Below are 72,089 nucleotides of genomic sequence, written 5' to 3' on the forward strand. Positions count from 1 at the left end.
AAATACGTCTCATATAAAGGTCCCGACGGATTCGATTTATATTGAATGCCCAACTCACTAGGGAAAATGTTGACTAGGACGAATTTAAATACTCTTTTATTTGTTTTAAAAATAATTAAAGCTTTCAATGCAGGTTTATTTTTTATTTCGAACAATATTAAACAGCCTCCTTACCTTTATATAATCACTGGCATCTTTTGTCGATAATTTCTTACAATCCGTTGTATTATGATGAAATATTGTGGTGCAGGTCTGATAGATGATTTGATTTTTCCACACCGTTGCTATAACAATAATAACGGCAATAACAATTTAATATTTTCACTAATTTTACAATTTCAAACTTTTCGTAATTTACACACCCGATAAATTATAGGCGAAGACTAAAATTAATACCACCGGTTCCACTAAATAGTAACGAGATTTTTGCCACATTGATAAACCCATCATCGAATTTTCATTACAATTCGGATCGACGTTCGTTGGCGTTATAACGTCTAGACTGCTATTCTGATTACTAGATTTTGTTTGCTGCTCATCGATTAAGACACTGCGATCATCTTCGATAATATCCATTTTTAGATTTTTATGGTCGTCATTCATGATTTGTGGTCAGCGAATAACTAACACTTTCAATAGCTACGTAGATCGGCCGCTCAATTTTGTTATTTTTTTATTTGTTTTTGTTTATGTGCGCCAGTATTTTTTTACTTTTTAATCAGTCAGGCAGTTAATTTCTTCATTTGTGACTTGAGTCATTTGTAATGGGTATGACAATTTCGAAACTAGGAGATTTTATGGGATTTTTGGTTGTAATTGCGCGCGTTTTTTCAATTAATTTAAAATTTACTTCCTTTTCAGTCAGTATTGAAGTGATGTCTGCATACCGTTGTCGTTAAAACACTAATGATGATATTAATACGACGAGTATTAGGCTAAATCTACTATGCCAAAAATAATCAAAAGAAATTGCGTGGGACACACACACACAAACACAATCATCTATAGCAGAATTTTGGAAACGCAGTTAACATATGCCCAATATCCCACAAATTGTCTGATATGCACAAGTGTGCTTGATTACCATTGTAAAAATAATTGGCCTGACAAAAACCCTTGCAATGCGTATTAAACCCCAACGAAAACAAGCTAATAATAATATTTTGTTCATAATAAAAGAATTTTTGTTATTACGAAATTGTTTTGCGCCAGGGAAGGGTATTTTTTTAATAGAACGCCCTCAAAGTTATCCAAGCAAAAATTGGATACAAAAACAAATAGTAGATATTCAGATTCAGTACTATTATTCACTGATCAACAAAACAACATAAGCAATGGCATATGCTATAACCGAATTTCATCGAAATTTTCCAGAATCTCATTTATCACCAGAAGTCACAAATGTGGAGTCCCGCTTCACATTGTTCAAGAATCCTTCAATATCACGGAACGCAGCAGAGCTGAAGCTGAGATTGCCCACCTCATGTAAGGCAGTATCAACTAATTTGCTCTTGTTATAGGTATGTTATGATTTGTTGATCTGTTTTCTTACTGAATTAAATTTGTCTGGGGTAGGTACCAGAAGGATTGTTCTGGTGGGACCCATCCTCGGACTTGATCAGAATAGGCAAAAATATTACGATGTGCATATGTTTTATCAAATGGGACATTCCATACGATTGTTATTAGATTACCAAATTTTAAAAATTTTGACAATTTTGTGGGGGCGGTACTAGAAGGACTGCGCCAATAACATGTGTTCATAACAGAGATGGAAGTTTCCAAAACACTTAACTTTTTTTCTGTTTACTCCGCGCTTTTTGTGTTAGCTAAGAACTTTCCGAACTGCACTCGTACACTTTGATAGACCCCATGTTTATTTGCACCAAATCCGATTTGAGGTATTTTTATTGTGCACTTCATGGTGGATGTTTGACCCACACGAATTTAACGACGATTTTCTTATTACTATCCAATTTAGTTTAAAAATTATGCACCTTAATTCCCTAAAAAATTGTTCTTCTCGGACATCCCTACTTTGTGCGAACAATAGCTTTATCCAAAATGAATCATTCAGAGAACTGGGATTTTAATATTTTACAATCATCCACTCGCTGTAGGCAAAGTGCGATAATGTAAGACGTCGTGCCGTTGGCTGAGCTATTGTTATTATTATTTTATTAAATGAAAGAAATAAACAAAGCTAATCTGGAACAAAAAGAATTCCCCTGTCAATGAGGGCGATACATATTTGCAAAGTGTCTCCAAGTTTGTTTACATCTTATATGTACAAGCTGCCCTGCATTGCAAAAAGGGGATTTTTTCTGTTAATACAATGACCTTGCCGGTATCAAGTTGGTGTCTTAGGCGCAGCCAGAGCAATTTGGTACAAGAATGGTATGAAAGAAAGCAGCATTGATTAATTCTGATGCGTAGCAATAAATTTAATAATTGACAAAAAAGTAGAAATCAAAGTACAAAAATACATTTCATATTTTTTTTTTTTTTAATTACACTGTGCAACAACAATATAAAGTAGGTTAACCCGGTAAAGTAGGTTAACCCGGTAAAAAGTTCTAATGCATATGCCGTTTTAGGGTTTCTTTTAGTCTTCAGGTTACTCAATTATGGAGGAATATTTAGTGAGTTAAAAAAAAAGAATTTAAAATAAACAAAAAAACATTAAATAACTTCTAGGTCGTAAATCTTATAAAACAACAAGTAAAAAAGTATCTAAAATCGTACCTCCGTATAAGGGTCTCATACGGAGGCTCTAATAAAACACTTTGTGAATTGTCTGGTAGGAGGTTTTTATCATTTGAAAAATACGAAGTACCAAATTACAGACAATTAGGTTGAAAATTTCGGCTAGTAATATTAAGATTCCGATTATGTTTTGGTATCTTTGAATTGACACTTTTTGAAAAATATACTAAGAGAAAGGTTTTTACATCTGTTTGATTTCGAACCTCTTTACCAAATTTCTTATCCCAAGCGAAATAAAAAATTGTGAAATTTGTTTTTATTTTATTTTTTTTTAATTTTATTTAGAGTTTTCACATTGAAAATTGTACAACATTTCTGAATTTAAAATTTCAAATTATGTTGTATACGAGTATATATGATGATCAGTGTAGTTTTAAATACACATACAGCAGTATATATTGTAATCGTTTCAGATACTTCTGTTTGTGGTTCAAAAATGTATGGATCTTGTGTTTTTGTTTGCTTTAAAAAGAGTTAACTTTATTTTTTATTGTGATCGTTAAGTAGAGTTCGTTTTGTGGTAACTTGTTAACAATAAATAACAATCCCACCACATTTTGGGGGGATATACAAGAATGCTGCTGACAGGACGCCTCTTCTATCAAAATCCTCTAGATACAATAATAGCAGCTTGAAATTTTTTTTTTCAAAAAATATATACCAATTAGTTTTATTGTTTGTTGTATTCTCTTGTTTTATTTTTATTAATGTTGTTGGTTGTTTTTGTTGTAACAATACATAATTATTCTAATAATAATATAATAGTAACTACAATATCATATTTATCATTGTTAACAGGATGGAGGAGAACTAATGAATGTGTGTGTTTTTATTTTTGTATTTTTTTCTTTGTTCAAAAATTTACATGATAAAATAAATAACTAAATAAATCAATGTATAATGAGAAAAATATATATGTTTTCATTATCATATTTATTGGCAATATGATTTAAAACTGCATCAGAAAAATAAAAGACAAACAACACGTCCTGAGTTAATTAACAACTTTTTTGATATGTAAAAACTATTAAAAAAATGAAACGCCGAAAAATCGATAATGCCTTATTTTCGAAAAATAAATAAAATAAAAAATAAAATAATGATATTCAATTCGAAATACTTAAAAGTACAACTTTTCAAAAAAGAAAGTGTGCTGCAAACTAAACTAAAAACAAATTTGTAAGGTTTAAGAACTAAAAAAGCTTTTCTACGATTTTAAATTAGGCCTTCGAAGCTCAATTAATCAATCTTCACCTCAAGCTTTTTTTGTTTGTGCAAAACTGAAATATAGTTGTTGTAGTTTAGAACATTCATATTTTTTGTTTACTCTAGACTGGCGGCGGCGGGGCTAGCGCATAGAAATCATATATGAGTGAAAATGATTTCGCTGTTTTTGTTGCGAGCGTACGCGGCGACATCATGGATGACAAAATTTAGGCCACGGCATCGGTAGAGCATTCTTCTTCTACGGTAATGTACAAACCTTCTTCCTCATAGGCAGAGTCATGTTTGGCCAATATTCTGAGTAAGGGACGCAATTTCAGCCACCATTGTGTCTTAGGAATACGTTGTCTACAAATGGATAAAAAAATGAAGATAACATATTAGTTGCAAATCATAAAAACTATTAGAAGAATTTTAGGTAGTTCTTCTGTTGGAAAAGAAAACAATTAAACTCTTCTGTCTTGATCTATATACTATTTCGTTCTGGTTTTATTAGAATATCTTTTTATAATCAAAGCTCTTTCTGAACTTCTATAAGATCATTTAGGATCTTATAGACACTTTTTGCGAATCTCTGAGTAGACCTTTTGAGGCATGTACATTATAATTCTTTTAATATAGAAGGTAATTATGATTTTCTAGGCTAATCTACTACTCTATCATTCCTCTAATAGAAATCTCTCATGGTCTTATATTAAAAGACGCTTTTGAATGTTCTTTCGTTGATATCTTTCTGTCTACTTACTCAAAGTTAGTTTCAGCAATTAAATCAGCCAATGGAGTAAATCTGTACTGACGTCTAATAATACCCAAAAGTACGGCAGATTCTTTGTTGGTGCACTTGATAGTGCCATCGGCTTGTTTGTTATTCTTGAATTGTTCAGAGAACCAATCAACACATTTGGCAGCCATTTTGGTACCCATGTTACGATCGAATGGTGTGGGTGAGCCACCCTGTTGCATGTGACCTAGAATGATGATGAACCCATTATTATTTAAATCCAATTGCTATATCAAATTTCGAACTTACCCAAAATATTCATACGGCATGAGAAAAGACCTTTGCCTTCTTCCGAATACAAACGATAAATAAAGTCGGTATTATAGTTTTCAGATGCCTTTTCATTACGCAAAATCAAACCACGTTGTACACCTTCAGCCATCTTCGAGGCCATGTGATAAACATCTTGTTGCAAGTCCTTGATAGAGAATTTCTCTTCGAAAATGTAGGCAGCATCAGCACCGCCAGCCAAACCGGCCAATGTGGCCAAATAACCACAATAGCCACCCATAGTTTCGATAACGAATACACGGCGTTTGGTACCCTGGGCCGATTGACGAATGCGATCACAAATTTCGGTAATCTCATTGAGACCAGTATCGCAACCCAAAGAGAACTCAGTGCCAGGTACATTGTTAGAAATGGTCGATGGAATAACAGCCATGGGAATACAGAATTCAGGGAAGTTTGCACGTTGATCGGCAATTTGTCCACAGGCATGGTAGGCTTCGAAACCACCAATGATCAGAAGACCCTGGATCTTGAACTCCTTGAGACGAGCGGCAATTTCATTGAACTTGCATTCGGGCAAGGTACGCTTGGTGCCCAAGAAAGCACCACCTTGGCCAACCCAACCGGTGACATCGGACCAGCCCATCTCCTTAATATTGCCAGCAATTAAACCTTCAATACCATCGTGGATACCGAAAACGGTATCACCGCGATAAATGCAATTACGCACAAAACTGCGAACGGCAGCATTCATACCGCAGGCTGGAGCACCAATGTGCATAACAGCCAAACGATAACCCTACATAAAATAACCAAAAGAAGAAGAGGAAGAAGATGTCAAAAAGGGAAACCACACACAGGCAAACAACACTACACCCACACTCACTTGTCCTTCACGCTTTGGTGGCTTCAAGCGGGTCAACATCTTGTAGGTTTCCAAATTACGTTCAAACGAACGACCACGTAGTTTTACAGCCAATTCCCAGTTCTTTTCGGCCATAGCCTTGGCAACAGCCTGAGTACGCTCTACACACTCCATCAAGGGTACACGTACAGCTTGATTGCCATCCAAGGAGACGACTACAGGTACAGATTCAGAAGTAGCTTCCATTAAAGCCAAGGTGGCTTCGGCACCCATGCGACAACCCAAAACACGATCAAAAGCACTGGGATTACCACCACGTTGGACATGGCCCAAGACAGTAACGCGGGTATCCTGTTGCAATCTGTCCACGACAACTTTTTTAACATCCTCAGCGGAAATGGGTTTGCCATCACGATCAATAGCACCCTCAGCAACAATAATAATATTTAAGCGTTGACCAGCATTACGCTCCTGTTGGTTTTGATGTTTTAAAACAAAAATGGTGATTAGATTATTTGGAGATATATAAAGAAAATGATAATGAAAACACACACACACACACAAAGGTATCTAGATAACAACAACTTAATTTGAAAATCGATAAAACATTTAGTTACAGCCAATTTAGAAAATTAATTTTTAGATTTTAATATTTTCACATTAAGTTGTACAAAAAAAAAACGTTAATAAACATTAATATAATTAAACTAAAGTTACAGTACAATGTATTGAGTGATCATGGATCGTGTATGGAGATAGATATGCATATGAGAGAGATTACGGATTACATACAAATGTGATACACATGGAAAAAGAAATCAAACCAACACCAAAATGAATGTACGATAAATAAATGATGATGATGATTATGAAAAGCAAGACACACTGTGTATAAAAAGCATATACCAAAAATAAAAATAAACCAATTAAGAATTAAAACAGATCTAATCAATAATAAAATAGGTATTTTGGACGATGAGTATCATACCTCTTTTTATGCTACTTAAAATCTAAAAGTAAAGAAGAAAACATGCTAATAAACGAAAATAATACCCAGTTTTTTTTAATCTCAACGTAACTGTATTTCCCAATTTTAAGTCTAAAATTCAAATTTATCCATCATCGTATTATGACAATTACAAAACAAAAGTTTAAATATCTCCCCAAAATTTCCCAAAAAATAGACATCATTCATTGTCTGTAGTTAATAGTCCCAGTTTGTTGTAAAACATCTTTCTAACCTGAAGTAATTTTTCACATAATACATCTCTCCAATTTTCACTAGCAGGATCTTCGGGTATAAATATGTAATCTGAACCAGAGGACATACCAGCTTGTAGGGCTAAATATCTAAATAAAATGATGGGTTATAAAGTATACATCAACATGGAAACAAAAACAACTTTTAGATGTGTAACAAAAATATTGAAATATTTTGGTCAATTTTGAAAACAAACAGACGGTGGTGAATACCACCACTTTAAGTAAAATAAACAAATAAAACAGATATTAAATTCGAACAAGTCCGAACATTTTAAATTCTTAAGTGTATAGACATTTTGGAATATAAGTGTGTCCAGCATAAAAAAGTAAAGCTGCTATTAGTCTTCTTTATATAGAGGTGAACTTTTAAAGTCCTCCTTCTACAGGCAAAAAATCATTTGCAGGTGTTCTACAGACAGAAGCTTCAAACATGTTTTCTATGGATGTGTAAAGGTCATCTACAGACAGACCTCCTATAAACAGAAGAACTTCTGCAGATCTTCAAACGACAGAAGATCTTATATTGGTATTCTGTATATAGAATGGATTTTAAATATCTCTGTACAGAATAACTTCTACAGCTCTTCTATTTTACGAAAGGAAATTTACGAGTATTCTCTATACAATAATCAACTTCTAAAAAAGGCTAAAATTTTGCGATTTAACACACACAGATATATGCGGTTGATGTTTGCTGGAAATCACTAAGTTTGTTTTTAAATAACTTTTTAATTTTAACACAAAATTTCTGACCAAATTTCCAAGAAGCTTTCTACAAATATTTCAAAGAAAGTAGCGTGAAAACCAAGTGTATTTTTTTTTTTTTTGTATTTTATGAATCCAAAATTCCTATAATTTTGAAAACAAAATTAAATAACTAATGAAAATGGTGCAATGTTGTACTTTATATATACATATGATACAATATTTGGTGCATGTGTATGTATGATTTATGATATATGATTTATAAAGAAAAGTGTTTGAAATTGAAAAAACATTCAAAGCTATTTGGTTGTGGTAGCTTGCAGCTAATATTGGAAATAATAAGCTTAAAAACAGCCAAAAAATTATTAAATAAAACAAATGATTTAAAATTACTAAACGTAATATAAAAGCAACACATTGAAACAACAACGGTAAATTGTTGGAGTCTTTTTGTTTTTAACAACAACAACAAAGCCTTTTATAGCGACTTCTAGTTTGGTTTGCAAAATTGTCTCTTGCCTGATTCAATTTATGGCAAAGTTTTTCAGGCCAATCAGTTGATGGAGGAGCTTCAGGAATGAAAATAAAATCAGCTTCACATGATAAACCAGCTACAAGAGCCAAATAACTGCAAAAAGAAAGTTGGTGGAAAAGACACAAAGAAAACGGAAAAATGGATGATAAAACATACAGTAACATCAACAACAGAGATCGATCAATTTAAAAAAAAAGAATTTTTATGAAATAAAAAAACCAACAACAAATCTGCAATGTTTGAAATTTGGAGCGAAACAATCAGGACAACATAATTTGATTTCCCCAACTAACAATGTGAACACGATGGCTGTTGCCCTCTCTCCTAAGCCTAAGGAAAGTTTTCTTGTGGTTAGTTACACCATACGCACTTGTTCCCCAAGAAATACAGACAACAAAATAGAATATACAAATTAAAAAAATAAATAAACAAATGTGCTGAGTAAGCTTCTAAACCAATCTCATTTTAAATTCTTTTGTTTTTGATATGATCCATATTTTTCGCTAGCTAGGAATTTTCTAATGAAAATCTGGGGTGTGTGTTTTTGGAAAAGAAATATCTAAGCTATGTATTATGATACCAAAAGCCATTTTCTTATACAAAAGGTCTAAGAGTACCATGTGACCACACTAGGGTAATAAACAAAATTCAAGCGATTTTCTTATAATAATACAATTTTGATTTGATTTTGTTTTGTTTGGAAACTTTCTGTAAAGTATATGCTTCGGATATATAAGTAAATGAGTGAAGAAGAGTGGAGAGCAATTTACACAAAAAAAACTTATAAAGAAACGGAAACACTTTTCATAGAAAGAAATCTTGCCTGTATTAATTTATCACAAAGTTTATCTGGCCAATCAAATGGTGGTGGCGATTCAGGACAAAATACATAATCAGCCTCAGATACAATTCCAGTGACTACGGGTAAATAACTAATTTAAAAGTGTTAATTATTTCTTTATGAAAAAAAAAACAAATATGTTGGGAGTTATTGTTGACAACAACAATAAAAAGATGCTCAAAAGCCAATTGCTGGGAACATTTGTTGCATGGGAATCAATAAGGCATTTGGTGGTTTGTTTAATTTTGAAAAAATAAGGAAGGTATAGTATTTTGTGGTGGGCGGTATGGGGAATATTTTTTGTTTTAATTGTTGCTCCTGTTCGAAAATTTATATAAAAAAGAAAACAAATCTAATTTTTCAAAATCATGAAACTTACCCACAATGTCTACCCATAACTTCCATAATGAATGTACGTTGATGAGAGTAAGCAGTACTGACAATAGCATCAATGGCCTCAATAATACGATGCAAAGCCGAATCAGTACCAATTGTCATGTCGGTACCACAGAAATCGTTATCAATGGAACCAACCTATAATAAATAATCAGAAAGGAATAAATTAAATTAGAATTGTATAAAATTCAAAAAAGGAACAAATTCGATTTAGTTACTGCAGACTCGGTTTTTATTTAAATGTTATTATCACCAATAAAATGTAAAGCAATATAATTTTACATTTTTTAATGGCCATTCAAATTCGCTAGGGTGTACCGCATTATTATGATATTCAGTATTTGTCTACTTACCATACCAACAATATGCAAAACAGCATATTTGTTCTTTTGCTCCTCCGTAATTTGACCATTCTTCAAAAGTTCTTCCAACAACGATGACCATTCTTGACGGAAAAGATTAGCACCAGTCAAAGAACCATCACCACCAATTACAACCAAATTGGAAATTCCTCTCTGGATGAGATTATTGGCAGCCTTCAAGCGGCCAGCACGTTGCTTGAAATCCATACATCTGGCCGAACCAATAACAGTGCCACCACGATGAATAATGGACGATACAGAGGCCCAGTTAGCTTCAACAATGTTATCGCCACCATCAACCATACCCTGGTAGCCTTCACGAATGAAGTAGGCCTGCAATGAGAATGAGGAAAATAAATAATTATTAAAGATTATTTATTGATAATGAGATTGAAAACATAAATTTTGAATAAATTAATTTGTATAAATTCTAATTTAAGAGAATCCATTGAAAATTTTAAATATTCAAAATTAAAAAAAAAAATAGAAATATTTTAAAATGGAAATAATAGAATACAAAATTACAGTCAATCTGGTTAGAGAATGTGAATTAATCAAACTGGTATAGGACCTGGTCTCGAAACATTTTGAAATATTTAGCGCATACTTTTTCCAAAGTTTCGCCGAGACCTTGGATTGGGCCATACCTTGTAAAATTCACTAAGGCAATATGGATATCAATTTGAAGCGGTTTAAGTGATGATTACAAATATCAAATTATTTTTTGAAAAATTCTATACCCCCTTCGATGTTGGCTTACAAAATTCCACTGGAACAGAACTTCCTTTTAATAAGAAAATATTACGGGCTTCTTCGATAAAAAATAATTGCTTGCTAATACTTCCAAGCACCATTTCAATCGCCGCAAGAACTATTTGTGCTACAAATTTCAGCACATTCCGAGGCAGGGTCTTAATATAGATTAAAACCAAAAACACTTAACATTGTTTTTATAATATTTAGAGGGAATTATCTTATGCAAATTTTTCAATAGATTGTTTAATATTAAAGTTTAATTTATTCATAGTTTAGAGGGTGTAAAATATTCGTATCGTCAAAACATAACAGTTTTTATTGGTTTTCTCATAGTCTTGCTTAGATATTGGTCCTCTAAATAAATTAAATTGATTGGTTAGAAGTCGCCAACCTTGTTTATTGCTGTCAATAATCAATTAACTTTTTGTTTTTTATAAATAAAATTTTGACAATTTATTAAACATGAGACTATTCATATCAAGGTTAAATGGCACCATAACTTTTGATCTGCCATTTTATATAGATGAACATCTTCTGGTAAAAAAATAGTAATACATTTGTATAGTTGTAGAATTCAAAGAGATACATTCCAAAACTTTATGTTCAAAACGTTCACTAATATTTTTTTCTCCATAGGTCTACTACAAAATTCAAGACAGTACAATTAATCTAATAATTGGATTTCGTAAAAACCCTAATAACAGGTTTTTACGTTTTCTTTTTTGAAATATTTTATCTTCATGAGTAAAATATCGAAATCGCTTGAAATTGCACCATTTAGCGTAGAGTATGCGCCTATAACAAACATTTTAAAAATGTCTCAATTGGATAACGGAATAACGTATACCCACCACTTAAAATAATATTAGAGGTTCTTCACAATTAAAAAATTCAGTTTTCGAAAATCAAGTATAGTAATAAAAAATTTATACTCATGATTGTCTGAAATACTGCACTCTACCTGAAACAAAAATGACGTTGCGTGTGCAAGTCATTTGGTAAAACATGAGTAATGTGACGACAGAAGGTCAATGATCTCGGATCATTATGGGCAAGATGTTGTCTGAACGACTGTCAATGGCACGTAGTGGTTGAATTTTGTTTTCTAAAATAATATCTGACTTCCTGTTAAAATTTTTTCCAAAAGGCTATTTTCAAAAATATCAGTTAAATAAAATTGGAAATCCAGTATTTTATCTTGAGAGAGTAAAGAAGATATTTTTAAATTAATGCAGAAAAAAATTAAAAGAAATTTTGAATTTATTTTTTTATTTAGCATAAAATATAAGTATACGATGTGTGAATAAGCTATTTAACTTAATTTATCATTTCATTCAAACCGCCAAACCGATTTATTATTCACCGCAAGACAATACGTAGCAATATGCACGTAGCTCCTTAATAAAAACTCCATTCCATATGATTCACATATTTATAATTTCATCATATTGAACATTCCAACATAATGTGCACAACAAATGAGTTATTAATTGCCTAAATGCGTTTTTCTAAACATTAAAATGATAGTCTACTTATTTCAAAACAAACACTAACAGATGATACCGATTAAAAACTAGTTTTTAAAAAATTTAAATAATTTTTTCAACAGCTGACCATGAAAAGTAATGCCAACTTGACGTTTGTTTGTCCGTTACCAACATTTCGTCTTAATTAAACCGTTGGGTAGTCTTTCAAAATCTTAAGAAGATATAACATTTTTTAAATGATCTCATGTTTTCAATTAAATTATGAACATCGAATTGTGCGTTAATAGATACAATGATGTACTCATGTACATACATAGTAGTATTTATTGGACAATGTCATGTCAAATGATGCATACCATAGCAAGCAAAGCCTTATAATAACAATAATACAAATATATGTATTCGTTATCAGTTCAAGGAAGTCTTTTTTAATAAAGAATTCTTTTATTACCAAATTGTATTATTAATTTTTTATATAAACCACCGCTAACTTGTCACCCACATTCCAAAAAATATAAATAATTGTCAATAATAAATTCCATGTCAATCACCCCTAATTCTACTTCCCTAAGGATAATCAAAAAATGACGCAATTTTTTTCAAGTATCAATTACCAATTAATATATAGATTATCACTTAATTTACTACAATGACAAATTAATTAAAATAAAAGAATATTATTACATCATAAACAAATAAAATTCAATTGCAAAAAAAGAAAAATAAGACTACATATCTCCTCCCTCTGCATAATGCACAATGTAAACAAAACGCTCATGGCTCTCGCCCCTATCGTATGCACTCTTTTGCAAATTCTCTCTGTTATCAAGCGGCTTGGTCTGGCTAGCTGTCATTAAACGATAAGACAGAAGAACCGTGCATTGCAATAACTTGATGAAATTAAGTAAACAAAATAAACAATGTAATTGTTTTAAATGTACTTTCATTGCACATACAAATACAAACACACAGATATTCTTGAAAGCGGTCGAAAGAGGAGAGGGAGGGAGAGAGTTTTGGGTGTGTTGTATTGTATACACACACACACACTAAACATTATCCTAACTGAGGGGCCACACGAAACGGCGGAGACACAACAAAACATCTGTTTATATGTATTATTTTTTGATCCACCAAACACAATTGAAAGGAAAATTATACGACAATCCAAAAATAGCAAAAACGAACGAATGTCACACAAGAAATAAAATATATTAGGAGATTTTTTATACGACGACGTCGACAGTGAATCTTATCATCTAAATATAAAAATTCTACAACCACTGAACTAATTGGGGGCCATGAAAAGAATTTAAAGGTTAATGGGCTAATGGCTCCTATCCACAAAATTCTTGTTGACAAAATAGAAACGAAGAGATAAAAAATGCAAGAAGTCATAATCTTACCTTGCATCCCAAATAGATGGCCATTCGAACACAGGCACGAACAGCGGCATTCATACCCTGCGAATCACCTCCACTGGTGAACACGGCAAGACCTTTACCCTTATGGGAGCCACGTTCGATGAAACGTTGTTTAACCGTTGTAGTCGTCGACATTTTCACGATTTCTTTCTTTTTTGTGCTATACAAAAACACTTGGGTTTTCAATTAAATAATTTTTTTCTAACGTATTTTGGGAACAACGGTTTTTCGTCTACGTTTTTCTTCTCCGTCGAACACACACGCACTTTTATGTATACTCAGAAAATTACCGTTGATGTAAATGGAAAAATGTAATTTGTTGTAATCACTTTCCCTTCTTGTTTTTGTGGAAATTACGAAGGGACAAGTGAAGCTTTTTATGCGTTGAGGCTGGAATTATGAATGAGTTTTTGCCGAAATTGAATTTTCTCTCAAGGTGACACTGAGTTTGGCAGTTTGGGCTTTTGACAATCCGCGAACTGACATTTCAAGGTGACCTTTGCCGTTTCTATGTAAGTGGATGCTTATATGGTGGCGTATGATATATGGCGAATGGCAAAGTAGCAATGAAGTCATGTAATTTTTTGGGGAAAATTAATATTACCTAAAATGTTTGTATTTTCATAGATGTTTCCTATGAAAATTAAAAACAAAACAATTTATTATTATTTAAATTATATATCTTAGCACTCATATTTTATTTGCAAATATTTAAAATCAATATATATTAAAGGTTTTAGTATTAAGAAATGAATTTCAATTAATAAACAAATAAATTATAAAAATAAATTTGCAAACATGATGTTTTCTCAAATAATTGTAATAATAGTTTTTTTTATATATATTTTCTCTAAATTTTGTTTAAAAAAGCCAAATCCAGACCCATAAAGGGTTGTATACAAAAAAATTGATTTTTTTGACATTTTACTTCCGTTGCTGTTTAGGAATTGCCTTAACTCTGTGTATTTGTAAAGGGTAATGTAGATATACCGATTAAATTATTGATGGCAGAAGTAAAATCATGTAATATAAAGATGCCTTATTTCAATTTATTTACCGCCTAAATTTAACGTGTTCCAAATTCAGTTTTCAGCTATAATAATATATTTAATTTACATAAATAAATCACAGGATGGTCCACCTTTTCAGTTTTTTATTAACATTTTTTTAGTTCTGCAACAGAGCTTTCAGATGTAATGATAATTTCTGGACATGTAGGCGATTCTGTACAATTTGTTGCCGTTAATTTACTGAATATTATTTTTTTAATTAACGAAATCGATTTTCCCTCTATAAATGTGTACAGTTTTGCACTTTTTAAGCTCCAGAACAGACTTTACATACTTGGTTAAAAAAAAAATATTGCGATAATAATGTATAACATTGCTATATTCTGATCTTAATTTTTCCAGTATTGACCAATATGACATTCCCTGAATTCATAGAATTAGCGTTGTCTCAGGTCTGACAGTTGTGGAGGCTCAAGTGACCTGGATAAAATTAATATAATAAAACAATACAATTTTCTTTTATTTGTTTTACATATATTTAGTTATGAAAACATATATTTAATTATTAAAAAATGTGTTAACATATGTCCTATTTTAACATTAACTAATATCTACGATCCCTGCGATCACGATCTCTATCGTGACGATTTCGTTCGCGACGATCATAGTCATCCCTTCGATCGTAATCATCTCGACGATCATAGTCATCCCTTCGATCATAGTCATCTCTACGATCATAATCGTCTCGTCTTCTATCCTTTTCACGATCCCGCTCCCTTTCTCGTTCATCATAACGATCTCGATCTCGGCGATCATAATCACGATCCCTGTTACGTTCACGCTCTCGTCTATCACGATCTCTTTGATAACCGTCAACTTCGTTATAATCACGAGATCTAATTTGACTCGTACTGGCAGTTTCTCGACGTTCAGGGGATGATGACACAGATTTGGAACGTTCTTTACGCGATTTCCTCGAGGACGGTTTAACTTCTTGTTCGGCCGCCGGTGGTTCTTCGTCACTTATAACATCTTCATCCAAGTCCTCATCCAGCGGTGAAACTTTTGGTTCCAATTCATTATTCTCCTCGAGTACGGCTCTCTTCTGCAATCGCGGCAATATAATATCACAAACACGATCGCTACGCAACAGTTCATCAATAAATTCATCCATATAGACAATTTCAAAGTGACCCAATCGATTTTGTCTCCTCAATTTACGATTGTCTATATACAATGGCTCCAGGTATTTATAACAATCCAGCGAACTGCCCGTCAATCGGAGATAAAATGCACCCAATGCTCGTACATATTTGAACTCTTCATTTTTGATAAACTCCACAACGATATCCTTTTCCGGTTGGATTTGTAACATCTTCAAGGTGAGACATAGAAATTGTGTCGGTTTAATGTTACCACCATACACGCCGCCAATATAACGCAATTCCATGGCTTTGTCGACCAACAATTCTGCGGTTAGGGCAAAACATTGTTCCTTCCAATATTTCGAGTCATAGATGCGAGAACGAATAATTTTCTCAATGAGATATTGTGGATTGGTGCCATGGATATTTTTGGCTTCTTTCACTGTGCGATTCGCCATAATTTATTGTTTATTTTTATTGAATTTATTAAAACATTTGTTTTATGTTTAGAACACCACGGTGAAACAGATGTAAACAATAGGGATATGTAGTTCGACTTTTGGCGTTATGAAATGTCAATGTCGGCTTTTGAGAGAAAATGAATTTATCGATTATTTTATGTTCTATCCGATAGAAGATAGAATTAATAAGGTAAATGCATTATTGTACTTATATTCTTATTTTTATTATAATGTATTGCACTAATAATTAGAACCTTATTACAATTAGTTTTTTCCCGTACTTGAAGAATCTATTAGATTTTACTTTTTCTTCGATATCATAAAAGAAAATTCGTTATCGTAGTAAAAAGTGGTAGATTCTTGCAGTACGGGAACAGACCAAATATTTTATCACACAGAATATATTGAGAAATGCTCTACAAATTAGAAAAGAATCAGGGATTTTTATTTATAGTTATGTTATAAATTTTTATTGTTTTAAAATACAAATAATAATATGACAGCTCATTACATTCTGCATGATAAATTTTTATCAGGAAAGGGCTAAGCAGAATGCTCGCGTTGAGCCATCCGTCGCGTTATATGTTATCGAAAATACAACAACCACAAGGGAACGATATGTGTTTGTGTTATCATTTCCTTGTGGTTGTTGTACTTTCGATAATATATTACGCGACGGATGGCTCAACGCGAGCATTCTGCTTAGCCCTTAATCATTTACACCCAATTGGTCTGTTCCCGTACTGCAAGAATCTTTGTACTATGATAACGAATTTTCCTTTATGATATAGAAGATCTAGTAGATTTTTGCAGTACGGGAACAGACCATATGAGCCATTAGAGTCTTTTCAAATCGCGTTTTCTCTTTACCCTATCTTTCTATTCGAACTTTTGACTACTTGAAAAAAATTTGAAAATCTGACGTCTTCATCAAACTAGTGATGACTGCCTCTTTTTGTACTGCATATCGATTAGTCAAAAGTCGATCTCCATATCCCTAACACAAACGTCAAAGCCGATGACGCACTGTCGATTGGAAAATTATTAAACTACCGAAGAAGAGAAAGAATAGATCGCAATAACAAATACAATTTTTTTAAACGTAATTTAAGGAAAATCCAGGAGTAAAAACCACACAGCCAAAATGAGTTTCTTTGGAAAAATGTTCGGTGGCAAAAAGGAACAGGCGCCCACAACTGGCGAGGCCATACAAAAGTTGCGTGAGACCGAAAATATGCTGATCAAAAAGCAAGAATTTCTAGAATCAAAAATAGAAGAGGAATTGAATATAGCCAGGAAAAATGCTTCCAAAAACAAAAGAGGTAAGTTGTCAGTGGAGGAGACTGTTCCACTCCATAGCAATGCACTAAGGAGGTTAAATTCCTAGTTGCATTGTGGAATAGGTGGATAATGGTGCGAAGTTTGTTGATGGCGTAGAAGGATGATGGTGGTGTTGTACACAGATGATGATAATAATGATGATTATGAGTCATATAAAGTGTTTGTGTGTTTTTGTCAACAAAACAAATAATGTACCCGAACTCTGAGATTGCTATTTTATTTGAATTGAACATATCTTTCTTTTTCGCTTGTTTCTTGTCTATTATATTGGCTAACCATGAAAAACACTTTCCTGATAACACAATGATGTCAATGTCCGTATCCGGTCCTGGCTGCATCTACATTACAATGGTCATGTCCATTACATGTACACATGAACAGAAAGTAATATTCGAATCCAATGATAACAGTTGCCTTTTTTGTGTTGTGTTGATGTCCAACATTAGAATTTGTAATTCGGATTTTTTAAAATTGGCCAATTTTTCATAATATTAAAATTTCTTTTCTTTATAATTTGTTTCCAATTTGAAAATGGTTATGAGACTTTCTGACTGCCGTTTAAATTAAGGAATAGTGGAAAATACTGGCCAATGGGAACCAATGTACCGTCTGCAAATGTTACATGACAGAATCATCTATCAAAATATGCCTGCTATATGAAAGTCATATACTCCATTTACATTTCACAATGCTTTGTTATAATTTGTTTTCTTTTTTTATTTACAAAATTCACAGTTATTCAAAATTGGTTATGGTTGCATTGTCTTGTTATTTGCAATGAAGCTAATATTCCATTTTTTTTGCATAAATTCCAGTGGCCTTACAAGCTTTGAAAAAGAAGAAACGCTTAGAAAAACAATTGCAACAAATTGATGGCACGCTATCAACAATTGAAATGCAGCGTGAAGCACTGGAAAGTGCCAACACAAATACTGCTGTGTTAACAACAATGAAGAATGCCGCAGATGCCCTCAAAGCCGCCCATCAAAATATGTAAGTGTGACGAAATATTTTAAAATTTATATGGTGTCAAAAATCTGATGGTCTATAATTTAATGCTTTTCTCTTTTTCCAGGGATGTCGACAAGGTTCACGATATGATGGACGATATTGCCGAACAACAAGATGTGGCTCGTGAAATTTCCGATGCCATTTCAAATCCAGTTGCCTTTGGTGCTGATATTGATGACGAAGATTTGGAGCGTGAATTGGATGAATTAGAACAAGAGAACTTTGACAAGGAAATTATTGGCATACCCGAACCATCTGCCACATTACCCGAAGTTCCAGATGAAGATGTTAGCGAAAAAGCCAAAGAAAAGAAAAAAGCAACAACAACAAATGCCACAGCAGCAGCCGCCGCCGATGATGGTATGTTACAATTAAATAATTTATTTTTATTTAAATTAATTTTTTGTTTTCCATTTTTTTAGATGATCCCGATATGAAACAATTATTGGCCTGGGCTAATTAAAAAACAGAAACAAATAGCGTAAACGTTTGATATCTCATCTAAGGAAGGAAGACCATTTCAAAGGTCGTTAATAAACAAAAGAAAGTTTTATTTTTGTATTAAGCCTACATATAATAATTATAACTAAAAGGATAAACAACAAAAACAAATCTGCAAATAATTTGGCATAACTAAAAATATATAGTATTTATCAGCATTCACTGCAAATTCATCACGTGGTTTTTTGATTATCGTTTGAAATCATGGTTTATAATATTGAGTTACTCAAAGAATCTGTAGTGTTATAGTTTATTTAATTGCAGAATTGAGTTTTTTATGTATTCACCCATCCTGTATCATTTTTCTAATTTTAGTTCTTTGTGTGTTGTGTGTTCTTTTTTAAACAATTTGCTATAGGCTTTAAATATATATAACATAAAATCATAATCTAATCATATTTTATTAAATTAAACAAACAACGCAAAATTGAAAAACAACAACAACAAACAAATGAAAATACATTTATAAATTGGAAAAATGCAAAATTTTGTGAAAATAAATTATTAACAATAAAGAAAATAGGGGGATTTTTTTAGGAAACTGGTGTGAAATATATAGAAAGAGATTATTATTTGTGAAACCCGCAACGATATATAGTTTGAAGTGATATGCTTTCTTATAAACAAATGTTTTGGTAACAATTACTGATAATGGGATAAGAAAGAGAGTTTATTGTTGTGTTTGTTTTAGATAAGGTCACGGAAATGTATTTCGAATATCTTAGATGCATTATTTTAAGTCTTTAAGTAGAAGGTTTGTTATGAATGTATTTCGGCTGGTCATCTAATTTAAAGATATATAAACCCAGATAAATTTGAAGTTAACCTATATAACGTCATTAAATTTGAAAATTATATTTTATCAAACCCGACTTCGGTTAATGTGTTTTTTAAAACTCAAACTATAGAACAAATAACTTATAATAATGAATTTTAATTTATTTCGACTTCAGTTACAAAACACATTTTAAGGCATTGTTTTCCATCCACCCCGTAACTATATTCTTAAAATCAATATGAGGTGTGATGGCTCCATAAATTAGTCTTGATAACAAGAGTAGATAATTAGAATGAGTAATATTATTATTGCTTGACAATGTGCCTTTTATGCTTTATTTATTTATTAGATAATTGCTTCATAATTTTTTTATACCTGAACGCCGTAATTGAAACGTCCTTTATAAGCCATTTCTGTAGACTTCGTTCATGAGAGGTTTTGTCCACTTTATAGTTTGAGGTTTTGGCTGATGACATATGTTTCAGAATGTCACAAATAAAGGATGTCTAAATTACAGAGATAAAAATTTGGACTAATTGATTGACAGCTTCCAATGTACACAGAAGGATTTCTTTGTTTTCCTTAATGTGTAGTTGAGATGGCTTTCGAAACTTTGTGCCTCTTTTGGGCTTTTTCCCAGATGTCATGAAGAATTTCTCGCTTTTTACACATTTTCCAAAATAGATCTCTGTCTGTTCATGAATATTTGTGAGCAGAGTATAATTCACATTTATAGTTCAATTTCTTATTTCTTTTTATAATGGGCGTATTTAAATATGAATACCTTGACCACTATATTCGAACGAATATAGATTCCGTGAATATTCGCCTGATGGTGGAGTGTATATTATTTTATTTTCAAATTTTTATCGCAATATTCTCGAATTTCTTGGTATATTTAATTAATACAGTTTCAGTTTTATATTACTTTTATAAGAAGGCAAGGACATTTCGAAGGATTCAATATTAAAAGTAACTTTATTTTTATTTTTTTACTTTCCCCTTCTATTAGTAAACCACCTTTGCGACAATTTTATTCTGTTAAAAACGACTAAAAATCGAAATGATTTATTCCGTTCTCTTCAAAATTAGAAGTCTTTGTAATATAATGCATTATCTGATCTATAAACCCCCAGAAATGATGCCCCTTAATATGCATTTTAACACAATTACAAGCCAACTCTACAACAATTAAGATGACAGTTTTTTTCTTTGGCCCACTCCATATGTACTTGTCAAAATTGACCAATAAAAACGCCGGTATTAATATGGGCATAAATGATTGACCTTGTGCCCATTATTACAAATAAAAATATATATTGAATTTCCCACTTGCTGCTGCCGTTCGATTGTTTTGTATACAAATCAAAGCGGTTGTAAAAATGCAGCTGATGGTGGTCAGTGTACAACAAGAAGTAGTAGTAGCAACCAATGGATGGCTATACCTGATGTGAATAATTAATTTCAAATAGCAGCGACTTATTTGCTTGCGCGTTGATGAATGGGTGACAAATGGCATGTAGTCTCTCCCCCTAGTCATTGACATATCAAAGAATTAAGCAATTGTTTTTTTTTTTAATATTTTATTTTCCTATTACCAAAAGTTGGGATAAGTTTTGAAACTTCTGCAAAATGTTGTGGCCAATTAATTGTGGGGGAATGGTAAATTAGTAACACAATTATATTACAAATTTTAGTCTTAAACAACAGCTTCAGCTGTAAGCAAGCACATTTTTAGGAAACACAAAAAAGTTAGAAAAGAGCGCCATGAGGGGAATATTGGCTGCCGCTTTGTTGGTATGAAATAATAAAAATCATTTCAAACAAGTAATATTTTTATTCATTTAAAAATATATTTCTAGCTTTTGTTGGGTGCATTTTTACCACTCAATCAAGCTTTACTTCATGATATACATGAAGTAATTGATTTCGATTCGGCTAATTTACGTGACTTCCAGTATTTCAAAAATCTTCCCTCACAAGATCCCAAACGAGCTGGTCAGGCGAATTTGTTTTTGGAACATTTCCAAAAGAAGAAGGCCATATTGGATTATGTGGAACATCTGTTTTTGGGTAATTCCCCCTTTACAAAGGAAAGTGAGATACCCTTTGATCCCCATTTCGGTCGTGCATGGCGTCCATATTATGTGCGTAAATATGGTTGGCGTGGAGAACGTTTAATTGATTCGTTGGGCCGTGGTTATTCTTTGAACGAATTACGTAAATACGGTGCCATACCCAAAGAGTATGGTACAAAATATTATCCCAATTGATGTGAAGTGAAATGGAAAAAGAAATAAGAAAAGTGATATTTTATTTATTTGTTATTTATATTATTTATTTAAAAAAATAATGAGTTGTACAAAAATCTATGGAAAAACTAGTGTTATACTCTTCTCTTTTGTGTGGATATATACAAAACGTTGTTGCCTCTTATGAAGGCGTCACCGTATTTATTTTTAAGTTGGCCATTGACATATTCTTCAGTTTGATCGAGGGCAATGTTCATGTAGCCATCCAGACATGCTAGAACGCCTGTAAAGAAACGGAAATGTTTAAATTATATTCATATGTGTTGTGTCTTATACTACTAAAGAGGAACATGTACCGCCATATTATGTCTAGCGTATATAAATGAAATAATTAGTTTTAAAGTTTCGTTTCTGCATTAAAAATATTGGGAGATCAAATGCGTACTATTCAAAGGTGTGAAGCTTTTTCAAATAAAATCAATTATTAGTTTCTGGGTTTTAACTAAACGTGTGAATTTGATAGCTTCACAAGTCATTGTAACTCAAATGGGAATTAAAAATTATACAAATCGAATGAGACTCGAGCTCAAAAATAACATTACAGACCGGGATATGAAAAATATAAATATATATAACGCAAATTTTTCAATTTGTTATTTCAATCTGATAGAAGATGCCGCTCTGTTCCATAAATTGGAAAGTTTCACCAGTTATGACTAGGGGGTTAGACCAAGCATCATTCATTCAATATTGAATAAGTCTGCTTTGTGGAGATATGGGTACATATCACTATTAACATCGGTATCTTTTTGGAGGTATCCTATGTACAGACACATGTCCAGACATTTACTCATACCCCGGAACTAAGCAGACAACCTACGACCTGGCATACAAAGGCAAATATCTGTATAGGTTATAACATGAGAATTAATTTGAATATTTCTTTCTTAGCAGACATACCTCTGTAATCAACACCACTGTTCAACTTGACCACAACAGGTCTTCCATGGATTTGATTGATAAATTGTGACAAAGCTTCCTTGCGAGACATTTTTCCGGGTGTTGTGTTGTATCACTAGATCGACTTTTGTCTTTGCTTTTGTATTTACTAGGGATATGTAAATCGACTTTCGACTAATTGACTTTTTGTATAGAAAAGTCTAAAGCGGGGTACAGACTATCACTTTTGAATGGCCCAATTGACCAAATTTTCCTTGTTTGATATTGTGGCCTATCATATTTGTTATTCAGCATGCAACCACAAAAATATTCATAATAATTGATAAAAAAATCTGCCACTCAAAAGTGCTATTGCGTATACTGCTTAAAAATCGATTTTTTTGTTAGAAGCAAAAATCGAAAAGTGTAATGCCATGTGCAGACGGACGTTGTTCGCTCTATATATGTTGTCCGACCCGGAAATACGAAATAATTACTAAGTTCCACATACTCAGGGTTTACCCATGCAACTGTGTTGCTGAGTTCTTAGAAGAAAGAGGCATAAAAAATGAAGAAATTCAAAAGTGATTCGTATAGAGCAGCAGCAGAGTTGCTTAAAAAAGTTGTATGTGTTAACCCAGACATACAAAATTAACCTCCTTTATGAGTAGTTTTTAGAGATATATGTAATGGAACTGACAATTAAGATCTACTGGATTTAATAAATCCGGTATAATGTAAACGTACTATGAGTCACTTAGGTCAAATCTTCGAGCAAAAATTTTTTAAAAGGGCAGATTTCTGCCATAATTTTTATTTTATTTTTGTATTTTATACATTGTCAAGATAGTTTTTATTTATTTATGTCGTATATTTGAGAGTTCATTGTTGTACAAATAAAACAGAACGGCGGTAACGATAAATGGGTAGTCGGGAAAATGCTATTACCATACAGATGGCGCTGTTCACTAAATGGTGATATCAATCACTTACTGGCCTTTTAATCATGCACCATCTGATTAGAAATGTTTCCATCCAAATTAATACATTTCTTAGAATATCATTTAATAATTTTTAATTTCCTATTAAATTTCCCATGCCAAAATGTTTTCAAAATATATATGGTCTGTTCCCGTACTGCAAGAATGTACTTTACTTTTTTCTTCGATATCATAATGGAAAAAAGTGTTATCGTAGTAAAAATAGTACATTCTTGTAGTACGGGAACAGACCAATAATAAAATATACAAAAGTATTCAAAACTTCATTTTTATTCTCAATTCTAATAAAAATAACTTAAAAATATAAATTACAAAATACTCTAATTTTATTATATAATTATTATTATTATTCGTTTATTTTAGTGAATACCCTCCAGTGGTGTATAGGTTTTGTATTGATATAAATCTGGTCCACCATAGCCGTAAAGTAATTTACCACGTCCATTGGCATCATAATAGGGATAACGATATTTGGGCCTGAAAAAAAGCATTTCAATTAAAAATCATGCATACCATAAAGAAATTTTAATAAAAATACCTTTCAAAATACTGGAAATTTGGTGCTCTGGGTTGGACAGTGGCATTGGCTAAACGCAGCAAGCAGACAACCACCAAAAGGAACTAAAAGAAAATAAAATAGAAAAATTATAACTTTTTATTGCATAAAATGTTACAAAGTAATACATTTTCGGCACTTTTGAATACCGTCGTTATATCCGATAGGACATTAAATGGATGTAGCTACAAACATATTCGGCTTATTAAAAATAACGTATAAGTAATGACAATGGATCTCTATTAACATCTATCATACGCAGTTGCTTAAACTCCTTGTACATTAGAACTTTTTACCGGGTTAAGCTACTTTATGAGGATTTATTTGACATATATGCAAAGGAAATGACAATTGAAACCTACTGGGTTAACGAAATCCGGTTAAATGTAAACGTAATATTATGTAATTTATTTCTATAACGAATTCATTATTTTTAAAATACCCAATTGGATAATTATTATGTTTCTTCCAGAACCTGCAAGAATGCACAAATTTTTACTTCGATGATAATTTTCGCTTTATAATATCGAAAAATAGTACATTTATGCAATACCACTTTTTGAGTACGGGAAAGTCCAATGGTAATCCAAAAATATCGAAATGATTTTATAAAATTTTTTATTTTCTTATAGTACGTTTACATTTAACCGGATTTAGTTAACCCAGTGGGTTTCAATTGTCAATTTAATTACCTATTTGTCAAATAAATCCTCATAAAGTAGGTTAACCCTGTAAAATGTTCTAATGTAAATGCCGTTTTAGATAGGAAATATATTTAATAAAACAATTTTAGGTAGAAAATATAAACAAAAGCTATCTAATAATTATCAAGTATTAGTTTACAGACATTACAATAGAAATCCATGTCTGCTTTATGGTCCTAGTATACTTTTATTTACCAACCGTACTCGATCACTAGGCCAATCATGTTTTATTATCTTCTCACTTTTGAAGAAAAAAGAAACTAAATCCCCACTTCACTTACAGTTTCATGTCTGTGTCATCACACATCTTGTACATATTTACTCATGTATGAGTATTTCAAAAGTATGTATGCCTTGAATATACTTCCCGCCTTTTTTGTTGCCTTATACTTTCAAATAGACATTGCAAAAATTATGTAATTTCAAGAGAAGCAATACAGCACAAAAAAATCAACAACAACAGGCAAATATTCAATTATGACATACATACAAGTAAACAAGTATTGTTATTGCTACCGTTTTGCCGTTGTTGTTGTTGCTTCAATTGTTAAGATGTATCCCATCAGCTGTTATTACACTTGTTATGTGCATGATCACATCTCTTGTATTTTTTTGAACAAAACCGGCAGAGGAAAGAGCAGGAAATCATGTTGGTGTTGTTTATAGATTCAGAGAGTTGATTTTTCGTTTCTCTCGCTAAATAAACGAAATGAAAAAAACCTGATTCCGTTTAGCCTCAAATATGGGGAATGGGTCACTTAACTACCGTGAGCTTAAGAAAAATGGGTTACACACATTTAACGGACATTGAGAAACGAAAAAATACCAACCAACTACCGGTCATATGCTATTTGTTTGATTTATCCTAAGCAAAATATTTGCACAGTGGTGCTAGACAGTATTTTAAAAAATAAAGAATGCATGCATAGAGAACAAGGGAGAGGGAGAATAGGTTATGAAAATATTTTTTATGAAACACAGGAATAAAAAGTAATGTGAAATGTGGCGGGTGAAAAAAATTGGAGAATGAGAGGCGACAGGCTTCTCGGTTGGGTCTTCAGCGATTTCACGACATTTAGGCCCCATATAGAGGTCTCCTGACCAAAACATGAATCCTTTGAGAACACGAAAATTCAAAAGGGATACTAAAGATATTATGGTTTCATGGTGATTAACAACTTCTTCGTAGAAAATTGTCAATATAGGTCAATATAGAAAATAGGAATAATGTCAAAATCTCTCTCAGAGTACAAAAAAAATTCGAATAGTTCGGGAACGGAAATTTAGTAAATATTTCAAATTAGATGTCTTTACTTCAAAATCAAAATAACAGCCAATCAGAATTTAGCATTTCTGGTTACCATTTTTACTCGCCCAAATTTTTCGAGTAAAAAGTTTACAAAGAGAACGCCATTTTGTTTTGAGCTCTCTTAAATTTTATTAAATTTTTTACCACATTTGTGGGTTCAGGAACGGTTTTCGAGTAAAAAGTTGTAAAACTTGTAAAATTAGTAGATTATTTTAGGTTCTGGAATGGAACTAATATGAACTTATGTTTCAGGGTAGCCCTCATATAAAGGTATCCGAAATTAATCGGATTGGCTCTAATGCGATAGCTTGGTTTCTCAGTGATTAGCTAGCATAGTCCCCAGATAAATGTTCCGATCGATATTTAAATAAAAACCGATGTTCCAAATTTATATATATATATAATAATAATATTGGTATTCGGTTTTATTATTTATTTTTACCATTACATTTTTTCCCAACATTTGTGCACTTCTATTATTGTTCCTAAATTTCAAAATAGTGACTCCAAAAATATTTACATTTTCTTTAACCCACTGTGAACTGTATGGGGTTGACTCCGTGACACATAGCTTGCAACTAATATTTTAATAACCCAAAAAAATCAAAAAGGCACACGCATACGTCAAGGTCTTTCATACGGCGAATAAAAAAAGATGTTGTAATTTTATGTCTTATTTCCCCCGCCCCTCCCTCCACCAAGCAACACAAAACAAACAAGCGCTGCTTCCCTTCCCAGCTCAAACAAATTTGTGTTAAATCCAACAATGAATGAATGAAAGAAAATGAGGCCAACAGAGATGTCTCAAGGCAAACGAGTTAGCAGAACGACTTGGTCAAAGAAACAAATTGAATGTTTATGGATTTTTTTGTTGGTATTACATTTGATGTCAATCACCTGGTGTGGTGTTAATTCTTCAGGAAAATCCCAACAAAAAATGGTAAACTTTTATTTTCTATTTAATGTTTTTGTTTTCTTGGATTTTAATTAAAATTCATAACACAGCACAGCAGTTCCAGTAATTTCGAAAGTAAAGGTTTTTTGTGTTTTAAGTTTTGAGTGATTTTTTTCGGGCCCTCAATTTGTTGTTGCCAAAGTAAGTGTCAGTGCCGTTTTCCCCCATGAAACCAAGAGTGGTAGTTAAAGAATAACAACTACTTGCGTACATTGCCATTGAACAAAAACAAATAATAAAAAAACGACAAAATGAAAGAAAGTCAGGAGGTGTTGGTTGAGTGTTTGGCAAACGAAGACAATAAATACTAGAAGACACTTTTAGAAATTTGTGCCATGCTAAAGAAAGTTTCAATTCTTCACTGCTTTTAATTTCCAAACAAACTCTTTCTTACTAATTGTAATTGTTATTGAGATCACTTGTTAAATGAATGTATGTTTTTTATTTTTAGAAAAGGTGTTAATTTTCAACTAATCCATATAAAGAAAAATCGTCCACTTCATCTTTTATTTTTTGTTTTCCAATTTTAAAAGCGTTTTCCTTATTAAAATTTCTAAAGCAACACTTACGGGTACAAAGAATATGCCCATTTTCAACATTTTGCTAATTTATTATTTATTTGCACTTCTTTTAAAATATATTTCTTTTATTGTTGTCTTTTGATTCAGAAGACAAAACGTTAAAACGTTACGCCGTTTAACTTTTGCTTTATAACCGTGTTTAAGCTCGTTCAAGTTGTGACTAAAAATTGAATATTTATCGTATTGTTGATGACAAACAATTGCTGTGCTCTGTTAGAGTGTTTACATGAGTGTGTGTGTGTGGTAGGTAGTCTCAAGCCATCAGTCAGTGACAGACAGCAACGGAGCATGCAATTGTACAAATTACAACTACACAACAAGTAAGGCGAAAAGTGAGAAGTAATAACAAAACTATAACTGGGAGTGCTGTTGAGCCAGAGTCATGTATAAAGCAAAGCTTAAAAGAGAGACTTATAAAGAGAAAATTTAAAAGAAACATTAAGAGATTTTATTAAAAATTTATTTAATTGTTAAAGACAATTATTAATAACAAAAATGTATATACGCTAATTCGGTTTTCCTATAGATAAACCTAATTCAGCTAGTCTGAATTGAAGTTTTCCTATAGAAAAACCTATTTCAGCCAGGTTGAATTGAAGTTTTACTATAGAAAACCTAATTCAGCCAGGCTATATTGAAGTTTTCCTCTAGAAAAATTAATTCAGCCAAGCACAATTGAAATTTTCCTATAGAAAACTAATTCAGCCATACTGAGTTCAATTTTTCCTATAGAAAAGCCAATTCAGCCATACTGAGTTGAATTTTTCCTATAGAAAAACTAATTTTCCAATAGAAAAACTAATTCAGCCAGGCTTAATTGAAGTTTTCCTATACAAAAACTTATTTAGCCAGGCTGAATTGAAGTTGTCCTATAGAAAAAGTAATTCAGCCTGGCTGAATTAGATTTTCTATAAAAAACCTAATAGAAATATAAAATTCTGCCATGCTATGAAGCAATTCTTCTACGATTCTCTTAACATTGCAAAAAATTCCACATCTCTTTTACTTTCCTCTTCTCTCTATAACCATCCATTGAAAGTAAAAGCCATTCATTCTCTTGACAAAAAAAGTTATGCTCAATTTCATATAACAGCTGTTGTTTACATGAGACTCATAAAGGCATTTAAATTCGTGTTGTTGTTATTGCTGTCGTTGTCTTGTGTTGCACACAGACCGTAAAAAGACCTTCGAGACAATTCTCTGTTGGTACCATAAAAAACACCCAAACTTTGTTGGTAAAGAAATAACATTTAAATAATAATAAAAAATATAAATGAAAAATTATATTAACAATGGTTAACAATTTTACAACGTGATCATGATCACGTTCATTAAAAGGGAAATAAGTGTGCCTTGAAATGTTTATGTGTGTGTGTGATAATAACCACTCTTATAATGTAATATTTTTTGTTGCTTGGTGGTAACTGTGTGGGACGTTAGCAAAAAAATGGAAGTTACGCATGCGTAAGTACCATTCAAGTTTGTCTCCAGTGCAAATTGAGGAAGCTGTCGGAATGATTGTCTGCCACATTTTTTGTGGCTTTGTGGAAAAGAAAACAAAAAATAAATAAATTATTTGCGGTTTCAGGGGACCACCAAAAAGTGACAATAATATCTGCAATTAAAATAAACGACAAAGGGAATTTATATTTGGTATGGTATCTAATGAAACATTGAAATTTATACATTTAATACCGATTCCTCAGCTGTGATTAAGATATTTAATTCACAAATTAATCGTTTTCCAAAAAAATCTTCCCTTTAAAGAGATTGATTTTTTTGGAAAATAAAATAAAAATGTTTTCCAATCACATAATATTTTACTACTGTCAGATTTTGCTTCATCGCCATTATGTTTTCTTCCATTTCACATAATTACTTTTTGGGCGTGTCTGACTAATTTGAATGATAATTAAGTTATTATTGTTGAACAAAATCCAACTCCCTTTTATATAACCCCTCGTATGTGAAATATGTAAATGTTAGTGTTATATTCACTATTGTTTTTTTTACTTTCATTTGCGTGAGGGCTTGAATACTGCAATACGCATGCACATGCTTTCTTTTATTGCCATTAAACATGCAAACTGAAGCTGTGTCTTATGTAACTTCTTCTTCTGTTTCTTTTGCCAATTTAAAGGAACCAGTTTTTTTCGATAATACCCAAAAGAAAAGTAAAAATGTATGTTAATTGCAATGTATTGTCTTTGTAAGATATAAGTCCATAGTACAACAATTTATACACCATGTGGTACATCTATTTGAGACCTAGGGCCTTGAGTATAAGTTCATACCAGTTAGACTACTTTGAAGGGGCTAAATAGATATTAACAAATAAAGAAGGTGTAAACCACTATCCGTTTGGAATACCTTAAAATGTTCACTGTTAAAATGTTACGACCTTTAGCAAAATTTTTCAATATAAAAGTAATAAATAAATATTGAATGAAATCTATATTTGAATAGATATTACGGTCCATTAACTTACCGTTTCAAGATTATTTTATGCTAAATTTGATCGCTATGGCGCCTCAAGCGGTTCATACGCTTAGTTCCATTTTGGTATACTCTCATAAAATGGATCTTCGGTTAAACAGTCCAAGAGCCATTTACCAAACATACTGCGTTGCGGTAGGTCGTTCGGCTTCAATGCTTGCACCAGCCTTTTTTTGAAATGTTTCACACTTTAATTCTTACACGTTATTTTTAAACTATGTGGACATTTTTGAATAATGGAAATGTTTTTTCCGAACTCTATATATACAGGTATCGCTATAGTTTAGGTATTGGTATGGCCTTAAAATATGAATTGGCTGGGTTGTTATTGAGCATCTATATCTAAATCTTAAGCGACCTCAACAAGACTTTCCATAGATTATTTTTATTAACTACCGTTCATTGTACAGAAATGTTTGGCAAAAAAAATTTATATATATATGTGAGCTATATCCAAATCTGAACCGATGTCCATTCTAGACTTATTTATACCATTTGCTATTTTTCACAAATACAATTTATACCATTTACATTAAATCGGATGAAAATATATATGGGAGCTGTATCCAAATTTAAACAGATTTTTCCCAATTTCAATAGGGTTCGTCCTTGGGCCAAATGAGTTGTGCCAAATTTCATTCAATTCGGATTATAAATGCGACCTGTACTTTGTTTACAATTTAACACCAACAGATGGACAGACGGACGGACATGCATAAATCGACTCAAAAAGTGATTCTATGCATATTCTCAAAAGGAACCATGTGTCTATCTCGTTTCCGTTTGCCTGTTGCAAACATATGCACAAAGACATAATACCCTGTACCACAGCGTGGTGAAGGGTATAAAAATTACCTATTGTTCCTGATAAAATATGTTAATAAATTATAAACTATTGTTGTGGCTGTCTTTATATCTCGATCTCTGAAAAACATATTAAACCCCCATTAATATATTATTTCTAAATTCTTATAATCCTAGAAAAAAAATCTCTTAAAAATCTCGCGTTGAAGCCCTTACCAACAATTTTCTCAGAAAATCCCAACTTTTCTATTAGTGATCCAATTTGGTCTTCATTTAAGTCTCTGATCTTCCCTGTTGCGCCTTTGTACTCATTTCATTAACGTTTCACACAAGCCCTTACCAACAATTTTCTCAGAAAATCCCAACTTTTCTATTAGTGATCCAATTTGGTCTTCATTTAAGTCTCTGATCTTCCCTGTTGCGCCTTTGTACTCATTTCATTAACGTTTCACACATGTACTACATACATTCTCATCACACAACAGTTCATAGGTCAATGAATTAGTGTTAAACAAACAATTTAATTTAAGTACCTAAACAATGACAACAATTTATGAAAATCTATTAAAATATAATGTTCACACAAATATATTACATACGTACGTAAATAAATAACGCATACATTGACCAAGTTTTGATTGCTGTTTGTTGTTGTTATTGCGTTACTTGAAGTTATTAAGAATCACTGAAGCAGAGCGCGCATGTTCAGCACACATTTTATGCCGATGGAGAAAAAAATAAAACAACAACAAAAACTAAAACTTAATAAACTTCCTTGTTTGTTTACATTTTGGTTTTTATTAACTTTGTTTTGTTGGTGTTGTTTCCAAAACCAGTTGTTTATTAAAACAAATATTCACCACTTTTGTAAAAATAATAATACAAATCTTCTCTGACTATCACCTCTCTTAAAGTAATAAAGAGATCTCCGAATAAAGAGTCTGATGATTTCTCAATTTCGATCGGTATCAATTATGATGAGATGAAGTTTCGTTTATTATGAAATATGCTCTTAATTGTTCCAATATACCTGTCCATGCAGTTTTTTTTTTTAGATTTCGGTTATGGAAACTTAGTTGTAAGCCATTTGCCGATTCGCTTGTCATTTAGTAAATAAGTGTAGATCAACGTGAGCATAACAAATTTCATAGCCAAAAAAATCAAAAATATTTTGCAATTTATAAAAGAAAAAAGTGGATAAAATGAAACTAATTACCACCTGTGTGAGTTGACATAATATATAGAAGAGTAAATGATTAAATAAAAAATTTGCTATTTAAAAATGGTTTTTTTAAAACAACAATATCATCCCTTTCAAAACTAAAAATTCCAATAAAAAATAATTAGAAGATGAAAAAAAAATCATAATTCAAGGCAATATTTCTTTATATCATGTTAATGGAAGATAAATACGTGTTACCAGCGAGGTTATTACAGTCATTGTGTGTGTCATTTCTTTTAAAGGGGATAAAATAGCCATACCATTATACATTAAAAAATCATGAGTGTAGAGAAGAAAAAATTAGTTTGTTTAAAAATGTGTGTAATACTTTGAAGAATTGTGACACCAACAAAAAAAAAAAAAAATGAATATGATCTTAGAAAAATATTTTTTTAACAATTTTTTATACAATAAACAAGTAAAAAAGTGTCAGTCGGGGTTGCAAACCCAGCCTGTGGTTTGCAAAGTTCTTCGGAATTACATAGAGATTTTATTATTAGCTAAATATGACATTCCATTCGCCTGATATTGCATTTATAAATACTGAAAATTTTGACCATTCGTGCGGGAGGTAAAAGAAGGAGTGGTCCCATCTTTAGACTTAACCAAGACTTCGTAAAGATAATGGGTTGTGCAAAGTTTGGTTCATATCGGACATTTCATTCGCCGGATATTGGATTTACAAATATTGAAAATTTTGACCATTTGTGGGGGAGGTACTAAAAGCAGTGGTCCCCTCTTTCTACTTGATCTTGGCTTATTAAAAATAATAGGTTCTACACAGTTTCATTAAAATCGGATAGTCCGTTTGCATGTTATTATAAAATAATTGTTTAGCACAATTTTGACCATTTTGTGGGGGAGGCACCAAAAGGAGTGGACCCATATCCCAATCTTCGAACTTAAACTAAGTTTGGAAGAAGTATTAAGATGTGCAAAGTTTGAATGAAATCGGTTAATGCCTTCGAGAGTTATCGTGCGCACCAGTCAGCCAGAGAGACAGACGGATGGGCGGACATGTATAAATCGACTCCAAATTTTCTGAAACGGATTTTGCGTCTAAACCCAATATTTCGCTGAGGCCCATTTTCACCGTATCCAAGTGTATATACTCTTATTAGCCATAAGGCTGAGGGTATAAAAATATATCTATAATTTAACACCTGTAAGATTTTTTTAATTCCTTTCTCTCTTCACAGGTGCTCTTGCTGCTATGCTTTCAATGCCATTCCTCGGATGCCTTTATTTATCGTTTAATATCGGATCTACTATCGAATAATGTTGCTGGAGCTCCCGTTTTGCATGAAAGGACCGATTGGGATTTTGATCCAGAAGCTGCCAGAGAATCTCGGGCTATATATTATGAGGTAAACAGACATAAACAAAAAATAAATTCTATATGATAAAATATTCTCTTAAATATATTTTCCAGAAACATGGTTTCCGTGGAGAAAAATACATTGAACGCATTGGTGTTGGTGAAGATGGTAAACAGGATGAAAGACGAGCCGAACAACAGCAGAGAGATTTGGGACGTTTAAATGGTGAACATTGGATTAATTATCCAGGACCACAACGATAATCCCCTTCTCTCTACTTTTTAGAGTATTAATATTTGTTGTATTATTTTAGTTATTAGTAGACATACGTATTGTTATATATTATATCTATTGTTATATATATATTTCATCAATTGTAACTGTATTATTATATTAATATCCTTTCTTCCATTTCTATATATTAAACAATGCATAATTTTTCTAATTGTTATTAGTAAATACATTTATTATTTGTCATTGTCGTTTGTGGGTTGTTAATTACATTCAGACAATTATATTTTTCTATTCACATTAGCTATATTTTTTATTATTATAAAGAACAGACTCACATAGCCTTGCTATTTGTTTTTGCCTTGGCAAAAGGATTCAAGGAGTTCACATATACATATAATTACACAGTTATGTATATATGTATTTGTGTAATTGTATGTGTGTTTAATTGTTAATTTGTCATTGGCATTTTATGCCAACAAGTGATTAAATACAAGAGAATTTCCCTCTCATGTACATGCAGATGCCTCATTATGTATGTGTGTATAAATATACATTAGTGTGTGTGTATTTACTTGTTATGGTATGAGTTATAAATCTCATCTGGTTTTAATAAACGTTATTAGCGCATTGTTAAATACCACTACTTATTAGCTTACATTTCATCATGCAGTCACTTGTCATTATATTTTTACTTGCTCATGTGTATGTATGTTTGTAATAAGCGTAGTATACGTTATGATATGTGAGATATTGCATTTAATTTTTTTGAATGGAAATTTATTATCCATTTAGTGTACGACCTATGAACTAGCATTTTTATAGATAACAAATATGCCTTTCAATTGTTAAATGCCTATGCGAATATCAGTTAGCAATTTATCTGAAACCTCTAAAAATAGCCAGGCTGGATGTCGTGTCCTGAGAAATCCACATCAACCTAGTATGTGTGTAAGAATATTCATAAAAGTTCTGGCTTGTTATTTTCAGAGTCATTGGAAATGTAGTCTAAAAACCCTTAATAATATATAAGGGTTTTTAGAATATATTTCTAATAAAAATTCATTCTAATTGTCCTGATTTAAATAAAAAACACACTAGAGACCCTGCAAAATGTTATTATTTTAAAATCCTTGATAATGTTTGCGAAAGTCCTCAAAAATGTTCTTAAAAATCCAAGTTGCATCTGTGGGAGTCCTGTGTGTTCTCTTTTAAAAATAACCCTTCTTTTAAAAACATTTATAAAAATTCCAGAATCTAACATTTTTTTAATCATTTTTGTAGTACACACTGTGGGAATGAGAATTCTAATAAAATATGCTTTGAGAGTCTTTAAAAAATATAATCCAAACTGTGTCTGTTAAGCGATGTACACACTATCATTTTTGACTGTCAACTTTTTTATCGATTACTGACTGTCCAACAACCATAAATATTTTTGTGGTTGCCTGATGAATGACAAACATGCGAGGCCACACTATCAAACAAGCAAAATTTGGGCAAGAGTGCCATTCAAAAATGATAGTGTGTACACCGCATTAGAGTCCGGTGTACACTATTCTTCAAAACTTCAAAAAATACTTTTAAAAAATCACGCTCTGAATGAATATCCTTCACAAATATATTTTTTCTTTAATCTTTCAAAAGAAAAAAAAGAAAATTTTTAATATCCCATTAGAAAGAAAAGAAAGAAAATTTTTAATATCCCTTTAGAGACTTTAAAAAAAAATATTTATAAAATTCCAGAGCCGAACACTTTTTTAAACCACACTGTAGGAATCTTATTGTTTTAATACACGCTGTGAGTGTTTTTCAATAAAATAATTGAAAAAACCCCATCGAAAATATATATTTTTTAAATCCTCGCTTAGAGTCATTCAAAAAAAGTTATTTTTTGACAATCCACGCTTGGGGGGTATTTCAAAAAATATATATTTTTTAAATTCCTTTTTAAAATCCTTCAAGAATTATTTTTATAAAAAAAACCAGAGTCCTATTTTTTTAAATTCCTTCAGGAGAATATTTAAAAAAAAGTCAAAGTTGTGAATGCCTTTCAAATATATATTTTTTTTAAATCCATGCCTAACCTGGGAGAGTCCTACATAAAAGTATTTAAAATATCAACGCAATTGGTCTACAATAAGAAGAGTAATTGGTTTACAATAAGAAGGCCACTATAAGATCGCCAATTGGTCTACAGTATAAAAAACCAATTGGTTTTAATAAGAAGTCCAATTGGTCTCACATACAAACAAATATTAGGCACATACAAGAAGACCTGCTATGAGAAAACATATAGATCTGCTATATTAATAAATATTATTTTTCCTATAATTAGACCTATTGGTCTCCAATCGGAAGATCTACTATTTTCGGGCAAGGAAACTTATTGGAGTCCAAAAATACCCATAGGAAAACTAAGCGGTGTTCTACAGGAGAACCTTTTAGATTCTAAAATTAGAATTACAGTTGGTCTGATATATTGAATGATATGTAAGGGAGAGAGCGAGAGAGTGAGAGATAATATTACCAATTGGTCTACAGTATATAAAAAACCTATTTGTTATATTAAGAAGTCCAATTGGTCTCACATTCAAACAAGAATTAGTTGCCTACAAGAAGACCGGACATGAGAAAGCATATAGATCTGCTATAAGAAGAAATATTATTTTTCCCACAATTGGCCTCCAATCAGAAGATCTACTATTTTCCGGCAAGGAAACTTATTGGAGTCCAAAGATATCCTTTTTGAATTACAGTTGGTCTGATATTCTCTGTCTCTAATAAGAATACCAATTATATCCTGAAAAGAAGACCTATTGGTTTTCTTGAAGATTACCCATTGCAAATCTATAGAAGAATTGATTTCCAATAGAAACCCAAATGAGCAAAATCCTGGGTCCTATTGGCATCTTATAAGAAAAGTTACTTCTTCATAGAAATTTTATAAATATTATATTGAAATAATACCCAGACATTGGTGAAATTACTCATATAATCATAACATGAATGATCAAATAAATAGCATCGTTTCTGTATTTTTATACACTATCGATGTTTTTAAAAATACTTCGTAACTCTTAAAATTATATTTAAAAACCAGTGAGCGGAGCAGTATAGTCGGACGGGGCCGACCATATGATACCCTACACAACTACCACGGAACTCAAATTTTCTGCGGATGTTTATTCCGAGTCTAGGCAATATTTCGTGATATTTGCACCCTCTTGCCCGATTAGAGGTAAACAGCACCTCTTCCTCACACTGACATATTTTCCGAATGTTACGAGTATTCAGTACAGCTATTGTCCAGATTCCCTTCACCGTGGGTTGTGTTGTGATGTTCGGCTTTCATTTGTGGTCTATAGATCGACTCGAAAATAACAAAAAAAAATTAAGTTTTCGGTCCACTTCATTCCAAAATTATTATCTGATCATCACCGAAAATTATAGGCGTTGTCCTTGACCATACCTGGAACCTCATGGAACATTTTAAAGCGATCAGCGCTATAGTTCCGCTCTCTAGAGTGATAATGAGTTAATAAATAATATACGAATACGGAGATACCTGTAAATATTTAGGTGTAACTCCGACATCCGGGCACATACAAAAATATAATTGGTCTTAATTTAAAGGTCAACCACTCCTCTTGGATATAATATCAACTTCTCGGGTCTATGTCCTTCAGTGGTAAATATATATGATATAGAATACAATTTTTGTAATTTTTCACACAAAAGTCAGGGTCAATTTGACACGCAAAATATTAACCGATCTTTATCAAAACATGCATGCTTATTCTTTAGCCCGATCCCCTTCTCCATGCAAAATTTCACGATGTTCGGGCCATTATTGCGGCCTCTGGAGCGACCAGAAAAACCGAAAAAATGTAGTGTTTGGTCCATTTCATCCCCTATATATTAACCGATCTTTCCCAAAAACAATAGGGGTCTTCATTTTCCAGGACCCATTCTACATACAAAATTTCGTGAAGATTGGTCCATAACTGTGGCCTGTATCGTGTTTACAAATTATAATGGACAGACGGACGGACGACACACATGTCTAGATCGACTCAGCTAGTCGAGATATGACGATCGGTATACTTAAAGGTGGGTCTAAGACCAATATTTCGCGGCGTTACAAACTTTTGGGGCTGCACAAAGCTATAATACCCTGACAACATAGTTGTGTAGGGTATAAATATATGGTTTCTAAAACACATATTTTATTTGTCAGCTTTAAGTGTTTTGCTATTTAAATTACCCCAGCTGTATCGCCGATTCTAACCACATGTGGAAAATTGTCATATCATTGCTTGCAACAATATGAGTCGTGTTTACAACAAAAAAGTACTAATCATCAGTCATAATGTGCGTATTGTTTAGAGAATTAGTCTCATTTGTGGATAGAAAAGTAGCTGCGCGATATATGTGTGCGTCCGTGTGTATGTTGGGGGTGTTTGCATGTAAGTTTGTAGCAATTAAAAAAAAAATTGCAATTACAAAATAATTACATTTTGTTGCAAACATTAGTATTAACGGTCTCTTCATAATTTCATCATTTGTAACTGTGTCGTAGCAGTTAAGTCAGGCTATACGGTATAGGATTTGGATTTTTTTGTGTGGCTTATTGCAATATTCGTAATAATTTGAGCCAATTTTCTACTTGTAATGCAAACGACATTATGAGAAAATAACGTAGCAGCAGAAAGAACATGTTCAGCTGTGACAGTATTGAAAACAAAGTTAGCTAAAATTTAGGACAAACAAAAAAGGGGGGAAACAAATTCACACGAATTGAGTAGTAAATGTATTGTTCCACTTATTACATTTAAGGGCATCTTTCAAATGATGTTCTCAAAAATGCAATAAATTTATTAAAAATGTATTCATCTGAGACACTTAAAATCTCAAAAAAAAATTGTAATTTTATTTCATTTCCATATGTACAGAATCGCCTTTATGATGTATGTGTGTATGTAAAATTAACATTCGCCGAACATATGGCCACTGTAAAACATCCATCCATTCAGTCATTATGTGGTGGACTCCCTAAAGTATGCAATGTAATTACCTGCAATTCCCTTTTTAACATTAACAACAGCTCATTTCCGTTACTCATTATTTGCTGCCGATTGGTGGCACAAATAAACACATACACACACCGATGCATATATAACAAATTAACCTTCAAGCTGTTTTTATAAAATACATGAACAGTCATCAAGGATGGAATAAAATCCTTAACAATCCACACAGTGAGGGCAGTTGCCATGTTAATTGATTTTTTTTTATTTTATAAAAAAATATATTTTTTACAAAAAATAAAATATTTTTAATAAGAAATAATTTCTTCTATAATTTTTAATATTTCATAATTAAAATTTTATATAGTTAAAAAAAAAATACCCAAAAAACCCCAACTTGTTTACTCTTCTCAACCCATTATCCTTGTATGGGTGTGTGTGTGCGTGCACTGTCTGTTTGGAATATATATAAAATAAAACGGATATTAAGTTATTTAACCGCATTTACAAAGGTCACTTTATTATCGGCCGGGAAAAAAATATATACACATGATTGCATATGTACACATGTGCGCTATACAGACATCCGAACATACATATATATGTATGTTTGTAGTTACATACTTAACATATTCAATATCTACCGCATATCAACACTGAATTGAACAGAACTCAACTCAACTCCACTCAAACCCATACAATTGATATTGTCAATTAACAGGAAATTTTATTATCACTACAATGAGAATGCAAAATAAATGAGAAGAGGTTGTAATAAAAAATATATATTCATATATGATAATAAATAAGTATGCATGGTTGTGTTATATCAGGACCGCGTTGACAGAGATAACACCATAAAATTGTTTAACAAATTGTTAATACTTAACAATAAAAGTATACTTATTGCAGAGGGAATGGGTAAGGGATTAACGGAATATGTGTGGTGACATTGAGGTGGGCCGATTGATTTTTTTCATAGGGTTCAAATAAATCGAGGACCGACAATTCGGACCCTCAAATATAGATATATTCAAGCACAGACAAGAAAGGATTTTTAATAAAGAATTTGCATATTAAAAAAAATATTTTTCAAGTATCCTCAAGGTGTTGATTTTTCACAAACTATTTTTTCAAGGTTCCATAAGGCTTGGGATGGTGTGCGAAAGTCTCTATATATCTTCAGATTTGCACGAAATTTGGCATAGCGTAATAAATAAGGTCTAAAATGTTGTGTGTTAAATTTCCTGAAAATCGGTCCATATTTAGATATAGCTCCCATATATATTTTCGTCCGATTTAAGATAAATGGTGCACCAAAATCCCTATATACCTTTCGATTGGTACGAAATTTGGCACAACGTACTGAATTGAGCCTAGAATGATGTCTGCCAAGTTTCCTGAAAACCGGTCCAGATTTAGATATAGCTCCTATATATATTTTCGTCCGATTTAATGTAAATGGTGAACCAAAGTCCCTATATATCTTTCGATTTGCACGAAATTTGGCACAGCGTACTGAATTAGGTCTAGAATGATGTATGTTAAGTTTCCTGAAAATCGGTCCAGATTTATATATAGCCTCTATATCTGACCAAATGAAAATTTAGTATCGGTTGCAGAATGACATGTTTATGGATCCAATTTCATATTACTGGTCCTTTAAAAATGCGACGTCTGTTAGGATTCATCTGTTGAATATAGCCAAAGTGGTGAAGGTTATCATATAGTCGGCCCCGTCCGATTTTACTTCTTTCCTTACTGGTTAAATACATATTTTTTCAAATAAAATTAATTCAGCTATACAATTTGCTAAACTCCAAAACCCACCTGTTTATTATGCGTACAAAATTTTTATTTATTCCTGCACATACGTACATATGTCCTATAATCAATGTTTATAAATACTTACATACTATATTAAATAAAAAAATCATATTGTTAGTATTACTGATGTTGTCGTTGTTGTTGTTGGTGGTGGTCGTGGACATGTTATTGTTGTCATTATTGACTATTTATTGATTGTTAACTGTGAGAATTTTTTCTGTTAACAAAAGCTGTTGTTGTGTTCTGTGTGTGTGTGTGGTTTATAACACTAATTTAATATAACCGCCCTCCATTTTTATTATAACATTTTCCAACAGCTACAACAACAACAATGATGATGACAACAACATCATAGTTAACACCATTATTATTATTACTGTGGCTACGATTCATTGACAAGTGACAGGATAAAGGGACAAGGGCGGTTGGCTATGCAAATAATTCATAGTTTTATTCATTATCATTGTCAATGTGTTTTGTTGGGAAAATGTAATGGAAATCTAGGTGAAAATCAATAGATTGTAAATATGTATACAAGTACATACATATACACACACATGTGTAAATATAAGTATATAACGATTTCATTCAAATTTATTTCCATAATAATAAAAAATATATTGCCGATAGATACTATTGCGTTTGAAGTATTTGATGGCGATATGTACGATGTGATGGTGATAATAATGATGATATACTAATAAATAGTTAATATGTCATAATAATGTCATTGTGTATTGCTTATTGTTTATTTGATTGTTTATTATTATTATCATGATCGAGTCATCCATTTATTATTGATTGACTGTTGGCTGGTGGATGTTTTGTAGTTCGTGTTAATCACATTGTGGTTGATGCGATAAACAGGGTAATCGATTTTTTTGTGTTGTTGTTGCTTATCGTTGTTTGTAATATCCTTGATTAAGTTGTAATGATATTGTGGGGAAATGAATTTCGCTTGAGCTTTTTTTCAACAAGTCTGCAATAAAAGTGAAGTGGAAAAAATAAATGAAATTATGAAAAAAATGGATTAATATTAAGAAATTAATTAGAAATTCTAGGAGTAGACTTGACTTGACATAGAATAAAAATATATGTCTAAAAATATATGTATATATCTGGTTGGTATTATTATTTTGTATTCCCATAATTTATTGCTAAGTTATGAAATTTGGCCAAGATGTGGATTTTTAATTAATATTATTTGACTTTTTAAACAAATATCTTTTCAAGGACCCACAAGGATTGGTACTTTTATAAAATATAAATTTTGTTTTGTTTTTTTTGTTTTTCTTAAGGACACACAAGGCTTTTAAGCTTTTTTCAAGGACCCACAAAGCGTGGATTTTTTAATAAACATTTTTTCAAAGACCATAAATGATTTTTTAACAAATTTTTTAAGGACCCAGCCCCTAAAGTACGTGAAGAAAAAGTGATGGTATGCCAAATCGAATGAGGAAATTTCTTAAATATATCTTTCTATCTCAAGTCCTTTTAGGTATTGTTCGTCCTTATTCTCTTGAATAAATAAAATTATTCTAGAAAAATATCCCTCATAAATTATTGAATAGGGCCCCGATCAATGCTTAGAAAACCTGACATCTACGGGTACTTTAAAGTTACCAGCAAATAGTTAATCACGTCATAACTCAAAAACTTGAATTATGGCGAAATGATCAAGGGCTTTCATCCCAACAAGGTCTATTCTCCGCCATTTAAATTTACTATTAAAACTCAATTGAGACATTTTTTGAAAATTAAATTGAAAATCATTAATATTCATTTATCAAACCAAAAAACCTCCCGAAGACAAAGCAAAACACAATAGATAAAATGAAGAAAAAACTCAACATTTCCTATTTAACTTAACACAGATCCTTCATTTCGTTATTTCGATATCCTTGGCGGATCATTCAACCAAGCAACGTTTTACTTTTCCGCCTCCAATTGCTTGATTTGTTGTATTAAGTTTCCTCTTCAATTCATTTGATTACCAAATAATTTTATTTGATAGGAGAAGAAAGAAAAACCAACAACAAATGCACACACAAAACAGCAGCAATAAAACGAAATCAATGATAAGGGGAGTAGGAAAAAAGTGAAACATTACATTTGATTTTGTGGGTGTCCATACCCAGCCCCCGAAGCAAGGCCAAGCTATGTTAAGTCTGTCAGACAGTTTGCCATTTTGTCTATTTTCATTTTTTTTGTTGCTGCTGCTGTTGTTGTTGCTGGTCGATGTCTTCTCCATTGCATACTAATGAAATCAAATCCAAAAAATCAACAAACAAATGAAAAGAAAATTCAATAAAAATCACAAACCAGCAGCAAAAAAGAATAAATAAAGAAAAAAGGCAAACGAATGCTATGAGACTGAATAGAAAAAAATACAAGAAGAGGAGTTGAGCTATGAGACAAAAGAAAAACGAAAGATTGTTTCCGAAAAAATAGAACGTAGCGTAACCAAACAGAAATTAATTAAAAACAGTTAGATGACATTGACGTTGTTATTTGTGTGTATGTGTGTGTGTGGGTGTGTGGGTGTGTGGGTGTCCTGGCATCGAAAGGGCAACAATAACATGGAGGATAATAAATGACAATGACACCAACCAACACCAATACACAAACAATTAAACAAAAAAGAAAAGGCGAGAACGCCCAGTTGGTTTTTTTCCTAACACGCTTTGCTTAATCACAAGGATAACTTGTTTCAAATCCAGCCAACCATTCATCCACTTTGATTATTTCACCTACGTACAGCTTTATCAAAGAAAATAACAATTTCGCACAATAGAAAAGAAACAACAACAACATCGTCAATTGAAATACATTAGAAAAACATTAATGTCGCGAAATACTTGAAGGGCCCTTTTGCGGCAGAGGATGAGGTAGTGGCCTGTTTAGCTTTTATTACCATCGATTTCATTGCTTTGCCTTTATTTTTTAAATGCTATTAAAACTCTTGTAGGGTTATTGCCACGGATAGCTGCTTTCTTATGGGATAAAACCTCTTTCTCCCATTTTCTTGTGGGCCAATAACTTGAGTTTGTTACAAAAATCCTTATTGTGCTGATTGTTGTGATTTATATGGGTATATGGGAGTGTGTAAAGGCCAGACATGTAGAAAGTACACATGTAGAAATTTCTTCGGTCGAAGGAAATACAATGGAGAATATACTAAAAACAAAACTGCGAGTATCCACAGGCTACGCAAATATTAAAACTTGTATACCCTCATCTTAAATGTTAAGGCTTAAATCTATACCGATTGATGTCGTACTTGAAGCCATTCTCAATAGTAATTATGGGTCTATCATAAAAAGCTTATTGAGAATACGAATTGACTCAAACATTGCGCCTCTTAATAATTTTACTAGCCATGTTTATTTCATCGTAGTCATCTTACGACTACTCCTGCCGAAGCTCTAAACATAGATCAAGTCTAAATATTCATCTGTCCGTCCCGGAGGGATACGATTTGTGAATCTCACATTATTAAACCTATATCAAATGGGCTCTAGTGGGTCACTTCTGATACCTATTAGTAGTCCTACAACTCTAACATTTTCAACGAGGATTTTATATGCTGTGTGTGGTGAATGTATCGACAAGTTCTTGGAAAGTCGTTCTAAACTAATTCGAAAAGCACTAAAATGTGTTACCATTGAAATTTGGTTGCGTTTTGGTGATGATAGGGCCACTGATGGTGTTTAGGCGTGAGGTAATTGAATGGGTTTGCTGTTCTGGCATTTCGTATTGAAGTATACGAAATTGTAATAAATTTTATACTACTATCATTTTTTATTTGATAAACAAATAAAACTTGACAATACATATGAAGATCGTTGCTACAGTGTAGGGTTAGGATAAGGAGGAGGTTCTGTGAAATTGTGTCAGTCGGTTTTGCCGACAGAGATATACCCTCAAGCTATGGTTTGCGGAGGTCTTGGGAATTACACACAGATATATATATATATATATATTTTTTTATTTTTTCAAAAAGTTTTCGGATTTAATGTTGATTGACTCTTTGTGAGGGTGGTAGGATTTGATCCAAAGAAACATGGTGTCTAAAACCAATATTTCGATGAGGCATATTTTTGCGTAGCAAAGTGTATATACCCTCATTAGCCATACAGCTGAGGATATAAAAATCGAAACAGGAGCTTTTGGCTATATCAAAAATACAATTCGAGGATTGGAAACAACACTGACATAAGTGTCTTAGGTGCCGTTCAAGTATTACTTAAGTAGATTTATTGCAATTATTTATCCCATTACCCCTCTTAACCCAAAATATCTCACCTTAATGAAATAAGCATCTTAACCCAAAGATCAAAAATAGGCTCATCGACCTTCTACAGTGCTTACGTAATAATTGAACGGCTCCTTATAGTTGAGGGGACATCATCGGTTCTTTTTATCAGATCTCGTAATTTGCAATACTTCTACGATGTTTGGTAATAAATATATCGGTTATTTTTTATAGTCCACATTTTTGGAATTTTGTAAGTTTTTAGGAAGATGGCGGGTCAAAACTTCTTTGAAGAAAATAATCAGTATAAATCCATGTTGTAACATAGACCCTACTTGATATTTCCGAACCTTTGGTATTTTGTTTTCTCAGAGGACACACAACTTATTGTCGGTGAATTTACAATGTTTCGACATAAAAGGATGGATCAGGACAGTTTTAGCAATTTGAAATGTGTGTTTCATCTTAGAGGAAATAAAACACCGTTTTACGTTTTTAAGCACTATCTGAAGCGATGATGATGACACTGCCCTTACAAGGCAAAATTCAAATAACAAAAATTAATTTCAGCCGAGCGCGGCTAGGGCTCGAACCTAGGTCCTCAGAGCAACACAAATGTTGCCAGACCGCTTAACGTTCTGAACCATCAACACACTTCCAAAACAGTTGCGCAAAAACATGTGTATACCATGGAAGCAATTGTAGGCGTGTGGATTAATTATCCATCGCTACAACAAAAATCTGCTTTGAAAAGGACTGTTCCTAGAATGAAGACAAATGTCGAACTTTGACAAATTTGAATTTAATTCGCATATGCAAGTTTCGCATCAGAGCGGAATAAATACAAGTTATCAACATACGACATTTGTAAAGCCACATAGCCCAATATGCCTGATGAGCCGCTTAACCAACGGCGAAACGCGTTTCGCATAATGGTGGGTACGTAGATTCTTCTCTTGGCTTTCCTTTTCATTGCAAAACTTAGATCATCAAGATCGACTCGAAAGAGTATAAATAGCCACTTAAAATTACTTTCAAATGATCACTGCCCTTACAAGGCAAAATTCAAATAATAAAAAATTAGAATCTTTAATTTTGACGTGGAGATCTCAGTTGGGTTGAAGGATGGAGAAAAGAACAAAATAGTACATTGAATATAGTACGAATAGAGCTTGAATATTGAAATTAAAATATCCATATTTATGCTGGCGATATATAAGTTTTGGAAATTCGTACCATAACTGTGCGAAATGTTTATTTCATAGATAGATGATAGATAGAAGAAAATTATTGTAAATCTTTGGTATGGGAAAAGATGTTGACGTGTAGGTCTCAGACATGGAGGCGACTTTGTAATGCATATAAGTGAACGAAAAGCATTAAATGTTACTAAATTCGGTACGAGAGAATATAGCTAAAATCTTTAAATCTGGAATGATGAATTTTTATTATTAATTTGAAATGTAAAGAACATGGATTTTGAATTTGGTCTTAGGATCAAAATTGGTGGGTAAGTTTGAAGTAAAGGGACAGAGATTTAGTGTAAGGCCCAAAAATATAAATCCCGTTATATATTTTATTTTTCTCAATGTACCTACAATTGAAAACATAGTTCTTTCTCTTTACATCCTAAGATGTGTTCCCTATTACCCTCATTCGTACTCCTTGCCTTCCATGCCTTGTTGTTGCTAAATAAATCCTTTAATAGTTTACCAAATGCATTAACTTGACTTGGTTACAAAAAAATAAGCCATTATATTATAAGCTTATAGACGATTTTATACTTTTCTATAATAATACAACAAATATACAGTAATAGGTTCTAGCCAGGCACCCAAACACACACGCCAGAACTTGTATTCTCCAACCATTGTGGTGTTTGTTGTTGTTCTTATTGTTAAATGCTTTGATTTTTGCATTATTTCGTTAGATTGCTTACCCACCCATTATATTCTTGAAGAAGAAATCCATTATTATTATTTAAGAGCATTGTTGGCTTATTACACAAGTTCGTGTGTATGTGTGTGTTATATTTGTGCGAATAAAAATATGTGTGAGTTCTTATGTGCTTATGGTTAGTAGAGGACTAATTCAAACTGTTTATTGAGGTTTTGTTAAGAAATTTTGCATTAGCCTTTTTTATTGTGCAGAAAAATGAAATATTATATAATACATAGCATTTGAAAGTGGGATATATTGATTCATGCCTCTATATAACAGTATCGAACCTTTTTGGTATTTTGAAGATTTTTGACGCATTTTCCAAACGATGTGGCTATGAACTGTCATTACGGGTTGTTGGAGGCTAACAAAATATTTGCAGAAAATTTTCCATATAGGTCATGTTTTGACAAAGCCTTCACATACAAGTCCCTTTGAGATTTTTAATTAGTGAGAATAGTGAAAGCAGAACTCTTAAAGCATCACCATCTTACTGGAATAGTACTTGTGTTAGTTTCGTTATCATTGTATAATAATAACAATGGTGCTAAGTAGATAATGGGGATGCCATCTATGTTTGTCTAGAGGAAACCCCTTTTGAAATTTGTGCAGTGCCTTTATGCTTCGGGGTGGCGCTATCACTTGGAGCATTGACAACGCTATCTGGAGGGATAGACTACTTAAAACTACATTTTTGATATCATTTTTTCGACTTGGTTAAGCCAGTAAGCTTTATAAAGGTGTATATTGGTCTATTGAGTCCTAAAAACTAAAAACAAATCTTTTCATGTATCAAAAAATTCTCGAAAATGGATGAAATATTGTCTTTGCTATTCTATAGGAATTTGAATGTGACAGACTCATCGTCAACCAAAGTTGAGAGCAAATGGCCCTTTGATAATTCAAATAAAATCTATGGCGAGAGATATATGGGTACTCTCGACGACACAAATACACTATGGCTCTAAACTGCCATTATGGGTTCTTGGAGCCTAATAAAATATCATTTTTTAACCGTTGTAACTGTAATATTGGTATTCATGTGTCCTCATATAGGTTCGAAGCAGATTTAAATTCACTTATACGACGTAATTTTCTGAAGTCCTGTAGCTCTATTATTTTCTTAATTTACATTCATTATTGAAACATTTTTATTTTATGTTATTGTTGTTGCATCCGATAAAAAGTGAAATTTCCAGCAATTTACAACAATTATGTCGCCAAAAAATTGCAATTAAATTTGATTTAAATTCAATAAAAGCCATACAAAAATTCCGATTGGAATATCCATATTTCGATTAAATGTAAATCCATACAACTTTCTTTCCATACAATTGCCACAAAATGGCAATGGGTAGAGAAGAGGGGGATGGTTTGGGAGAGATGAAAAAAATATTCAACAGCAAAAAATTGGAAATACAAAATTGCCACAATGAAATAAACTGAAAAGAGGATAAGACCCATTCGTCGTCAATCCCCACCTTTTGCATTGCAAAAAAAAAAACACAAAAAAGAAAACACCCACACACACATGGCAAGGACTTACATACCAACACACACATGCATAGTATGGCGGCTTATGGGCAATTACATACAATTTAAATGGGAAAAATGAAATTTTGTCTATCTGTGGGAGTATGAAAGTGTGGGTCTATGTGGGTATTCGTATACATGGGCGAGTGATTATTGTGGTCTATTTTTTTGGGGATTTTTTCCGAAGCTTACACCCCTTCATTTTTGTTGCTGTTGTTGTTGTTTTTTGGCAATTGATGAAACAAACATATAAAAAATTTCATTATGTGAGATGAATTACGTTCACACAGCTTATGCATGAATGCAGGCAGCAATAAAAAAGCGCCAAAATGTATGCACCAAAAAGCAACGGCCACACCAAGCCGTTACCCTCCTTGGCGATATGCAACATTTGTTGCCATGACGAATGTAGACTCGCAAAAGAGGAGGCTGTGGGTGAGGAAACATTGAAACCAATTGCAGACAAAGTTTTAATTCCCTTTTCGCAGTGATGAAAAAATAACAAAAACAACGACGACAGCGACGGCGACCACAACACAATTTTCGGCTGAAAAGAAAAACAACGAATTGGAAAATCCATGAATATACTCGGCATACAAAAGCTTATATAAACGCTTGTTAAGCCATATTTGCATAGCATGCTTTTAGGCTGCAAAATGTTTATTGCATTTAACAAGTTACTCGCTTGGTTGTATATCTGTCTGTCTGTCTATACGTCCGTCTATCAGTCCATTCATTCGTCATCATATAAGCCCGCCAGACATACATATGTATGTATATGTATTTTTTGAGGAAATTTTTGTTGGTCTTTCATTCTATATGTACATATATGTATAGATGTGTGTTCAACAGCATATGTAAGAGATTTTGGAAAAACCAAACTAAAAAAAAATGCATTTACAAATAAACTACAAAAAATGCCAAACTCAAATAGAAATTGCTCTTGCCGCCTTTGGACATACTACATACGAACATTGCATACAAAAGCCGCCTAATAGTATGCAATAAAAACCAAATTTGTGCTGGTTAGTGCATGTGCGAGAATGGCATAACTCCGAAGGCATTTTAATTTGTTCATGTATTTTAATAAGACCAAAAACACTAAATCTACACAGCCCTCCCTCCCGCCCCTCTCCTTGGCTGGCAATAATCCTTGCCGGAAAAATAGAGAATGCAGGCGACTACTTGAAACTACATGAATGCTGTTGGGTGTTTTGTTGGTTGCTTTGGGTCTGGGAATCGTTATAATCGTCTTCACATTGTATCATATCAAAATTTAATGTATTTTGTTGCCTGCTTTTGGTGGCGAGGGGGTGAGCGAGTCTCTTTACATTTTATTTTTATTTTCACAACAAATATAATTTTAATATATTTCTCCTAAAGTGGCTACCGCATACAGTTATTCCTCATCCAGCGGCATTATCAGGGTCGTGTGGGTGAGTGCGGGCAATCAGCAAATATGCAAGAGGTTCTGTGGTAATTGACTTCCTAAATGGAAGACAGTGGTTTATGCGATTGAAAGGTATGATTTATTTTAAACTTTAGTGAGGATAGTGAAAACAGAACTCGTAACACTCCTCTTACTATTCTTGGGAGCATAGGGAATAGGGCAAAGCATCACCATCTTACTGGAATAGTACTTGTATTAGTTTCGTTGTCGTTGTTTTTATTACAGCTAAGTAGGTGATGGCGATGCCATCTATCTTTGGCTAGAAGCGCGGGGTGGCGCTATCCCCTAGAGCATTGATAACGCTATCTGGAGCGAAAGATTACTCACAACTACAATTTTTATATATTTTTTTGACTTGGGTAAGCCATTGAGCTTTTTAAAGGGTTGTATCGGTCTATTGAGTGTTCAAAAATTTTGGCAGTAAGTTAAAAAAGTCGAAAATGGATGAAAGTGGTGAAAGATTGTTACCTTGTCGTACTCTTTTCAGCCATATGTGGTCTTATGATAGGATACATACGGTCACTCTCGATGACTTTATTTAAATGGAGACCTATCGGCTCTCTGATGATCTTTATAAATTTTAACGTAACTCATCGTCAACCTAAGACGAGTTTAAAGCTAACGGCCCTTTTCATAATCCAAATAAAATCGACACACATCCAAGATCAGACCTTACGGCTTCGAAAATTCGGAAAAAATCATTCTGACGATTCTATTACACATATTCGGATTCGTAAATATTCGGATATTTATGAAAAGAGGCACCAGATAAAATCTGCATCTGAATCCCCAATAACATCCGATAAAACAAAGTGGGAATAACAGGAGATATTGCCACTTAGAGGAAAATGGGGCAAGGGTCCCAAATCGATGGACAAAATTCATAAATGCGTTGTTTCTAGGCAACAATAGATGACGGCCTTATTACCCAGGACTGGTTACAGCATAACGCAGAATATGAATGGAAGGAGATTGCGCAAACCAGAGGACAATGGGCAAGGGCCCCAAATCAATGCAGAAAATACATGGATGTGTTGTTTTTAGGCGACAGTAGATGTTGGCCTCATTACCAAGGAGTGAGTTACATCAGACCAGTCATCTAATTAGCTGGAACAAATCAATGATTAACAAAACTAAGACTAATGCTGTAAGATGTGGATGCTCCCAAGAGGAGCAACAGAAAATTAAACACTTATTTGACATCTTAGACTCTTGGCAAAGGATATCGCGATGAGATCTGTCGTTGGTCGGCCGAAACTATAATGAGACCAAATCGGTCCTCAGTTATTGTAAAGAAACTTTATGTGAATAAGACCACAATTAAACCTGTCTGTCTGAAAACTTATCGACATACTTGATAGCTATGTCAGAAAACTGTCGGAAATCAGACGGCTTTCATATAATAAAAAATAAAACATAATACCTAAACCATATACCTAAAAACCTTTTATTTATCGAAATAAAATCAAAAACAAAAGTCATTCTCGACAATTCGGAAAATGTGATGTATTGGTTCACGATGTATTTTAGGTAGACTGAAGTTTTAAAGGTTCTCAGAGGGTAAAATAACTCAGTGCGAGCATTTTTCAATCGAAGTGATTGTAATTCGGAGTTTCTGGATTTACTTCTTTAGGTATTTTGAAGGTTATCTATTTCAACTGAAGTTTTTCGGGTTCACAGAGGATACAATATATCAGTGCGAAAAACATCTATATCAGCAGCATTCTCCAATCGAAACGACTATAATTAGGAATTTATGGATTTCAGAAGCAAAAACGGGTCTTCACAGAAAGTTTCCGTCCTAATATAGGTATTTTGGTACGACCGTTGAGTGTTTTGAATCGACCTTCAAATTCGTCTAAACTTGGAGAAGGAGAAAGGGGCTGTAATTTAATTTTATGTCTTCTTGGAGGGCGAGCATGATTTTTATTGACATAGAACCTAAATAAACTTCTAGTCCGTATTTTTTTCTATGTAAAAAAATTAATTTGGACTCATATTTTTACATAGTTTCCACATAAATGTTCCGCACCATATTTTTCTATGTAAAAAAAATTTAATATGGATTCATACTTTTACCTAGCCCCCACATAAATGTTCCGCAGTATTTTCGGTATTCTCCAGATCTTAGCCAAATTGACCAACCTGAGTGTCAGTAGTTTGCTTGCTTCTTCCAAGACGATACCTCATCAACCCTATAGAACTTAAGGACCCTTTTCATTGTTTAGTTATAAATCAAATCTACAGCTATTTAAAAATTTATTTTTAAAACTAAAATTAATACCCGCGAATCACTGTGCATAAGTTGTTGCACACTGCAGCTAGTGTACACATAACCAAAGCAATTGAGTGCAATTTTCCACGCTATATTAAAAAATTTGTTATTTTTTACAACAATATTTCCTTTTGGGCTTGCCAACCCTCCAACTCAGAAGCAAGTAAGCCAAAAAACAAATGGGCTCACACTCAGCAGGGATGGTATGTATTGGGGATACGTAAGTCTTTAGGGTTGGAAAAAGTGTAGAAGTAACTTTAAAGATGAATAATCACGGTACAAAATTTTGTACTATTTAAATATTCGGTGGACGTCTAGGGCAAAAAATATGAGTTTTCTGTGCATGATTTTACATTATTTTCAGACTTTTAGGTCTTTCTATTGCTATACGATAAAAGTGGTACGGAAATATGTACATGGAAGTAATTGTCTACTATTATAAGACATATTCGGCAAACTCTTTTTTTTAGTATCGATTTTAAGCCAGGGTGATTCGCTTGCTCAATTTCGTATGGGTATCTACAATAGCTCCAACAACTGGGCTACTTATCAGCCCCATGATATTGTTTACATTGTGTATGTCAAATATGTCACTGCTTATGACATCTAATGTTTTGACATTTATTTTTTGGAAAAACGGGTTTTTGTCAAATACGTCAAAATTGTTTACAAATCATCTCCAACCCTTAACCCTCATCCTCTCACACATACACCCCCCATCGTTGCGTTATTTTTTTCTCTCTCTCTCTCTCTTAGCCACCACAACATTAACCGACAAGTGCCACCACATTCAATGAGGAGGACTGCTCATAAAGTAATTTATTCTTCTTGGTATGTGCAAGGACCAAATTGTGGATGTGGAGGTCATGTAGAAGAGAATGGGGGAATGGTAATGTGTTGATGGCGGTGACCCAGGACTTGAACTGTTCATCATAATTTATATTTTATTCTTGCATTACTGAATGCAGTTGACTGATGACTGGTGTTATGATGTTGATTATGTGAAGGGAAGATGGGAGTATTAATAATATGGTAGTGCGGGGAGCTACAAAGTTACCCAATGATAATGGGTGTGAGTGAGTTTCAAAATCTTGTGATTGTATGTATGTGTGATTTTTTTCGGGTTAATAATAAAAAGAAAAAAATCACAACAACTGCAACCATTTTTAATGAAATTTCTGAACAAGTTTCATAATGAAAATACTAAAGTGATGGAAATTGCTGTGCAGTATCATCAAATAGGGTGGGGGTGGTAAGAGAAAATGAGTCTTTATTACACTATCCTACTCTTCTGAGCATATGTGTGAAGATTTATATGCAAATATTGAGTATTAATATTCATGTGTGGGTAATTTCTTATTATTGTCAAATAGAATGACAATGATGGGTGATGACGCTGTCGTTGACGTTTGCTGGCAATAGTGATGATTTAGCTGATGGTTCCATGGAAATTTTGTTATGAAATTTCAAAGGATTTGTTGTCTCTTCCTGTCGATAGCAATATTATAGAGATTATTGTTGAAAATACTGTTATTTTGGTGTCACCAAACGTTAAATGTCAAATAATACAAATCATTTTGTTGTAGGATTATTTCCATTTATTAAAATTCCTAGAATTACACATATCCCCAAATTTAAAATTAACTCATAAAATCTATATTTCAAAATTGTTTTTTGCAAAATAGTCAGGCTGAATCCCAGTTTGTTGTTTGTATAAAAAACAACTATTTATTAGTGGGTAATGTATGGCATTGTTTGCCGAGGGGTAAGGGAGGGAAGACTATAGTTTCGGATCACGCAACTGATCCTCATCTTTTCCCTTAGTTTTTGGGATATTCTCCCCAGAAGCTATTGCTTCTATACAAAAAACCGTTCATACCCAAATGTTTCTTGTAACAAAGCGAAGTACTTAGCTGACCAACGAAATAAACTGCATGAGAATTTCGCTGGTGCCTCACTTCGAGCTTAACAAGACATTTACAAACAATACCATACCTTTCCCATACGTTCTAGAATTATTTCAATTTATTAAAACTTCTAGAATCACACATTTGCCAAAATTTTAAATTAACTCATAAAATCCATATTTCACAAATTAACTTTAACATTGTCTCCGCTTTATTGAATAACTTTCGTAATAATCACATGTTCCGCAAACTATTAGTTTTTGGCATTTATTTCTTTGTATTTTTGTTAAATTATCCAATATCCTTTTCTGAGATGGCCCAAAGGCTAATGTGTCACATCATCGTCCTCTTCACTATCAGCAACAGCAAAGATAGTTGCAATTTCAGTTATGCCATTGTTGCTTTATAAACTTTATTAATTTAATAGCACACAAAAAGTCATTTTTGTAGTTAGCTGTCGTCGTCCTTGTTGTCGTTGTCATCGTTCTCCTTCGGTATTTGTACAATATGTTGATGTCGCCACAAAAATCAAGTGAAGTGACTTTTGATTTGGGAAGAATCCAGATATTGCCAACCAACCACACATACAACACATTTCCAGAATGCCAACTATACCACAAATGGTCGAATAGTCAGATAGACATACATACTTACTTGTATATATTTAGATAGGGCTTCCTCTCTGTCTTCCCATGGCGTTATGATAAACTACAATTTTTCGTTTGGGATAACGGGGGAATTGGATGGATGTATGTGTGTTTGAGTGCCTGTGTTTGTGGCTTTTATTATTGAGTTTGAGAATATTATTTATTCGAGATTTAGTTATTATAACCTCAAGGCAAATGAACAGTCAGCCAGTTAGTCAGTCAAGTAACCAACAGAAAGTTATGAAATTAAATATCATCAAATAGAATAAACGCGAAAATGTAGTTGGGGATGTGTGGAGAAGACTGGAATTTTTTCGTAGAACAGACAAGATGTGTCACTAGCATTCACTTTTTCTTGGGAACAGTTTGAAAATTTGTCATAAAAAATATTAGAAGGGAGTAGATTAATTTTAATATATTTTAGGGCTGTTCCTAAGGTGTAAATTTTTTTAAATAATTAAATGCTCTAATTATGCGCACATCACAGCTGGACATATGGGTCAATGATTCCTTATGATTGCTTCTCCAACCGTTAAGTTCTCACGCTCATTGGTCAATGTTTTTTCCGGTATATAAAAAGTTAACATATTTTTTTTTACAAATCGATATTTGTTTTTCCCAAAAATGTAACCATTTTTTAAATTTTTTTCTCAGACAAAAATTTCTACTAAAAATGCCCACCCTTTCCACACAGTTGCACATTTAAAAAGAATCCCAAAGTTTAAAATGACTTGTCCTTTGCACGCATCCTTTTTTCCCCGACAATTACACTCACAAACCTTTTAATGAAGTTGTCTAATAAATAATTACCCCAAATCAGGACAATAAACACAATAAGTAGCAGCAACTACAGACATTATTGTTGTTGTAGTGGTTGCTGGTTGCAGTAATATGAAACTGAGAACCCCCCATGGCTTGAATTGGCCTAAGTGAATTTTGAAAAAAAATAGCTAGACAAGGGAAGAGGAGTGAGAAAAACAGTTGGTAGGACAAAAAAATGAACTCTGCCGACTTTTCTTATTCTTCATTACACATTTATTAACAACAGCAACAAAAAAACGAAATGAAAAATAAATAATAAAATCAAATAAATGCAGATTCTATGGGGCTCTTAGAAAAAGGATTAACAACCACGACCACAAATGTGTCACAATATGTGTGTGTGTGCGTGTGTACAAGTATGTATTTCATTTGCAACAGCGGTGGGTCTGCTAAACACCCAACGCCGAAATGAATGTAACTGCAATCTTTGTACAGGACATTATTATATTCATTTTTAATAAAAGATGTTAAGGACATTAATATTTGTATAGCAGTTTTTGTGTATGGTAGTGTGTGTGCGTGTTGTGAGTTAATATAAAATATATTTGCCTTTAAACTGCAGGAGTTGACATTGCACATATCCTTGTGAAAACATATTATATTACAACGTATTATTTTTTTTCTTTCATTATCCTTTATTAAGAATACAAATTTTATTTGTATATATCATTTGCAGATTTTGACTGAAATGTGGAAAATGTGGAGACTACATGGAGAGAGGGAGGAGGGAAATAAGAAAGGGGATTATTATATAATTACTATTACTTGGTAAAAGGGGAAATATTTAATATTTTATTTCAGAACGCTGATTTTCCACAGCTCAGCAAGGATTAACATAGGTTGTCTCAGTCGGACCGTTAAAATCAGGATAGATGTGGCAAATTAAATATATATATATATAATTCTAAAGAATACACCCATGTCAGACGCTTATTGCCATTTTTAAGGTAACTTAGCGGATGCATTAGAACTTCCCAACCAAGATCCCGAAGTTGCTGGCAAGTCACTGTAGATGTGTGTGGCCTAGCGTTGTACTGGTGGAACACGGTACCTCTCCTTTTGGCCAATTCTGGTCCGGTTGTTGTTCAAACTGTCCGGTTGTTGACAGTATATATCAGAACATTCCTGGTTTGGCCACCGTTTGAGGTGATTCAGCGCTCTTTGACAACAACCGTTTTCGCACAGGGTTATCGTATGTGATCCATTTCTCATCTCCAGTCACCATCGGTTTAAGAAATGGGTCTATCTCATCCGTTTGGTCAAGGCTTCGCAGAGGGAAATTTGATGCACCCTATTTTTCTGTTAATTGGTGTGGCACCCAAAAATCGAGCATCTTTTTGAATCCAGCTTTGTGTAAATGGTTTACAACAGTTTTATGGTCGATTTTTAGCTCCTGGGCGATGTTACGACTGCTAACATACCGGTCAACTTCAACTTCGGTCAACTTCCTCCGATTTTATCGTCATTTTCCACGACCGGACCAATGGATTTATTTTTTCCCATCCTAATATTAAAATTTTTTTGGCTGTTTAAAATAATGGACCAATTTCTTATTATAGACTCATCTAAAAGTGGATAGTCAGTATCCGTTGCAAAACATCGAAATATTTATCGGTGATTTGATCGGAATAAAATTGTATGTGGATTCATCCTCGCAATAATTAAAAAAGGATATTTGTATTTTTGTACCCTCCATATAATGTACCCACACTTATTCGGTATTTTGCGCCCGTTTAAACTGATTTAATACTTAGAGGTCTCATTAGGTGGTAAATCATCCTACTAAAAATGATCAATATAGGTCCACGTTTTGGTATAGGTATCAATACGATGTTTTGGTACACGTATTCCAAATATTCGATATTTCGAGAATTTCATAAACGTTTTTCACCCGAATTGGAGGATAATTTTTATTAATAAAATATACTAATATTGGTCAAAGATCATCTATATAGCCCCGTGGTAATAGTACCCCTAAAGTCCCAGTCCGTTTATATGTATTTGAGATGTGGTTGTAATTTGTGTTCAATATAAGTCAATTTTCTTTATAGCCCCAATACAAAGGTTACACGTCATTTTCGGTATGTTTCAGATCCTAACCTTAGTGTCTGTTGTTTGATATTTGGTTTTTTTTGTAGCAATTCTCCATGTCAAAGACCCCATCTAAAGTCCCAATCAATTATAGATTCTTTGGAGGGTATACACATTTCGTCGGAAGTGTTGTACTTGTTTTACTAAATATTCCATTTTTCACTAATTAAATGTCCTCGTGCTCAAAAATTTGCTTTATAATCATTAGCGACACATTGTCTAGTTCGTCTTCTAGCTGGGTGCCAAGCTGTCTTCCTCGCTCGTATATGATATTCATTTCCCAAATTTTTTAAATCTAATCTAAATCTACATAATTTTCTTAGAATGAATATTATACCATATACATATCTCACCCATATGACCACCTTTTGGCAAACGTTATACGTGTGTCTTTTATTAGCCTTCATTTCATGAAAAATGGTATCGCATCGCAGAATTATCTATGGAATCCTTAGAATTCACATGATGATATATGAGATTTGTTCAACGTATGTATGTGCCCTATATTTATCACCTAAAACTCAAAAATAACTACTGCAAATATTTTCCTTATAATTTCATTTGAATAGCAAACATAAATATGAAACCTTCAAACAACATTATCACACATACACAACGATCTCATATATTTACACGTATCCTTTTTCCCACAACACAGCAAGCAACAACTATTCAATGTTTACTCCTAAATGGTGTGAAGAAACAAAATTAGCAACAACAATAAGATGAAGAAACACTATTACAATAGTAGTGTGATTAGTCCTTATGACGGCGATGATGCATGGGTGGATGGATAGATGGATTGCTACTGTTCTTCGGTTAAGATTTCAAAGACTAAGTTTGCCCAGAAGGCGTTTCATATGTGTGGCCTAAACAATAACACATGGTAGGCCATAGCCACCACCATTACACCGCCAAACACCCAAACAATGTTGACAATTGTGTACAACAAGCCAACAAGGACTTGAGTGTGTGATGAAGACCAAAACACAAAAAACGGATATGTGCCACTGTAGGCGTCAACACATTTGCCACCTTTTTGCACCAATTTATCGCTCTCCTTTGGACAGCAACAAACAAACAAATAATGAAATGCCGACACAAAATTTTCTTCATTTTCTTCTACCAACAACTACCCATATATTTCTAAACACTCAAAAATTCATTGGAAATTATAGGCTTGTGTCCTTGCCGGCCGATTTGCTGGTTGGCCACTTGAATTACATAAAAATTGACCATCGGACAATGAAGAAAAAAACTAGAGTAGAACACTTGGCATGCAAAGAATTCTATTCACTTCTGGACAATATTTAAATAGCCAGGATAATAGAGGATAAAGACCCTTAAATGTGCCACTAACACATAACACAATGCATTAAAAGGTCCTGAAATGAGGAATTAGCCAAAAAAGCATAGAAGTGGCCAACAATGGCATTTACATTGGAAAATTGGTCCACTGTAAGAAATGTTTAAGTGGAAAATGGAAAAATTGAACAATTCAAGTGAATGTGTCTTTATACAAAATTTAACTGTATTTGAGAATATATCCCTAAGAGAACTGGAACCAACGCTCCTTTAAGATTGCAAACACGCAATTCACTACGACCCAGTTGCTAAATTAAACTGATATTTTATATCCATAGTTCATCTAAGTTCTGGGAGTACCCGATCAATAGTTTTCGAAAGGATATGACCAAATCAAGTATCGTGCACTTCTGCGCCGTACATAATTATACTCTCTGAACTGTTTATACTCTCCTCCATGAGATAGTCATTAAAACTTCCTAAAATCGGTCAGGATCTTTAAAAGGGGACAAGGTAGAAGGTATTTTTTCTCTGATAATACAGACACTCAGGTTAATAAATGTGGCTAGTGTTTCAAAATACCGAATATACTTATTAAGTTCAAGATAGAACATTTGTTCCATAAACCGAGATTAAAAAAGATTTCCAGGTCCGTTGGTCTTGTTCACAGCTTTTCCAATTTGAAATACCATGTTTCGATATGTTATTTACCACTTGATCTTTCCAGCGAATTCGTACCCTTCCCCTTCTGTGTGTGGCTCGTTTTTATATGCCTTTTGAGCTGGGGCATCCTCATCCATTCTCACAATATGACCTAGAGACACCGTATTCGCTGCAGCTCAAAACATCTGACTATGTCCAGTATAGATGGTACAACTCGTGGTTCATTCGATGGCAATATTCTCCATCGACCCAGATCGTTCCGCAGATCTTTCGGAGAATTTTTCTCTCAAACACTACAGGAGCTGTCTCATTTGCTTGAGCAAGTACCCATGCTTCCGATCCACACACCAGCACGCGTAGTATCACCGTCTTGTAGGCTGCGAGTTTGGTCTGGGCAGGGGAGGCCTTGTTCTTAAATTGTTTACTCAGACTATAGTGGCATCTATTGGACAACACTTAGATTTATTTATGGCGTTAACTACCTCAATTCTGTATTTTTCAAGTTCCACAGTTGTCCGAGTTTACTGGACGTCTTTCACGTTGATACCACCAGTTTTTTGTGCTCGAGCCACAGGATGCTCTAGCCAAACTGTGCTAATCAGTTGGTGCATACCCAATTACAGACCCATCTCTTGGAAATGCGACCTTAAAAACTTCTAAAATGAGGTACTGTTATATGAAACCTATACGAAAACCGTGGACCAATTTTGAATATATCCTGAGAAGAAGTGTTGTAGACAACAGGAACCCATAAGTCCCAAATATAGCCACTTCCGTCGACAAATGGATTTAGGACCGTCGACATAATGGACCGTACTTTCATACTAGGCTACACCCTGTACTGACGGTATGGGTCTCCGAAGATCAATCAAATCCAACGAACGTTGTTGGTGGAAGAAGAATTGTTAAGCAAGAGGCGAAAATTTTGAGTGGTACACCATAAGAAGGCTAATAATATTTCACCATGACAATGCGATATATAACACATCGGTACAAATCAGCCCACCTTAGGCCCTGATCCATCCATCCCATCAAGATGGACGAGGCAATCGACTGTGTGGTTCTCTGAAGGGAAGCCAAATATCAATATTGACTCATGTTTCGGGGTAGGTCCATATAACGGTACTTCACAAATTTGTATAACTTGACTATGTTTCTAATAAATCAAATATTTTGGATTCTCATAGGGTAGCAAATATATAACATTGTCCCACTGTTTAGGGTAGACCACATATAAAGTAACGTCCCAAATATCGATTTTCTTGAGAAGTTCGGCTCGGTCGAACTTAACAAAATATCATGTTGTTTAGTTTTCTTGTTATTAAGTTTTACAATTTTTGGAAAAATTTCAAAAAAAAATCTGTAAGTGTTCTCCTGTCCTTTTTCGCATACTCCCAGGATTGCATGATTTCAGGATAGACAATCAATGCTCATTTCATTGTTTGGGAATTGTTAACAATGGAAATTAGCCCTTACGAATCTCCAACGAAAACAATAATCATCGACGACAATAAAAAAGTAAACAAAACAATTAGAACAAATGACCAACAGAAGGGAGTCCTTTAAAAGTAATGACCATAGGACAGGACATGCAAGTGATCAACAATGGTGTCATTTTACATGTGAGTAAATACAAACTCTAACAATGGATGAGAAATAGCCACATATGACCAACTGCCTATTCCATTTTGCTAGTTTTACAGCAAAGTCTTAAGGATATCATTTTCTCATATATATTTTTAGTTTTGGTTGGTTGTGGCAAAGGAGTTTCAGATTTTAACGCCCACATAGGTACTATTTTTTTCTATTGTCTGATTTTTTGAAGCGTGCCGAAAAATAAGTGAAAATTCTTACAATTTTTTCGATTATCTGATGGTTTGATAAGTTTATTGTTTGCAGATTTGCTGCTCTAAATCTCTATGTGGGCTGGTCGGAGGTGTGTAGGAGAGTATGTGTGTTTGTGTGATGCATGCTCTAGACAAGGTGGCGTCTATACACATGAGGAACCCATGTGTATAGATTTGAGGAAATAGTGTACGATTTCGGACTTTGATTGTTAACTCTTTCCTTAGTTCCGTTTGGTTTTTTCAAATTTCTGTTCCGTTAGGAGGGTTTTTGTTTAAGAGATTTAACTCTTTCATATGAGGAACAATAAAAGAATGCATGTGGGAAATTAGGGTAATTCATTTCCGGTTTCGTATGGGAATTCGTGGAATCTTAAGAACGATAGAAAAATGTTATTGATTATTTAGAAAACTCTGAAAAAATTATTTCGGAATTATTATTCACATATTTGAGTTGCTAGGCCTCGGTTAAAGACACCAAGAGACAAATAATTTCTTGGCCATTTTGTGCCTGATATCCAACCAAGTCTGCATGCATGGTAATTCTAGAAAAGTACTACATCCGAATTTTGTACGTGCAGGATTTACTTTTTCGCTACTTACAGGAAATAGTAATATAACCTCTATTCTGGGCTACTCTAATAAGTCAACTAATATATACAATTTTCTACACTATGAGATCTCCAAATACCAAATTACATATAATTCGGTTGAAAATGTGCGGGATACCGCTATATGGACAATTTCAAAACCAGACATCCTGAGAGTAGTGCATGCGCTCTATCTTAAATATTACGATCAATATCGTGAAATTCTTTAATACCGGAATATAATATTCTCAATACCAAGCTTAATATTTTTTTATCGCTCTACCACATCTGATATTGCTGCTACTGACGACATTCCATCTTGACTTAATTATTTAAACATCAACATAAGTACCATGAACATCAAAAACAACAACAACGACAGCAATAATATCAACAATTATATTCACATTGTTATCGTCAACATCATCTTCATCATCGTCATCAACGACTATATATATAATTACAACAGCATTATTTTTCTGAAAAAAAATCAGACGTCAACAGCATCAGGATGATGATGATAACTAACGAACAACCAAAAAGGATAAAAAACTTAATTCAAATTACAAAAGAATAGCACAGACAGTCGAAGAGCAACAACTGCACACACACACATACCAACATACATACAGACAACTGGAGCTCACCCACAGCTATACAACGCTCAACCATATACACGCTCACAAAAAGAGCAAATAAAATAAATGAATTTAATAGAAGAAAATCAAAAGATAGCTGATGAAGAAGAATAAGCCAGACGGGAGGGGCTAGGAAAATAACGTGGAAAGAAGGCCAACAACTGAAAAGAATCAAAATCAAATTTAAAATCATTTCCAGACTCAAACTACAGCTTCCTTTATTGTGGCATAATAAATTAAGAGAGGGAGAGATGCCAACACACCACCCACCTCCACTGCAGATTCACCCCCTCAGGAGTACTTAATCTTTATAAGACAAGAAGATGAAAACATTAAAACTATTCCTGTCAAAAGGTCGGCAAAACATGCCACACAAAACCTCATTGACACCCTCAACCTCAACTTAATCAACCCCAAGAACCTTTGACGCTTCTCCTGCGCTCTCTCTCTTTCTCTTCCTGTAGCCTCTATCTTTGAATATAATGATTTTTCTATAACAAAGAAAAAGAACTTTTCTTTTGGGGGTGGCTGGGGTGTTGGTATAATATCATCATCATTAGGGTTATGGGGTTGGGTTCGGTTCGGGTTTGAGCTAAGTATTTGTTGGCAGTGGCAAAAGTCAACAAATGAAAATGATTTTATTGCCTTAATATATTAAATTTAATAGCAAAGAAAAATGTTGCTACTGTTGCGTTAATATTAGTGAAATTGTTGTGTGTGTGTGCTCATACACTACTACATTGACTGTTTTTGGGTGGTTGGTTGGTGTGTCGGGGGTTTTTCTGCGAGTCTGCGAATTAATATAAGATTGTTGAAATGAAGAAGAAGAAGATCGAGGGGGAAATTTACACACAACTAATAATGGGTAATGATGATATCAATAATAAAGAGCTTCAAGGGTACAGTGGAGCAAAGTGAGACCCAATAAATCATACACAATGTGGATCAGAATAAATCACAATAAATCAATATTAAAGATAGAGCATTGAATAGAATTGAACATTTTGTACATATATGACCACTACTCTTATGATATTGGTATTGAGAATGGGGATATCGGTTCATATATCGGTTCATAGCCCCCTACAACGGTACACCCAATTAAACGTCAAAATTTTTAAAATATGAAAACCCGATCTTATTCCGAGTTTATACCAAATTTCCCTACTAGATGTCATTTTAGAATGATGGTATCAAAGACAAAAATATTCCCCATAAAATTTTAGTACAAGTCACTGAACAGGAAAAATCTGTACACATAATATATACCTAATATGTAGACAAAAAATTCAAATTTTGATTTTTGATCAAATTTCGCACTTTGTCCAAATAATTTGGAAACTATCCCACACATATTATATAAAGAACTATTTTTCAAGTACATCATCTACCAACAAGAATCGGTCAACTGATCGGCACCCCCAATTTTCGGCATTTTGAGAATTTTAGAAATATTTTTCTACCATCAAAAGTTATTTACAGTGTTTCCAAGGCCCAATTTTCCAACCTATGTTTTATTGGTATTTCGATTTTTCCTAGCAGGAATCGCATAAATGTCCCGAACTATTTTCTATTTTAATGCCAACCTAATAATGGAGGGAGCTGGTTTGAACCGACGAGTGTACAATGATTCGTCCTGTCTTATTTCGAATTTCTCCGAAGACTTCGGCCAAACAAATTGTGGTGTTTCACTTAGAATGGACCGTTCTATGTTGCTCAAGTCGGTTAGTCACCACTTGACCAGGTTTGTCGAAGAAGCAGTAGACCATTTGAAGGTTTTTTTTCGAAAAACTTTCGAGGGAATTGGCTCATATTCGAAGACCCATACGGTTGATTGCTGAGTTGTTTCGGAGAACAACCCATTTCGTTGGTCAGTTGTTTATTTAATGTCAAATTTATCCTGGTGGTAGAAATGCCCAAGGATGTCTCTATCTCACGATATGTCACATGACGATCTTGGGTTATCAATTCACGTACGACATTAATATTCTTTGGCACAGGAGCCGATTTTGTAAAAATAACGTTTTCGGAGTGCTAAAAACCCCTTAGATATACCCTGTTGTAATAATCCGCGCACAAAGAAGTGAACAATTATCGTACGAACATGTTCGAAGTTAATTCAATTTTTTGGGAAATAAATTGTTCGTATCACTATAAAAAACACAACACATGGCCGTACGCCAAATCGTACTGAGTACGTTTAGTATAAACATACATATCATAAACATGTCGAATGTGTTAGAAATATATGTAGTAGCCTTTGTAGCACCCATATACAGTTTTCGAGCGATTTTAGATATGTTGATTACCCACATCTTTTTGGAGGATATAAGAAGTTAGAATTATGAAATATTCTGCACTAGGTTGGACTTTTGGAAAAGTGGTGCAATATGGAAAAATATCTATCTATGAAACAGAATATGCTGAAGTCAACATAAAATTGCATTGGTCCTTTATATCAATACATGGACCCACCAAGAATGTACAATGTCAAAATGAAACCCAAAAGAGCAAACTCGGATAGTTGGAAATTACAGAGCATTTTAACAAGTACTACTTGTAAAGATAAACCATTAAATATGGAAACCCACACTTTTTTTACTCCTCGAAAACGAAGTTATGGTCTTGAACCCGGATATTTTGATTTAAATGTATCTGCACTGTTTTATATAAATTGAATTTTATTTTGACCTTCCAGCCCACTGTGTGGCAACAATCTTCGTAAGGATAATAATGTTGACATTTCTTTTCGTCTTACTTACACAAAGCCACCCACACTTTCAGATCGTGTGGCGGGTGTGCGTATGCCCATCTTTGCACTGCAGTACCTAGTTAACCTTATTAAAAGGTGAGTTGAATGTTAACTATATTGTTATACAGGCTCTTAAGCCGGTTGTCCTCCCCCATGCAGCCATCCACAAACCCAGCTACTCAGTCTTATAAACATCTCCCCCATCTTTTTGCACAGAAAACAGCAGTATTGTCAACATTATCCTTAGCGTCGCCGTTAAATATTTTTACTAATACTAACTTAATTTTTATACAAGTATACGTTTGGATACTGAGAATAGTAGTGTATGACACTTTTACCAGTACATTTTCCCAAAGGGGGGAAATTTATTCGCATTTTTTTCATTTTCTTATTTTATTTTGTCTCTGTATTGCCATCTATGGCAATGTTATGGTATTGGTTTGTGGTTAAAATTTATACCCAATGAAATTTCGGCTTTAAGGCGCATGTCCTGTCCCAAAAATATTTTCATAGGGTATGTGAGAGAGAGAACAACTGTTTTTTGGAGAACTGTTATAAAAATCATTGACTGTATGAAATGAGGTCAGAGATTGTAGGTTCGTGGCCACCTATTGTATTCGTTGTTGTTGCTGTTGGTGTTATCACAATTTCGATGAAGTTCAATGTGATAATGTGTTGGAAATTTAATCAATTATATTTTGGGAATTTGTTGTGTTTTTTCTCATTGTTAATTTAATATATTAAATATAGTTTATAAATGTTAGTAATGTTATGCCCATAAATGGATGAAATTTCATTTATTAAAATTTATTTCATATTGTTTTTGTCTGAAATTATTTTTGTTGGTATTTTGTAATATTTAAAATGCCTGTTTACAATTTCAAGAGGAAATAATATATGGGCTATATTTTTCACGTGGTGAATGTATTGCTCTATATTGGTCGACTTTTTTATTATGAAGTCTCACTTTATCCAATTAAGTTGATTATTACCTTTACATCACTTGGACAGGGGTTGGTTAATATGCTTTCTTCCTATGATCTATGTGTTTCAATACCCGAAGAAGCTCCAACAGTAATAACCACCCGAATAAGAAATAAGTTTTAACTCGACTGCTATCCGCTGCGCTGTTATATCACTGAAAGATTTTATAGACTTACGGCGTGGATCACCCAAAATAAAGAAATAAAGAGCAAGCCTGACCAAGGGAAAAGCCGTGCGAGAACCGGTGAACCCTATAGGCGTTAGGGAGAGCAAACAAGAAATTCAACAGCGCCAAATTTGTATTCCTCCACTAAGAGAATTAGTTGGCAAAATTTGGTTAAGATCTTCAACATACCGGAAATGTCAATGATGAGACCCACTTCGATAGGAAAATGCTCCTATGAGTATAAAACATCGGATGGGCCTGTGTATGGGATACGTGAAAACGGGAATCTCCATTGAACATTTTCTGCAAAAGTGGTTTACATCCTCCAAGAACCCTTCGATATGAAAATGCAAATCTTCGAAGTAGGGAATAATGGAGCGGGACATTTATGTGAATGCCACTTTGGTTGAGATTCGAAAATCTGTTTCACCCTTCAAAAATACGGAATGTCAAACACATCAGTTGGAATATGCGGTAAAATTGTCATCATATCAAGAAAGGAGAGGGGAACTTCTTTTGACGACTGCGTCAAAAAATGTATATTTTTACAGTAAAGATATTTTTTCATCTTCCAAGTGCTCGGAATTTCAAATTACAGCTACTTTGGTTGGGGCTATGACTAAACATGACCTATATCGAAATTTTGGTTCTAAGATCTATTTCAGTCTCAATAAATCAAAATGCAACTAAAATAGTCGTATCAAATATGGGGCGGTCCCTTATTATTTGGACTGTATCAAAAAAACGGACTTATTTTCAGTATTTTTTTTTTTTCAATCTCTGAGAACCTGGAATGGCACATTACAGCTTTTCATCAGCTTTTTTCCATTAGAAGGGGACTGTATTAACAAATTGACGTATTTCTCTGCGAAGATGTTCTTCACCCCACAAGAACCCGAAATGTCTAATTACTGCCCTATAGGTTGAAAATATCGTTATATGAGAGCTGTAGCAAAACTTGTACCAATATAACACATTTGCAATACCAAAGAACATAGATTTACAGCAATGTGTGTGAACAAAATTTGAAGCTCTATCTTTAATATTGGGGCTATTTAACGGCAGCCTTAAATATTCGGCATTTGGACATGTTGTTTGGCCGAATTGGCTATAATTAGGAATTTTTGGAAATCATTGGGTAGAAAAACTCCCAAACCCCATATCCAGCTCAAAATATACGAATTTTCACCAAATTGGATGTAATTTAGTATTGTCATTAGGTAACAAGTCTTCCTACCAAAAATGTCAATAGTCAGACTTATATAAGACCAAATCAATTAAAATTAAATATTTCTCCGAAAAAAAAACAGTGGCCTCTAAGCAATCACATTTTAAAAATAATAACAAAATCCTTGTTAGCATCCAAATTAGCCTTTAAAAGCCGAAAAATTTTAGTAAACCCCCTACGAAAACAAAATGGGCAAGTCATAATCGTTTTAAATTTACTTTTAGAGTAATTCGATACTTGGATAACAAACATGCACGAACAAACATCAGCCACCGAGACATTAAAGGTGTACCGAAACTAAAAATTACAGCCGGTCAGGCGACTATCTAATCTACGATCTATGTGTTTGATGATGTGCTCATTTGCTCGACAAAAACATCAAACATTACTTTTAATGAGGTCAATTAAAGGCAAATAGAAAAATGGTCAAGATGGCAGACATCAACGACAAAATCAGCCAACCATCCATCCATCCACAAATCGGCGAATCATCGCCCATCAAGAAACAAGGCGGAATTGTGCAGGCATAACTAGAAAATGAAAGTAAAACTAATGCTTACGGGGCCCACACAAAAATGATCTTCCATTTCTGAGGATGAGCATCAGAAAATGGTCTTAGCCATGGGACTTACCTTAACACAAGATCTATAACTCATTAGTGGAATATTTGCTAAAGGAGGCGATTCCACCTCCGCACATCTTCGTAAGGAGACTGTGTTTAGGTAGTTAAAGCCCCGTTTAAGTGGAGTAAGCTTCTGCCCAATGGCCTGGAATAAATGAATGTAGAGCTCTACATTAAACCATTGATCCAAACAAAGTAGCACACTAAGAATGTTGCTCAATGAAATCTTGGGAGATTTTACAACGCCGACCGGCCAGTGTTCTAAATAAACAACAGGTAACACACACATCCTCTCTCTATCTCAATATAACAACCTGTGCTCAATGTTCTGCTTAATCCCCCCGGGAGTTATAGCGCATGATTAATAACGGCTTAAGTAACCGCATGGCTCTTACAAGCGCAGGATTCACTGACCACCGAGAACTTGTTTTTCTTTTGGGTTGACAATATTTACATATTTGTTGTTGTAATGTGGCTGTAACCGTTTATGGCGTCATTTAGACAGCTGTCAAAATTAATGATTTTTCTTCATCTTTTCTCGTTGATTTTCGTTTCTTTGTCCTTTTTGTGAGTGCGCTATTCACATCGACATACTTGAAAAGTCCTTTCGAGTCGCTATACCGCTGCGTTTGTTTGTGTCAAAAGGACAAAGAAATTGTGCAAGTTTTCACAAATTAGCGCCTTGTCATGATGCAATTCCCAAACATAGCTACCACGACGACAAAGTATGAGCGTCATTTCTGGGTTTCGAGATGTTTTCCTTGGAAAAACAGGATCATATGGATTAATGCGTAATGTGTATGTAAACATAATCAACGTTTTTCGGGTAATAAGGTTTAAGGAGACAATAGTTTGTGTAACAAGGATATTTTCTACATTCATACGTACTATCACATATGTAAGTGTGTAATTTAAATAGGCGAATGTAGTCTGAATTATTTTGAAATACAACAACAAATAAACCTTTACTTGCAAAATTTTTAAAACAGCAAAAAAAGAACATATTCAAGTATTATTGAACATATAATAAAACTCCTTCTGGATAGAAGTTGGGATCCAAATATAGATGTTTTCAACATATTAGATTCATAAACTCATACGAAGTATATTCAAATCCTAGCGTTCGTACTAGGATTATGTTGAAGACTGTTTTAAGTCCTGTTTAACGTTGTACCGCCTGGATAGATTTTTAGATCGCCAAGAGTTTTTCAGCCTAGCATGATCACTAATTTTAACTGTGGTACTTAGATTTAAATCAACACGATATATATTCCTTAAAATATTGATCAGGCATTTGAGTTTAACGCTTAAGTATTTTGCATTAATACTTCGAACCATTTCAGCCTTAGTTAGCTAACATCTAGTAATGGATATAATTTAAAACTTAAAGTATGATTAAATCATCCTTGTACAGGCATTCGGATAAGAAAAACATAATCATTGGCTATCACTAATCTTATGTGGTCTCATGATCCATCCATCTCGCTTAATGAAAATCCTCCAAGGTGAGCTATTTTTCTGCTCACATTGTAGACAAGTAGTGGCGTATTTTTAATTCTAATGAACAGCTTTATTTATAAGCTATAATCGATGGATAGGTATTAGTAATAATAGATTATGTCATTATTAAGCGATCGTCCATGAACCATGTAATCGTCATGTAATCGTTGTACCCTGCTAAAACGCACATTTAAACTATTCTAAGTTATTTTAAACCCTATGGACCTGTGATTATTGCCATATTACCTACAGATTTCTGACTAAGTCTTTGGAACTAGTTTTGTGAAACCAGAGTAAGGCTTTCGTTGTTTTAACCGAGTCTTTACATTAGCTTCAGATAAACGAAATAATGTCTTTGTCAGAATTAGAGCAGATAGTTGAAGTCTATCCAAAGATGGATCTATCCAATGATGCATTTTCAGATCAACTTTTATTCGAGGGTTAAAGCTAGGTACTAAATTTGTAGAGGGCTACTTTGGCTAGGGGGTAGTATGATTATTGCCATATTACCTATAGATTTTTGTCTAAGTCTTTGGAACTGCTTTGGTGAAATCAGAGTGAGACTAAGGTTTACATTAGGAAAGCTTCAGATAAGCAATATGTGTTTAAATTAGAGCAACCAGAATATGTTATGACTGTGTAATATATCCCGATCAACTTTTCATATATGAAGGATTGAACATTCTTAATTAACATGTCTAAGAGGAGGAATTGAAAGTTTGGAGGAGTTGGTAAAAAATTCAAATACATATATATAAAATTATAATATTTTGAAAATGAAAAATGACAGCCAATTTGAAGGTACCCCAAAATTGGCTACACCAACAAAAATTTGTTTCCCTAGTTGAGAACAATAATTTCCGGAACAACGTTTACGTCTACTTCGCTCAACATATGTACAACACTTTTGTTGATAATCTGCCCAACCCACTAGATATTGAAATCGATTATTTATAGAGATCCATGAGGTCCATTTCGATTTCATCATCAAAAAGGCTGCACCGATTCCCAACATGTCGAACCCCACGTTGGGTGCCAGGGGTTCATTTCAAATTCATGATCTAGTGAGTCCCAACATGTGGACCAAGTCATAATCGTTTTAAATGTGCTTTTAGAGTAATTCGATACTTAGATAACAAACATGGGCGAACATCAACAAACAGAGATATTAAAAGTATGCCGAAACTAAAAATTACAGTCGGGCTCATTTGGAACAAAAAACATCAAACATAATGTAAATGATGTTAAAATGATGCAACAGGATCCAACATGTGGATCAACTGGTTGAGTGCCAGACTCCAATTACAATTTCATTGACTATTGGGTTGGGCAGATTCCAAATAACTTTGGCGAACATATAATTTCAAGGTTTAATTTAGTTAAAGAGAAGTTTATAATACTAAAAGCATTACTAAATCATCTTATCGAAATTGATTTGATTTTTGATTCGAAGCTAGAAGAACAATTAAAAATACCGCATTTAAATCAGCAGTAATAAGCTTGAGCCAAAAAATCGTTAGCAAACGTAACTCTGTTGGTTCAACCCAATTTGTACCCTTTTGTTATTCTGTTTCTAACGCCTCGAAATATCGATATTGTTAATAGCCAATCGCAATCATAAGGATAGTACTTTGAAATTTTGCACATACATTACTACTAGTACCAGGATAGGTAATATTGAAAATTTGATATATCGGTTCACTTATTGGGGTACCCCTCATAAAGGCAAATAATTTTCAATATTTCGAAACTTTTATCAACATTTTC

The 72,089-nt window shown here is 33.3% G+C and overlaps 7 protein-coding genes across 11 annotated transcripts; 3 read left to right on the forward strand and 4 right to left on the reverse strand.

The window, feature by feature from the left end:
* Nucleotides 1-4,199: 4,199 nt before the first annotated feature.
* LOC133331919 (ATP-dependent 6-phosphofructokinase) lies at nucleotides 4,200-13,784 on the reverse strand. 5 transcript variants are annotated; one of them, XM_061540306.1, is made up of 8 exons: nucleotides 13,619-13,784; nucleotides 9,961-10,302; nucleotides 9,591-9,745; nucleotides 7,109-7,217; nucleotides 5,889-6,338; nucleotides 5,021-5,801; nucleotides 4,736-4,958; nucleotides 4,200-4,338 (listed from the first exon to the last, which is right to left on the reverse strand). In XM_061540306.1, the coding sequence occupies exons 1-8, from the start codon at nucleotides 13,769-13,771 to the stop codon at nucleotides 4,200-4,202; spliced, it is 2,352 nt and encodes a 783-aa protein (XP_061396290.1). In that variant the 5' UTR covers nucleotides 13,772-13,784. The 5 variants fall into 5 exon arrangements, with proteins under 5 accessions (XP_061396290.1, XP_061396286.1, XP_061396289.1 ...); XM_061540302.1 differs by having other exon boundaries at nucleotides 5,883-6,338; XM_061540305.1 differs by lacking the exon at nucleotides 7,109-7,217 and adding an exon at nucleotides 8,355-8,463.
* Nucleotides 13,785-15,235: 1,451 nt separating this feature from the next.
* Nucleotides 15,236-16,269, reverse strand: LOC133331916 (pre-mRNA-splicing factor 38). Its single transcript, XM_061540299.1, has one exon. The coding sequence runs from the start codon at nucleotides 16,247-16,249 to the stop codon at nucleotides 15,251-15,253; it is 999 nt and encodes a 332-aa protein (XP_061396283.1). The 5' UTR covers nucleotides 16,250-16,269; the 3' UTR covers nucleotides 15,236-15,250.
* Nucleotides 16,270-17,331: 1,062 nt separating this feature from the next.
* Nucleotides 17,332-19,109, forward strand: LOC133331918 (charged multivesicular body protein 4c). Its single transcript, XM_061540301.1, has 4 exons — nucleotides 17,332-17,574; nucleotides 18,409-18,586; nucleotides 18,669-18,964; nucleotides 19,027-19,109. Exons 1-4 carry the CDS (start codon nucleotides 17,397-17,399, stop codon nucleotides 19,065-19,067), a joined length of 693 nt encoding a protein of 230 aa, XP_061396285.1. The 5' UTR covers nucleotides 17,332-17,396; the 3' UTR covers nucleotides 19,068-19,109.
* A 2,541-nt stretch (nucleotides 19,110-21,650) lies between these two features.
* Nucleotides 21,651-22,156, forward strand: LOC133331924 (uncharacterized). Its single transcript, XM_061540312.1, has 2 exons — nucleotides 21,651-21,680; nucleotides 21,746-22,156. The coding sequence occupies exons 1-2, from the start codon at nucleotides 21,651-21,653 to the stop codon at nucleotides 22,154-22,156; spliced, it is 441 nt and encodes a 146-aa protein (XP_061396296.1).
* Nucleotides 22,157-22,265: 109 nt separating this feature from the next.
* LOC133331922 (U6 snRNA-associated Sm-like protein LSm6) lies at nucleotides 22,266-23,196 on the reverse strand. Its single transcript, XM_061540309.1, has 2 exons — nucleotides 23,096-23,196; nucleotides 22,266-22,418 (listed from the first exon to the last, which is right to left on the reverse strand). The coding sequence occupies exons 1-2, from the start codon at nucleotides 23,184-23,186 to the stop codon at nucleotides 22,270-22,272; spliced, it is 240 nt and encodes a 79-aa protein (XP_061396293.1). The 5' UTR covers nucleotides 23,187-23,196; the 3' UTR covers nucleotides 22,266-22,269.
* A 1,238-nt stretch (nucleotides 23,197-24,434) lies between these two features.
* On the reverse strand, nucleotides 24,435-28,198 carry LOC133331925 (uncharacterized). The gene is made up of 3 exons (XM_061540313.1): nucleotides 28,169-28,198; nucleotides 24,614-24,696; nucleotides 24,435-24,552 (listed from the first exon to the last, which is right to left on the reverse strand). Exons 1-3 carry the CDS (start codon nucleotides 28,196-28,198, stop codon nucleotides 24,435-24,437), a joined length of 231 nt encoding a protein of 76 aa, XP_061396297.1.
* A 2,505-nt stretch (nucleotides 28,199-30,703) lies between these two features.
* Nucleotides 30,704-34,284, forward strand: LOC133331926 (uncharacterized). Its single transcript, XM_061540314.1, has 3 exons — nucleotides 30,704-30,811; nucleotides 33,902-34,069; nucleotides 34,135-34,284. Exons 1-3 carry the CDS (start codon nucleotides 30,704-30,706, stop codon nucleotides 34,282-34,284), a joined length of 426 nt encoding a protein of 141 aa, XP_061396298.1.
* Nucleotides 34,285-72,089: the final 37,805 nt, after the last annotated feature.

This window comes from Musca vetustissima, unplaced genomic scaffold (genome assembly GCF_032173495.1).
Source record: "Musca vetustissima isolate MV318-11 ecotype Yass unplaced genomic scaffold, APGP_CSIRO_Mvet_v1 utg735, whole genome shotgun sequence".
Lineage (NCBI taxonomy): Eukaryota > Metazoa > Arthropoda > Insecta > Diptera > Muscidae > Musca > Musca vetustissima.

Coding starts and splice junctions, on each gene's coding strand:
- LOC133331925 (XM_061540313.1), bottom strand. CDS start 28,198: ATGTTGAAAATGGGCATATTCTTTGTACCC. Junction 24,697..28,168: donor TGGGCATATTCTTTGTACCC/GTAAGTGTTGCT, acceptor ATTTTCTTTTAG/TTCCTTTTGGTGGTTGTCTG. Junction 24,553..24,613: donor AATTTCCAGTATTTTGAAAG/GTATTTTTATTA, acceptor GCTTTTTTTCAG/GCCCAAATATCGTTATCCCT.
- LOC133331916 (XM_061540299.1), bottom strand. CDS start 16,249: ATGGCGAATCGCACAGTGAAAGAAGCCAAAAATATCCATGGCACCAAT.
- LOC133331918 (XM_061540301.1), top strand. CDS start 17,397: ATGAGTTTCTTTGGAAAAATGTTCGGTGGCAAAAAGGAACAGGCGCCC. Junction 17,575..18,408: donor TGCTTCCAAAAACAAAAGAG/GTAAGTTGTCAG, acceptor CATAAATTCCAG/TGGCCTTACAAGCTTTGAAA. Junction 18,965..19,026: donor AGCAGCCGCCGCCGATGATG/GTATGTTACAAT, acceptor CCATTTTTTTAG/ATGATCCCGATATGAAACAA.
- LOC133331926 (XM_061540314.1), top strand. CDS start 30,704: ATGGCGCCTCAAGCGGTTCATACGCTTAGTTCCATTTTGGTATACTCT. Junction 30,812..33,901: donor ACCAAACATACTGCGTTGCG/GTAGGTCGTTCG, acceptor CTCTCTTCACAG/GTGCTCTTGCTGCTATGCTT. Junction 34,070..34,134: donor CTCGGGCTATATATTATGAG/GTAAACAGACAT, acceptor TATATTTTCCAG/AAACATGGTTTCCGTGGAGA.
- LOC133331919 (XM_061540302.1), bottom strand. CDS start 13,771: ATGTCGACGACTACAACGGTTAAACAACGTTTCATCGAACGTGGCTCC. Junction 10,303..13,618: donor CCATCTATTTGGGATGCAAG/GTAAGATTATGA, acceptor TTCTCATTGCAG/GCCTACTTCATTCGTGAAGG. Junction 6,339..7,108: donor TATGTGAAAAATTACTTCAG/GTTAGAAAGATG, acceptor CAAAACCAACAG/GAGCGTAATGCTGGTCAACG.
- LOC133331922 (XM_061540309.1), bottom strand. CDS start 23,186: ATGTCTCGCAAGGAAGCTTTGTCACAATTTATCAATCAAATCCATGGA. Junction 22,419..23,095: donor CAGTGGTGTTGATTACAGAG/GTATGTCTGCTA, acceptor GTTTCTTTACAG/GCGTTCTAGCATGTCTGGAT.
- LOC133331924 (XM_061540312.1), top strand. CDS start 21,651: ATGAGGGGAATATTGGCTGCCGCTTTGTTG. Junction 21,681..21,745: donor TATTGGCTGCCGCTTTGTTG/GTATGAAATAAT, acceptor ATATATTTCTAG/CTTTTGTTGGGTGCATTTTT.